Raw genomic sequence first — 72089 nt, 5'->3', positions numbered from 1 at the left:
AGAAAATAAAATATTCAAATTTAACAAAATAATCCCATAAGAGTCAATACTAAAACGTCCTTACAAAACTGACAGCGTGTCACGTGACTGTAAATTTCTGTAAATAGAGGTGAGATGCACGGAGCCAATAGCATGATTTCAACGCGTGTCTTTTTTCTTATTTATCATAAATGTCACCCGAAATGATTCTGATATATTTTTTTAAATAAATAAAACAATACAGCTTGTTCCCCAAATGTCAATAAAAACTTTTGTTTAAAAAGCATAACCCGGTTGGAGATATTTATGTGGGATTATGTGAGGTAGATATAAGATTTAGGGAAAGCACATTGACGCAAAAACTTCTAAAATTAGACATCACGTAGGGGATATTTACTTAAAGTTTATACAAACAATATTTGATATTATATTGTAGAGTTTACGAAATTCCTAACAACACCATTTAAAATGGACTTCAATCACATGAAATTTACTGCACACTAAGTAAAACAACAATAATACGAGAAATTAACATCAAATAAGTAAATTTACAATCCGACGATGCCAAATATTTCGGCATGCAATTAGACCGCTGTCAATCTTGGAAAAAATATATATTTACCAAACGCAAAGAGCTTGTTCATAAATTAGGAATACGTATTGGCTCATTGCCCATAATCCCAAAGTGTCCTTAGATAACAAGACATTATTGTGTAAGTCCATCCTTAAGCACATTTGGACTTATGGAATCCAATGTCCCCATTGTCTACACTGGAGACACTGGGCACCACTATACACTGGGCACCGCCTGTGTCTCCAAGAGAGGCCATAGTAAAGACATCATAATTATTCGGTGGCGCCCAAAATCCCGACAGCCAAAATCCCAACAGCCAAAATCCCGACGGCCAAAACACCGACACGCCAGAATCCCGACACGCCAGAATCCCGACAGGCAAAAATCCCGACCACTACATTTTGAATATTTATTGTTTCCTTTTCAAATGCAATACCAAATCATATTATAGAGTAATGAAATTGAAAAATTATTACTTACTAATAAGTACGGGTACTAATTATTATGTATTTGAAAAGAAAAAATTATTTACATATAATATAAAAGCTTTACTTACTGAAATGGAAGGTTGTAAGTGACATGATAATATATATCTATTATATGAAAGTAAACTTGAGTTCAGGATTTGCTTATACATATATTATTGGACTATTATACAGGGTGTCCAGAAACTCTACCGACAAATGAAGAAAGGAGATTCTTCAGATAATTTAACCCAATTCACTTAGTCCGAAAATGCTTCCTAGGGGAGCTAGAGCTCTTTGAAGATGGCGTTTTGTAATTAGTTTTTCTTAAATACCTCCAGAACGCTTCTATTTAGAAAAACAAAAATTGGTACGCGTGTTTATCTTCTTCTTCTTCTTCTTCTTTCTCGAAACTCCTTATGCCCCTCAGGGGCGTCGGAGGTTTTATTCATCTTCTATCCATCTCTTCCATTTCTTGCGGTCCTTTGCTAACTCTTTCATTTGTTGATGTGTTTTTCCTTTTTCCTGTCCAATTTCTATAATCTGATCGATCCATCTCTTCCTTGGCCTCCCTTTCCTTCTTTTACCATATCTTTTCGATTCCATCACCTGCTTTGGTAGTCTTCCCTGGTCCATTCTGTTAATGTGTCCATACCATTTTAATTTTCTTTTTTGTATCTTGGTTATTATCGATTCCTGTTTCAGTCTTTCTCTAATATCTTCATTTCTTATTCTGTCCAATTTCGTTTTTCCTGCTATTTTTCTTAGCTGCTTCATCTCCGCTGCGTTTATTGTACTGTCTATTTTTGCATTGTTTACCCATGTCTCACTTGCATACATTAAAGTTGGCACAGAGATTGCGTTGTATACCTTCAGTTTTGTTTCTTTATCTATTTCTTCCTTTCCAAATATTGTTTTATTTAGTGCATAGTAGATCTTATTTGCTTTTTTCGCTCTGTATGAGATTTCTTGATCTATCTTTCCATCCTCGGATATTATTACTCCAAGGTATTCAAACGTCGAGACTGTTTCTATTATTTCGTTTTTGCACCTAAATATCGTTTGGTTTATTTCTTCCCTTTTCTTTTGGGTTACTATCATGGTCTTCGTTTTCTTTACATTTACCTCCATTTTCAAATTTTCTATTTCCTCCACCCATATATTGATTAATTTTTGCATTTTCTCCTTATTGTCTGCTATTATTACTAAGTCATCTGCATATAGTAATCCCTCCATTCTCACTGGTACTAAATTCCTGTACCCTATTATTGACTGTAATTGCCTTGACCTTCTTTTAGCGCTCTTCATTACTCTATCCATTACTAACATAAACAAAACTGGGCTGAGACTGTCCCCTTGTTTTATTCCTCTCCTTAGGTTTATTATTGGCGATCTGTTTCCATTTATTTGTACTTTAGCAAGTACGTTTCTATACATACTTTTTACCACGCTTACTATCTTTTGCGGGATTTGCAGATCTTCCATTACTGACCATATTACTTCTCTATTTATAGAATCAAAAGCAGCTTTAATATCTATAAACGTAACATATAAGTCTTCTCCTATTTCGTTTTTCCTTTCAATTATATTTCTCAGTATGTATATATTATCTGTTGTTCCTCTTTCCTTCCTAAAAGCCGCTTGTTCTTCTTCTAGTTTTCCTTCCAGTTCTTTCCTGAGCTTCCTTTCTATTATCCCGGTGTAGACTTTATATGCCACTGATGATAAGCATATAGCCCTATAGTTATCACATTCCGCTTCATCTCCTTTCTTGTGTATTGGTATCAATAAATTTTCTTCCCAGTCTTCCGGTATCTTTTCTGTTCTCCATGCATCCCTCATTATTTCCAGCAGCCAAAACTTGCCTCGTTCTCCCACGTACTTCATCATCTCCGGATCTATGTCATCGGCACCTCCCGCTTTTCCAATCTTTATTCTTGCCAATCCTTCTTCAATATCTTTGATATGAATTTCGTCTACTCGATTGTCCCTATCCACTTCTCTTGCCTGCTGTCCTCTCTCCTCATCTTGGTGGTTACTTGCCTCGAATTTTTCTTTATAGTGCTTATTCCATATGGTTAGTATATCTTGTATGTTTGTTTTCAATTCATTTCGCTCATTTCTAATTCCTCTTATTTGTTTCCTTTTTGTTCCTTTCATGCTTCTTATTTTATTCCAAAACTGTTTATTGTTATTCCCAAAACCTTCGTTCAATTCTTCACCTAATTCCTTCCAGCTCTTCTTCTTCGCATCTTTTACTAGTTCTTTCACTATATTTCTCTGTCTTCTGTATTCGTCTCTGTCTTGCTCTTGATTTGTGTTTATGTATCGCTTCCACATTTCTTTCTTCCTTTTTACAGCTTGCTTTATTTCCTTATTCCACCATCCAGTTCTTTTATTATTCTTACCATTCTTTCTTATTCCACATACTTGTTTTGCAGTGTTCCGTAACGTGTCTCTTAATTTTTTCCATCTCTCTTCCATATTCCATATTTCCTCATTGTTTTCAAACTGTTCCAGTATTTTATCTGTCTCTCTTTGGTATAACTTCCTCATTTCCATATTTTTCATCTTATGTATTGCTATTCTTGTATATTGAGGACTCTCTATTATTTCCATTAGTTTCATGTTTATCTCTGCTGTCACTAGTCTGTGTTGGGTACTGAGTTCGGCTTCGTTCTCTGTTTTTATATTTTGTATCGTTAGTTCTGCGTCTCGAGGATATACTATGTAGTCAATTATGCTTCTCGCATTTCTTTCTTCTGCGACGTATGTATATTTTTCGTTTCTCGGTTGATACCAGAAAGAATTACCTATTAACAAGTCATTTATTTGGCAGAAACTTATCATTCTTCTTCCATTTCTATTTATCGTCTCTTCTCCATACCTTCCCAAGCAGCCTAATGCCATATTTTCATCATTTCCTATTCGTGCATTCCAGTCTCCTAGTAAAATGATGTTTTTGCTTTCCTCTTGTATCTCATCAATAAGTTTCTGTATCTCATCATAGAATAGTTCTATTTTTTTCTTGCTCTGTTCCTTCTACCGGTGCATATACCTGTATTATGTGACATTCTTCTTCTTCTAACTCTATTTTTATGTATATGGTTCTTGATGATACTGGTTTGAATTTGGTTATTCTTCTATTCATTTCTTTTGTTACAACTATTCCCACGCCTTCTTTTGCCCTTTGTCCTATCTGAACTCCGGAATAGTATAGTATGTGCTGCCCTCCAATATCGACAATTCCATTTCCTACTTTTTTCGTCTCGCTTACTCCTATCAACTGCAGCTCAAATCTTTCCATTTCCTCTGTTAATTCACGTTCCTTTCCTGTTATCGAGGTTATATTCCATGTACCTATTCTCGTTTGACATTCGTTTTCATTTTTATTTTCTTCCTTGCTATTAGTTTTCCTCGTTGTTTGCTCTTTCATATTACTGGATGTTCCATGTCCTTTCCTGGTCGTCATCAAAGTCTCTCCGTCCAATTCGCTTATCAGTTTTTTGGATGGATTGTTCCTGGGTATTTGTTGCTTATCTCAGGTATTAGTTTATCCGCATCATTGTCCCATATCCATTCTTCGTTATCTATTATCATTTTTTGAAACCTTACTTTGACTTTCTTCCCCTTGCTTCTTTCTTCTTTTGCCTTTATTCTTATTTGTCCTTGTATATCCCTCTCCTTCTTGCTCATGTCCTCGTTAATATATATTTTTCCTTGTCTGTACCCTCTTAGTTTGATTTTATTCTTCATGACATTATATTTTTCAGACTCGTTGCTTAGCTTGATCAAACAGGTTTTACTGCCTAACTTTTTAGCATGTGCTACTGTTACTTGCACTCCTAGCTCGTTATCTAGGAAAGTTTTCATTTCCTCTTTTAGAATGCTGTGTTCATCCGTCTTGACATTAAGGCCTTGGATTACGATGTTATTTCTCCTTTCTTTGTTTTCTAATTTGTCTAATCTATTATTTATCATGTTTATATGATTTTTCAGTATCTTGTTTTCTTCTTTAATTAATTCATTCTCTTTCACTATTTCCTTCATCTCATTAAAATACTGCTTATTGACCTCCTTTATATCTTTTATTTCTTGATGCACGGCTTGTAGCATCTCCAACAACGCCTCCATTTGTTTCTCCATTTTTATTTGAATGGAATCAGGTTAGGCATCCACCGCGTCTCGAGTGCAGTTCATAAGGCGTGAACCCTACTCAATTCAAGCTCACCCTTTCCTGTCTTCCGAGCTGGCCGTGTCTACCTTCCTAAAACCTCAAAATATTTTCTCTATTTTTGATGTTGTCTGCCGTATTTGAAATATCTCTTAGGCCGGCCCTGTTTTCTTTCCGCTTCCAAATAATGTGGTTCTTATCAGTACTGATGTCGCTTTTCTGCTTTTTATTTTGGCTCAGCTGACGGCGTTTATTATTGTCTAAATTAATTATATGTATTTAAATTAGTTCTACTTACAGTTTTTACCGCTTTTGTTTCCTACATGCAATCTATGCTATGGCACTTAACTACACAATCGGTCTAATGAATTAAAATACACTAATAACCCTCCAAAAATTGGATTTGATTAGGAGCACTTTATACACAGCTAATCGCTTTCCACTCGCAGGACCGTCCTCCGTGTTTATCTTCAAGATATAAATCTAATCCATCCATTGCAAATTTCTAGTACCGATCATAGGCGTCCGTTTTGGGTAGGGCAACGGTTATTTTATCGCATAACTTTTTTTATCTTTAACTTTTATGCATTTCTTATACTGGATTATTAAATTGGGAAGTATTTTAGTACTAAAAGGTACTCTTGTTCTAAATCGGTAGGACACACCATTTTCTAGAAAAATCGATTTGAAAACTTTTCTCTTTTTCAAAAAAAAAAAAAAAAATTCAAAAAAAAACTGTTTAGAAGGACGAAAACTGGTACATTTATTTATATTCCAGAGATAAGTCGATTTCAGTAATTGCGAAATTCTAGTACTGGTCATAGGCGTCCGTTTTGGGTAGGTCAACAGTTATTTTATAGCATAACTTTTTTGTCTTGAATTTTTGAGCATTTTTGACACTAGATTATTACTTAAATTATGAGGTATTCGAGTACTAAAAGTTACTCTTACTTTATGTTGGTAAATTACTTCGTTTTTTTTTTGAAAAATTCTTTCAATTTTTTTTCAAATTCCAAAAACGAAAAACTTTCAAATCGATTTTTCTAGAAAACGGTGTGTCCTACCGACTTAAATCAAGAGTACCTTTTAGTACTAGAATACCTCACAATTTAATAATCTGGTGTCAAAAATGCATAAAAGTTAAGGACAAAAAAGTTATGCGATAAAATACCCGTTGCTCCACCCAAAACGCACGCCTATGACCGGTACTAGAAATTTGCAATGGATGGAATCGATTCATCTCTGAAAAGTAAATATGCATACCAATTTTCGTTTTTCTAAATAGAAGCGTTCTGGAGGTATTTAAGAAAAACTAATTTCAGGACGCCATATTTAAAGAGCTCTAGCTCCCTTAAGAAGCATTTTCGGACTAGGTGAATTGGGTTAAATTGTCTTCGCAATTGGCAAAAAAATTTAATTCATATACCCATGTTAGAAATTTTATTTAGAAAATTAGTTCATATTAAAAGGTAAATATTACTTTTGTTTATTAACAAAAAATAAAAAACATATGACCATAAACAAAAAACAAATGTAATTATATGGTAAAAAGAAACTTATCAAACCTGTCGGGATTCTGGCGTTTCGGGATGTTGGCTGTCGAGATTGTGGCTGTCGAGATTTTGGCTGTCGGGATTTTGGGGTAGACCCATAATTATTATGTTCCGAATGAGGTGATTCGGCATGACATCACTCTAGATTCCGCCAAAAAAGCCATTCAACGTACAACGTTTTAGTTCGACATACTATGAACTATAGTTTATTTTTTAACTAAGAGGAGTAAACTAAAGAGACAGATTCACACCCAAGAAAGTCACTACAAAAATAACCAAATACATCTTCTTTTTTGGTTGATCATGTCGGCAATCCATAAATATTATATTATATTAATACGTTGCTAAAGAGTTCTAAAAACAACTTGTTTTTATATAAAAGCAAACTAAAAATCTAAAAATTAAAGTAATAACACAGAAAAGACAAACAATCGCCGATATAACTTAATTAACCCATGAAATGCCGAAAGTGTCAAAATTTCATAAATGTCATTATTGTCAAAATTTTATTACAGTGGAGTGAACTTGCCTGCGATTGGACCAATTACAAACAAGCATTACAGCGCAATAAATTTGAATCACTCCTCTTGGTTTAAAAACAAACCATAGTGATGGTTCATCCTAATATGCTGGGCAGACAATTAAATGTGGACAATGCTTCCGAACGTCGTAACTGAAACCATTACTGCCATCCACCTACCTTCATGTCTCAATCAAACTTAGTGAAGTGCATTCAAATAATATCTTAATTTTAGATTTTTCTTTTTCTTCGTCTAGCCATTCACGTCCACATCTAAACATAAGCCTCTTCAAGTTTTCCTTTCCATTGTTTTTTGTTGTACGCTACTTGTAGCCAATTTTTCCCGGCAGTTCGTTTCAGATCATCTGTCCATCTCATAAGAGGTCTGCCTCTGTGTCTTTTGTGTTCGTATGGTCTCCAGGTTAGAACTGTTTTGTGCCATTTGTTAAGATCGCTTCTAGCTACATGTTCAGCGTATTCCCATTTCAATTTTAGTGATTTTTGTACCACATCGGTAACTTTGGTTTTCTGTCTTATCCATGTGTTTGTTTTCCTGTCCTTAAGTGATATGCCAAGCATTGCTCTTTCCATCGCATGTTGAGTGACTCTGAGTATGTTCATATTCTTTTTTGTGATTGTCTATGTTTGTGCCCCATATGTTAATATCGGAATAATGCATGCATCAAAAACTTTAGATCTAAGATGTAGTTGAATTTGCTGATTTCTGAGTATATAGTTCAGTTTGTCGAATGCTGCCCATGCTAACTTTCTTCTTCTTTTTATTTCTTCCGTTTGAATTTCCCTATTTAGTATTATTTTTTGTCATAAGTGTATATATTCTTCAACTTTTTCTATAACTTTGTTGTTTATTATTGTCATCATTTCTTCGGAGTGCATGACTTTTGTTTTGTTTAAATTCATTTTCAGTCCTATTTTAGAGGACTAAAATAGGACCAAAAAAATTTTTAGATTAATTTTTATAAAATATAAGAAAATCTACGGTTTCGTTTTGATTTAAATCTGTATCATTCCATCCTCCGATAGTACTATTTCTAGGTCTACCTGTTGTCAAGGAGGCTTTGAGGAAGACAAACTTACACCAAAACGACCGTAGTTTCTCGATATAAATTAAAAGAATTTATATCGCAGTATGGTTAGAACGCCCTCTAACGGGGAATAAGTGAAATAAATTTCGACTCGATTCAAGTTCTCTGTTTAACCCAGGTATGACAATACCAAAAGGCACCAACTACGGTCGTGTTGGTGTAAACTCAGAACCTCCTTGACAACAGGTAGACCTAGAAATAGTACTATCGGAGGATGGAGGGAGACAGATTTAAATCAAAACGAAACAGTAGATTTTCTTATTTTACTAATGCCATACTCTGTATTAGAGTACACAGACTCGATTCATACGGGTTATCTGAACCGTAAATTGTAAAATTTTCCTAACGGTGCCTTTTGGTATTGTCATACCTGGGTTAAACACAGAACTTGAATCGAGCCGAAATTCGAAATTCATTTTAATTTTTATAAGACTACTCATTGAATTAACTCTCTATATGTCATTACATTTTAAGAAAATAAAGGCTTATTCCCATATGGGTAGAATGCTATAGTCAGATTGGAGTTAAATAATAATAACAAAAAATTTTTGGTTTATTGGGGTTAGTGTAATAATAAATTTGAAAACAAAGAATTCTGACTTTCGTATTTTCTGAGCATGATTTCCACGCGTGTCTTTTTTATTATTTATCAAAAATGTCACCCGTTAAATGACGATATATCAGAGATTCTGATATCATTTCTTAAACAAATAAAATAGTAAAGCTTCTTTCCCAAATTTCAATACAAACTTTTGTTACAAAAGCAAAACCCGGCTGGAGATATTTGCGTGAGATTATGTATAGTAGATATAAGACTTAGAAGAAAGCACATTGACGTAGATATTTGCGTGAGATTATGTATAGAAGAAAGCACATTGACGTAAAAACTTCCAAAATTAGACACCACGTAGGGGATATTTGTTTAAAGTTTAAATCTTGTTTAAAAAGAACAAACACCGAACAATGCGTTGGTCTTACTTGTTTAAATAAACGACAATTGCTGGTATACATATAAGTATCCAGTTTGCTTGGGTATCGTACAGTTTGCTTCAAGAAGCAGCAAGAGAGGTTACAGTTCTAGTATAATACTAGTAGGTACACTTTTCAATTGCTAAAAATGGGTGTCATTCTTCATTTCAATCATAAGGAGTACGAAAAGAATTGGCCACAAATATTAGCCATTGTTATAGGTAAGTTCCAATTATTCTGCCAATAGATCAAAATTTGTATTTTATCATCATCATCATTCCTCAACCTCTTACATCCACTTTAGATATAGGTCTCCTCCATATTCTTTAATTTTTCTCTATCTTGTGCATTCTCTATCCAATTTCCCACTGTTTTTCTCAAGTCATCCATCCACCTTTTTAGTGGTCTACCTCGGTGTCTTTTACCTTCTCTAGGTCTGCATTCTATGAGTCTTTTGGTCCACCTATTATCATTTATAGGTGCTGCATGTCGAGCCCATCTCCATTTGGCTTGTGCAATTTTTTCTATGACATCTGTCAATTTGATCCTCTCTCTCACTATCCTATTTCGTACCATATCTTCTTCTTCTTTCTGCATAGACATGACTCTGCATGTTTTTTCAATGTGCCTCTAGTAAGTTGTCGTTCCATTGTTTTCGTGGTCTTCCCACTGATCCTCTTCCTATTGGGGAACCGCCTCTCGCTGTCCCTACTATTCTATTTATTGTCATTCGGCTTATGTGGTCATTCCATTCTATGCTTCTGTTTCTTACCCAATTATTAATGTTGTCCACCTTGCATCTCCGTCGTATATCTGTACTTTAGCTCTGTCACATAGAGTCTTACCATCGATTTTTCGGAGAGTGAATGGAGACATTTACTGTCTCCGGTCTATCTTCAAGTCTGCGCTAAGGCCAACTCAAAATAAAGCCGGCTCAAGGAATATAGTAAAATAGACTCGTACTAAGTGCTCATTTAGGCTATGGTACTGTACTAAGAGCTCATTATGATAGCGTGCTACACAATAAGTGCATTGTGTACCCGTCAACAAGAACAAGTTTCCGAGAATATTGATATAAAGAGAGGAGTAAGATAGGGACTAAAAATAAACAAAAAACTAAATTTATGATTGTCTCAAAAACATAACATGGAAATAAAAGGTTAATGATAGAGCAAATCCAATTAGAAAAAGTTAAGACATACAAATATATCACAAGGAAAAATTCATGTAACATACAAATATCTGGGAACCTGGGTTGATGACAAAAATGACCAAAGCAAAGAAATTAAAGTCCGAATTGAAACTGCAAGGCAAGCATTTATAAAAATAAAGAAGCTGCTTACAAACAAAGACTTTCAGTTGCCTCTCAGATTGAAGGCTCTAAGATGCTAAATATTTTCTATATTGCTATACGGAATGGAAGCTTGGACATTGGAGAGACAACACATAAGAAGAATAGAAGCGTTCGAAATGTGGTGTTACAGAAGAATATTGAAAATTCAGTGGGTTCAAAGGATTACCAATGTTGAAGTGCTACGACGTTTAAATAAGGAGTTAGAAATTATGAAGAGTATAAAAACTAGAAAACTGGAATATTTGGGTCACATTACCAGAGGAGAAAAATATGAGTTGCTGAGAATTATTATGCAAGGAAGGATCCAAGGAAGAAGAAGCATAGGAAGAAGACGCATCTCCTGGCTGAGGACCCTTAGAGAACGATTTAACTGTAGTTCAACACAAACAATTCAGAGCAGCCAACAAAGTGACCATAGCCATTATGATATCCAACCTCCGATAGGAGAGGGGACTTTAAGAAGAAGAAGTATGCGTCAATTTTATTATATTCCTTGAACCGGCTTCATTTTGAGTTGACCCTACCAGAGACCTGAAGATGGACAGTAAATTGTAGTGTCCGAAACCGGTCGTCTTTTTGGCTCAACAAAACAGATTGTGAAGTACAATCAATGCAAGTCTGAAGTTTATTTCTACGTTTTTAATCCATTTTGTTACAATGTGTGCGTAAAAAAGGAAATAACAATAATAAATTAATTTTTATGTTAAAAAATCTCAAACGAAATAATTTTATAACTAGATTGAGCTATATATTATCACGAATAAAAACAGATAAAAAAGATAAAAATCAATATTAATGTTTTGTTTCTATTTCAGGTGGTCTTGCTGGCTTATCAAATGGACTTTTATTCTCATGGGCTTCACCGTTCTTAATCAAAATAACGCAAGACAAAGTCAACTATGATATTACAGAGGAAGAAGGATCCTACTTCAACACTATCCAACCAGTGTCCCTGATGATCGCCTGTCCTATTTTCTCGAAACTATCAGATGTTATTGGCAGGAAGAGGACCTTACTATTAATCGTCGTTCCTCAAATAGGCAGTTGGTTGTGTGCAGCTTTAGGAAGATCAGTCTATATGTTCTACCTGTCAAGAATTTTTTCTGGTATTGCAGATGGTTGCCTTTTTGCCACGCTGCCAACTTATATTGGAGAAGTAGCCAACCCGACAGTAAGGGGAATATGGGGAAACGCTGTAGCTATGTCTCTGTATCTCGGCGAGTTCTTGATCAACGTATTGGGAAGTTACTTGGGAGTTACGACAACTTCATGGGTGTGTCTACCAATATCTGTTCTATTCTTCGTCCTGTTCTGGTTCATGCCCGAGTCACCTTACTATTACATCATGAAAGGCCAGGAGCAGGAAGCAAAAAATTCTTTAAAGTTTCTTAAGAGGATGAAGGATATTGATGAGATTTACGAAAATTGTAAATACGCTGTAGAGAGACAGTTGTCAGAATCGGGCACTTGGAGCGATCTTTTCAAGATAGAAAGTAACAGAAAAGCTTTGTTTGCTGGAGTATTTTTACGACTTAGTCAGCAAATGGCTGGTATTTCAGTATTTTTGACATTCACTCAGTTTATCTTCCAAAAGTCTGGCAACAACATGAGTCACGAAGAAGCTTCAATAGTTTTTATGGGACTAGCAGTCATATTAAACTTGTTTGCTGTGATTTTTGTTGTGAAGAGATTCGGAAGGATCTTCTGTTACACGACTTCTATGGTAACTACCAGTGGAGTTCTTTACGCAATGTCTACGTATTTCTATTTAGATGGAAACACAAACATCGATCTATCTTTTGTAAAATGGATACCGCTAGCTTGCATGATGTCCTACCTCTTATTCGCGTCTATCGGCATCTCAGTTATTCCTACATTAATGCTTGGGGAATTGTATTCTGCTAGTGTCAAGTCCAAAGCAATGACTATATTGATGATTGTATATGGTATGGGAAACTTTTTAACTACCACTATATTCTATCAGCTCAATACACTTCTTGGTTTTTATGCTCCATTCCTCTTGTTTGCTGTATCTAATACAATTTGTGCTGTTTTGTCACGGTACGTTATTCCCGAGACAAAGGGCAAGACTTTAGAAGAAATTCAACAAATTCTTAAAGGAAGCATGAAAAATTAAAAACGGTTGCTGTCTATTTTAAACCTAAATTTGCGATGGAATGTAGAAGAGAGTATTTAATATTCATGACAATAATTTATGTAATTACTATGTAATTTTTGTATTTATTAGAATAAATTATTCTTTACAATGTTAATGTTTGACATTTGTTAATAGTATAATCTTGGTAATTATTTATTTGTCGTATAACATACATATGGTTTGAAAATATACAGAGTTTGGATAAAGTATGCAACCAACTAAGATCTTTAAAACAAAAAAGACGACATTCATGAAACCTTGCACGCAAATACAATGACACATAACGCATTTGACGAAATATTTTTTGTTAAAACTCTACGTTTGGTTTCATAAAAAGTACCCTAAACTGATTTGGTGTATATGTATGTTTTTTTAGAGTAAAATAAACTGGTTATTCCTAATTCATACATACCAACTTTGGTAAAAAATTTTGCTAAAACGACAAATAAATCACGTTAAAGAAGACGTATATTTATTACCCACAACTAATGAGAATAATAAGTACCTACTCTTAAAAAATAAGTGCAAATGTTCAAAATGCTCGCAAAAGACCACATCCTCACAATGTGTAAGCTTAGATCAGGGTATTTAGCACAAAATAAATCGATTTTTAAATATGTACGGGGTTATTCACTATATTTTGACCCCTGTAAACTGCTTCATTCACAGAATTACAAAAAAATGTAAAATACAAAAGTTATTCTATTCGGTAATATAAACATTAAGATAATTATTTATACAATGTGTCCAAATTTTTTTTAATTAAATTAATTGACACAAAAAGAAGATCTTCTGCCGCTGTTAGAAAATAGAAAAAAGTGTAAAAAAGTGTTCAAACTGCCAAGAGGCAGATGGGTGGCAGCTTGAACATTGAATTTAAGTGAAAAGTAATGTTTATTTGTTGAATAAACATTTATTTCTTTTTTATGACAGCAGTAGAATGCATTTTGAATTAAATAAATTACATACTTCTTTTTGGTCAATTAATTTAATTAAAAAAATTTTTTTGGACACCCTGTATAAATAATTATTTTAATGTTTATATTACTTAATAGAGAATTGAATAATTTTTCAAATGAGTTAGCAGGCGATCCATATTCTCATTTAAAAAAATAGTGGATTACGTCATCACGCCCAGATGGATGACGTCACTAGTATGATATCTATATATGTCAAAAAATCATAATTTAAAAATCGAATAACTGTTGTATTTTTTATTTTTTTTTAATTCTGTAAATGAAGCAGTAAATAGTGAATAACCCTGTACAGCACCTAGAAACTTGCAACTTCCTATATTATGTTCAGGATGATGTCAGAAAAAAGTCTATTATAAAAAAATATATGGACATACATAATTCCACTTTGAAAAGCATAAAATGCATATAAAATTGCATAAAAATATCAGAATAAGTATACTAAGGGCCAAATTTTGTTATTCGGTAGTTTTTGTGGTCACTGAACACGACTGCGACATCAGAACCGACATTCATAGCACCTGTTGTCCAGGGTCACAAGACACGTCATCCTCTGGAGTTTCGAGGGTTTTCCGCATTAAATTGATGACGTCTCTTGCAGTGACTCTAGGCACCAGGTGGTCCGGGGGTCGGTTCTGATGTCGCATTCGTATTTAGTAACCCAAAAAATCCCCCGAAAAAAAAGTTGGCCCTTAGTATACTGATGTTGACATGTTTATGCACTTTTGGATGCATTTTATGCACTTCAAAGCGTAATTATGCATTTTCTCCCATTTTTGTATAGTAGACATTTTACTGACGTCATCCTCAACATAATACAAAAAGTTGCAAGCCTCTAGGTGCTGTATTTAAAAATCTATATATTCAGATTCAGAAACAAACAATTCGGTTTCAGAGAAGGATTGGGAACAAGGGAAGCTTTGTTCTAAATGTTAACATTACTTTAACGATCATGGGAAGTACAGAAACCAATTTACGTCTGCTTTATAGATTTTGAGAAGGCGTTTGATAGAGTTCAACATGATAGGTTGTTTGAATATCTAGAAATGATTGGAATAGACGATAAAGATCTGAGACTTTTACAACATCTATATTGGAATCAAGAAGCTTCTATTCTGGTAGACGGCAAAGAAACAGACAAAATTTGCATTCAAGGAGGTGTCAGACAGGGTTGTGTGTTATCCCCAACTTTGTTTAACGTATACTCAGAAATAATTTTTAATGAAGCCTTGGAACGACAATGTGGAGTTCGAATCGGGGGAGAAACTATTAACAACATCAGATATGCAGACGACACCGCGATCATGGCTGAAAATATCGAAGATCTTCAATTCCTTATAGATCGAGTCACTAGAGAATGCTCCAATAACGGACTTAACATAAATGCAACAAAGACAAAGTTACTTGTGGTTAGTAAACAAGACGTCGGCCCTATGCAACTAATTGTCAATGATGAATCAATAACAAAAGTTAACCATTTTAAATACCTAGGATGTTGGATAAACGAGACACTAAATCCGGATGAAGAAATTAAAATTCGTATAGAAATTGCAAGAGGAGCATTTATGAAACTTAGATCTATTCTGAGCAACTCTCAGCTGAACTTACAACTAAGAATCAAGTTCCTAAAATGTTATGTGTATCCTGTATTACTATATGGATGTGAAACCTGGATCATGAAGGTTAACATGATGAACAAATTAGAAGCCTTTGAGATGTGGTCGTAGAAGATAGAATGCTCAGAATATCTTGGGTTCAACGCATTTCAAACAGAGAAGTCTTAAACAGAGTAGGTCAAGACGAAGGTGACTTAATGAAGATGATAAAAAAGAGAAAACTTGAATATCTGGGGCATCTAATGAGAGGTAGCAGATACAGGATGCTGCAGTTAATACTCAATGGAAAGATCGACGGAAAAAGGGGAATTGGTCGAAAGAAATATTCATGGCTCCGAAACCTTCGTCAATGGACTGGCTTATCAGCAGATAAATTGTTACATGCCGCACAAGATCGAGAACGATATCGGCAAATTGTTATGGAAGCTACCCACGCCTAAAAATTTGGGCACGGTACTTAAAGAAGAAGATATTCAGATGTTTTTAGTACTAAATGCCCTGTTCTATAATTAACTTACTAGCCTATACTAAATTTAAAATCAAGATGCAGTAGAAATAAACAAACCAAGACAGGTTAAATGCTACTAGGAGCACTCCCGAATCATAATTTACAATGTATATACATTGTAAATCCAAATCATGATTTCCAAAGTTTATACATTGTAAATTCGGGAGTGCTCTTAGTAGCAATTAATGTATCTTTGTTTGTTTATTTCTACTGCATCTTGATTGTAAATTTAGTATAATAGGAGTAAAACAAAAACTTGTGTCCTATGTTTATTTATATTAATACAATATAGTAAGAAATAGACGAGTGTAGATAACTGCTGATAAACCAATTAGGCCAAGGTAATAAGACAAAAATATATCCTGTTCGTGACACTCGAGCAGCCAGGGTACTGAAGCGTTTTTTCGACAAGTAATACCTATAGGAACAAATTGTAACTATTTCCTGCGTAGGATCTGGCGGCCATTTTTATTTATAAACAATTAACTGTCAAAAAATGGCATTTTTCCCTTTTTTTTCAAATCAATGGAAAACAGTGAAACTTATGATTTTTTTAGTACAAATATCTTTGAGATTATGGAAAAAGCTTTAAAATGACATATTACAAAGTTTGATATACTCATTTATTGTTAATATAATTGCGAAAAAAGTTCGGAATTGTAAAAAAAATTATTTTCGCAATAACTGCTGTAAAAGTTAGTGTACAGGTTTGAAATTTTTGTCAAATGAGGGTTCTTTGGTGCTTAATATGTGATAAAAATTTCAAAGCGATTCATTCAATTGTTTAAATTTTATTCGAATTGTTTATCTCAGTGAGCATTTTTTTTGCACTAACATAAGTCAGAAAACAATGACGTTAGAACCATTCCACATATGTCAAATGGAAGAGCATTAACTATATTTTCAACTTGGTTTTAAAAAAGCGAATAAAAAATGCATTTATTAGTAATAAATAATTGTGCAAAAGTATCGTAAATCTTTCCTTATAAACTTTTTGAATAACTTTTTCCAAAAAAATTAACTTTTTTACCCTGTTTTAAGTGCACAACTACCAAGTAATGTTATTTATATCATAATCGATAAAAAATTGTAACAAATATATATAATTTCTTATATAACAAAATAAAAAGTTTATAAGGAAAGATTTACGATACTTTTGCATAATTATTTATTACTAAAAAATGCATTTTTTATTCACTTTTTTTAAACCAAGTTGAAAATATAGCTAATGCTCTTTCATTTGACACCTGTGGAATGGTTCTAACGTCATTTTTTTCTGACTTATTTTATTGTAAAAAAAATGCTCTCTGGGATAAACAATTTGAATAAAATTTAAACAATTGAATGAATGGCTTTGAAATTTTTATCACATATTAAGCACCAAAGAACCCTTATATGACAAAAATTTCAAAGCTGTACACTAATTTTTACAATAGATATTGCGAAATTAATTTTTTTTGCAATTCCGACCTTTTTTCGCAATTATATTAACAATAAATGAATATATCAAACTTTGTAATATGTCATTTTAAAGCTTTTTCCATAATCTCAAAGATATTTGTACTAAAAAACCATAACTTTCACTGTTTTCCATTGATTTAAAAAAAAAGGGAAAAATGCCATTTTTTGACACTTAATTGTTTATAAATAAAAATGGCCGCCAGATTTTACGCAGGAAATAGTTACAATTTGCTCTTATAGGTATTACCTGTCGAAAAAACGCTTCAGTACCCTGGCTGCTCGAGTGTCATGGAAAAAACCTTATTACCCTGGACTAAATGAATAGTAGTGAGTTGTACAATAAAAATAGTTCATTTTAGTGTAAAAGATCGTATTGAAATATTAATAATGATCCGTTTTGGTAATCGTGTTAGAAAAGCATCCAAAAAAATTGAATATTAGAGATTGTCCAAAATAGGCTTATAGACCATTTTTCTATAGAGGGAGACTTGACTGGTGACCAGTATCTGGACTTACCAAATAACCAAAATATTCCTGCACTTCAACAGAATGGTCACTTACTAGTCCAGGGCCCATCTGTTTTGAGATGGACGTTGAGAGGTGACTCAAATTTTTTTGCAGAAATTGCTTGAAAATAACTCAAATAATAATATTTGAGTTATCCTCCCTCTCAAAAAGTCCGGAACATTGTTTAAATAATTAAAATGTCAAAAAATGAAGGAAAAATTCGATTTTTTTCTTCGTTTTTTGATTATAACTTAGAAGTATTCATTTCCCAGAAAAGATGTACTGACATAAAAGTTGCGTAATTAAATTTCCTACAACATAGAATTAGTTAAAAGTTGAAAAAATAGTCACCCTTGTTGCAAAATAGCAATATTTGCGAAAAAAATCATACAAAAACAAGTATTCGCATTTTACGTTTTTCAACCATTCATGCTACACTTATGACCTTCATATTTTACCCAGAAAAACTTTATGATACAGTAAAATAATACTGTAAATTTAGTTAAGATAGGTTCAATAGATTTTGCAAAATAAATTTTGCAATCCAGCTTTCGCAAAAACAACTCATTTTTTCAAAATGTTACAGGACTGAAAATAAAGCAGATAGCAAGTTGAATTTTTTTTTGCGTATAGAAGTGTACTGTACCTTTCATTCGCAATTTGCAAAATTAAAATCAATTAACTACCACGGCGTCAGGAATTTTTTTAAATAGACATTAATTATTGGTGCTATGCGCACGACAGCGGTGTTCGATTCACATAAAGTTGATTTCCACCAAAATTTCTTCCAATCTTCATCTAATATATTATTTTTTTACTCTATATTTTGTTGTATTTTAATATTTTAATTCCACAAAAATCAAACAAATTCTATTCTTGTTTGTGAAATATTGTTTAAACAATTGTATATGTTTAAAAATAATAAACATTTATTCTCAAGTTAAAATATATGAACAAAGAAAGTTTTTGCTAAAAAAAGTGTTATTTCAAAGGATAGAGTATGTGTTTTTATTTTGCAATAAACAAATTTATTTATTTATGTCGAAATGTAATAAAAATTAAAATGTATCAATAATTATCAAAGTTCATTGGAATGCCCAATCAGAGCAAACTATCCTGTGTCCTGCGCGCAACACCAATAATTAATGTTTATTTAAAAAAATTCCTGACGCCGTGGTGGTTAATAGATTTTAGTTTTGCAAATTGAAAATGAAAGGTACAGTACATTTCTATAAGCAAAAAAAAAATTCATTTTGCTATCTGCTTTATTTTCAGTCCTGTACCAGTTTGAAAAAATGAATTTTTTTGCGAAAGCTGGATTGCAAAATTTATTTTGCAAAATCTATTGAACCGATCTTAATGAAATTTACAGTATTATTTAATCGTATCATATAGTTTTTCTGGATGAAATTTGAAGGTCCTAAGTTTAGCATAAATGGTTGAAAAACGTAAAATGCGAATACTTGTTTTTGTATAGTTTTTTTCCCAATTATTGCTATTTTGCAACAAGGGTGACTATTTTTTAAATTTTCAACCAACTCTATATTATAGGAAATTTAATTACACAACTTTTATTTCAATAGAACTTTTCTCGAAAATGAATACTCTTAAAGTTATAATCATAAAACGAAAAAAAAAATCGAATTTTTCCTTCATTTTTTGACATTTTGATTATTTAAGCAATGTTCCGGACCTTTTTGAGAGGGAGGATAACTCAAATATTATTAATTGAGTTATTTTCAAGCAATTTCTGCAAAAAAAATTTGAGTCACCTCTCAACGTCCAAATGTAATAATATTTTTACAGATGCGCCCTGGTCTATACCATAAAATTTTTGATTTAACAAGATGTAGCGCTTCCCTATTATTATCGTTGTTAGAAAGTTTTTAAATGCGAATTTTCCAATGGATTGGAGTTAGTTAGAGGATCATAGAGTGGCCTCTTCATTCTTCGGATCTTAATCGCTTAGATTTTTTTCTTTAGTGTTTACCTTTTAGTGTCACCTACAATCACGTGTTTACATTAGGCGATCAACATGCTTGCAGGATTCGAAACAAAGCGTTATTTATGAAACAAGTATAGAAATAATAGGTACGTGGAGAAGTCTTGCCATTGACCGTCTTGCAAAGTAAGTTTTGGAGTGACTAACGAATTTAATAATAGACTTGCACGTTGTCAGAAGGTAAATGGCGATTATTTTGAACATTTGAAGTGTTTTTTTAATATTATTATTCTCATCGGATTCAGTATTTACCAACTTACCAATAGGGCTATTTATCGATTGTCATTTGTTTCGAGCTTCTGTCATATGTTGTATAATATGTGTATAATATTGTATATGATACAAGCTCTAAACAATTGACTGTGAATGAAAAGCCCTATTCTCTAATGGTAAAGTGATTTATTTCTAGTTACAAGTATAGGCTATTGATTATGTACTATAGAAAGGAACTACAACGTTAACGGGGTTTTATTATTTCGTATGGTTAATGAATCTCTATATATGAAAAAACCGCGGAGTGCTACCATTTAAAGGGGTGCGTTTTTGAGAAATGGGTGAATTAGTCCCTGGGCACAGGTTACATTAGGGTGAGTTCTATGCACACTTTTGGTACAAACGTATCTACATAAAAATTGTTCCTGGTTAAATTTCCTATCTATATATAACTTTTTAAAGTCAATGATACTATTTTTTACAAAAATATGTTCAAAAGAAAAAGCACAAAGAAACTCAAAAGAAAGAAATTTTGTTTTTTGTCCCATAACTCTTGTCCACGGGGATATAGGTATAGACATTGCTTCATAGAAAAAAAACTTACATATTTTCTCTTTAAAATGTTGTTGGGTAGAGGTCATTAGGATTTACAATTTTCGAAATATTATGATTTTTCAAATTTCGCCACTCACAGCAATTTTGGGCAATTTTCCTTGTTATTTCGCAAATATTGTTCTGTAACTTTTTTCTACGTAACTTTAGGCATATGCAATGACACATGTAAGAGGAATAAAAATCAATTACCTTAAAAATGTTCTACTGTATAATGTTGTACGACTTCTTTTGAAGAGTTTATCTTTTTCAAGATTTTATACTTTTAACGGGTTTTTATATTTTTTTACTTTTTTTTTAATTTCCCATTATAACTTTTTTTTCTACATTTAGGTATTTATTATATAATAAAAAAGAAAGCTTATTCCGTTTACTTTAAATTGGTATATTATAAAAAATTCTAGGATTATTTTTGAATAAGGTATGCTTCTCCAAAATGTAATAAGTACTTGCAACGATTTTTGATTTTAGGATTATTTTTTAAATTTCGTATTATAACTTTTTATGCGATTGTGTGTTACGGTTGAATCTTATTTTTTATAGGTAATACTTTCGATCCACTTGACTCGGCCGGGCAAACTTCAAAATATGGATTAATTCCAATATTTTCTGTCAAAGCTCCTGCACCACAAGCTTTGCTTGAAAAAATATCATGTAAATGTACCAAAGGATGTAAAAAAACTGCGGTTGTAGGAAAATAGGAATTAGTTGTTCAATATTCTGCAAAGGGTGTCAAAGAATCACTCGGTTTCCATTATTTAAATATAGATGATACACCATTTTAAAGAACAGAAAGTAAGCCCTCTTTATTGAGCAATATATAGTACATTCATGTACAAAAAAAAGTTATAATGAGAAATTTAAAAAATAATCCTAAAATCAAAAATCCTTGCAAGCACTTATTACATTTTGAAAAATAATATCTTATTCAAAAATAAACCTAGAGTTTTTTGTAATACACCATTTTAAAGTAAACAAAAAAGCTTTTTTTATTATATAATATAATATATACCTAAAGCTAGAAGAAAAAAAGTTATAATGAGAAATTTCAAAAATAGTTGTAAAAAATGTAAAAAATAATATTTTTTTTATATTAGGTATTATAGAATATATATTATATAATATAATATTATATAATATATGTATTATACACTATTATTTTATTTTTATATTAAATTATAAAAAAATCGTTAAAAGTATAAAACGTTGAAAAACCATAATCTCTTTAAAAAAAAGTCGTACAACGTTATGCAGTAGACCATTTTAAAGATAATTAATTTCTATTCCTATTACGTGTACCATTGCATATACCTAAAGTAACGTAGAAAAAAGTTACAGAACAATATTTGCGAAATAACAAGAAAAATTGCCCATAATTGCTGTGAGTGGCGAAATTTGAAAAATCATATTTCGAAAACTATAAATCCTAATGACCTCTACTAAACAAAATTTTAAAGAAGAAATATGTAGGTTTTTTTCTGTAAAGCAATGTCTATACCTATATCCTCGTGGACAAACGTTATGGGACAAAAAACAAAATTTCTTTCTTTTGGGTTTCCTTGTGCTTTTTCTTTTGAACATATTTTTATAAAAAATAGTATCAATGACTTTAAAAAGTGATATTTAGATAGGGAATTTAACCAGGAACAATTTTTATGTAGATATATTTGTACCAAAAGTGCATAGAACTCACCCTAATGTAACCTATGCCCAGGGACTAATTCACCCATTTCTCAAAAACGCACCCCTTTAAATGGTAGCACTCCGCGGTTTTTTCATATATATATATATATATATATGTCCATTGATCACATGAAATAATAAAACCCCGTTAACGTTGTAGTTCCTTTTAGCTATCTTATTTTGAATATAATCAATAGCCTAGTATTCCTTAACAATGTTTTTAAAAAATAGAATAACAATATACTTAAGCAGAATGTGGAAGACCCGTATAGTAAAAATAGCAAGAGATAAATCACCAAGCAGTAAAAGAATTATCGGCCGACCATCCAAAAGGTGAGTAATACTATCGTATGGCATTCTTGCGGGGAGATCTTTTCGGACAAGTTCAGGTGACAGGGCATGTTTAACCCTGTTTGAAGTAGCTAGTGTATCAGTGCAGACTAGCCCAGGGAACCAACGCCTGGTTTGTAAACTGGTAAACGGCTTGCATCATTTTTAGAAATGAAAATGTCGTTGTTTGTACCGAAATTCTAACTTCATTCGAAGCCGCTGAGCTACGGCCATTCACAAAAGATGAAGCGACAACCTGTCCTTCAATAGAGGTATCAGTCCGCCAATGAACTAGTAGAATTGCTTATAAAGAGGTAGAAAGAATAATAATAAAAACATTTTTTTACCAAACTGGTTATTGGTAAATTAGCAATAGTAAGTTCTTTTAAAAATCTGCAAAAATACACAGGATGCCTATTCAAATTATATAAGTTGTGAGTATTTCCGGTCGAACCGGACGTAAAGTTATAATAAAAAATATGGCGTCAAATGCGTTACGTGCCACTATGCTTGTATGCAAAAATTTTCATGAATGTCGTCTTTTTTGTTTCAAAGAAATTATTTAGTTATTTAAATATTTTATCCCACGTGTATATACAATATAATTCATTCAAATATTGACATATAATATAAAAAAAAAGTAGGTAAAACCCTTAAACATACTAAATTTGTTAAGTTAAACAGTACAGTTAAGCAGATAGTAAATTAGTACATGTCACAACTGCAAACAACATACTTATACATTGTACCGAAGAATTAAACAAAAGCATAATGCCGTAGACGGTAGACGGAAGAAGAGGGCCAGGTCGAAGAAGAACGTCATGGCTTATAAACCTGAGAGAATGGTTTAACAGATCCTCTGCATCCCTTTTCCGAGCTTCCGTCAACAATATTACTATAGCCAATTTGATAGCCAATGCTTGATAATCGAGCACGACACATGAAGAAGAAGATAATGCCAAGATAATGTAAGAGACAGAGGCTTGGAGAATGGTATACTTACGGCTCGGACCTTTTATATTTGTACCAAATTTAAAAACAACGATTTTGCAAAACACCTATGCATAAGATAAAAGAAATGACCAGTAGTATGGTATACCTAGACCCAAACCCAGACATCCAAAGTGAAAGATATCCTACAATACCAAATTGTTCTATATGGTCCACGTAATGTTCAGCAAAAAGTCACACCATTTTGAGCGTCGGGTTTGGGGTGGGGGAGAGGGGGAGAAATTGGTAAATCCGTAGTTTTTTAGATTTTTCGTCAATATTTCTAAAACTATGCGGTTTGGCATGAACAACCTTCTATACAAAAATGTTCTATGGGCTATTCCACGAACATACAACTGTCTTGAATTATCGCGACAACGAATATTTTAGTGTGCAACATAAGAAGTGCGAAAGTAAATGTCTCTAATGGTAGGGGAGCCCAAGCGGGGATTTTTGCAGTTACTCGAGCGCGTCAGATTAGCCTATGGGAAGAAACCTGCTACCCTGCAGATGTACCTCTACCATAGATTGGCTCTTAACACAGGGGAGTTCGTTAAGGGGGCCCGAAAAAAAAAATCTATTCTTAAAAAAACTCAAAATTGTCAGATTAAGATAAGGTAAGTTAAGTACACGCAAAAGAGTGCATATTTCAAAAATCTGACGATTTGAGCCGGGCGTAAGGAAATGGGTGAGTCCCAAAGATTCACAAGAAAAAAGCGAATATTTCGCGAAATGAATGACAGATTGAAAAACTAAAAAATATGTGCTCAATATTTTTTAAAAATCTATCTAATGATACCAAACACGACTTCCCACGGAGAAGGGTGGGGGGTAAATTTAATATTTTAAATACGAATCCCGCGATATTTCGCGAAATGAACATTAGATCGAAAAACTGTAAAATACACGTATTCAATATTTTTGAAAAATCTATCGAATGGCACCAAACACGACCCCCCAAAGATGTGGGGTGGGGGGTTACTTTAAAATCTTAAATAGGAGCCCTCATTTTTTTATTGCAGATTTGGATTCCTTACGTAAAAATAAGTAAATTTTATTCGAAACATTTTTTCGAATTATGGATAGATGGCGTTATAATCGGAAAGAACGATTGTTGGAAATGGAAAATTAAATTAAAAAATGGCAAGCGCCCACTAAAATGGAAAACTTTACTTAACTTTTTTTGGTTTTAGGACCTACTCTTCACAACCCAATAGGTCCCCAAAGCGCTCGAGTGACTGCACATTTAGCATACTTTGCTCCCCTACCATAATAATTGTTCCAGTAAACAACAGTGTATTTTGCAATTTACTTTCGTTCTCCATAATTTGCACAGTAAAATATTCGTTGTCGATATAATCCACAACAGTCGTATGTTCGTGGAATAGGGTATACATTAAATTTGAAATAAAAAAAGGTCCTATGCATAATCCTTCTAAAATGACCGTTTCCAAAGTTACAGAGGTAGTAGAGTATACTTGGTCCAAAAAAAGGCCTAACCCAGACATCCAAAATAAAAGTTTTCCTCCAACACCAAATTGTTCTATATGATCCACATATTGTTCAGTAAAAAGTTACATCATTTTGACCGTCCAGTTTGGAGGGGAGATGGGGGAAAAGTCGGTAAATTAGTAGTTTTTAGGCTTTTTGTCAATATTTGTAAAACTATACTTTAGCTTAAACAATGTGCTATAAAAAAATATTCTACATAAAGTTTAAAACAAAAATGTCCTATACATAATTGTTATAAAATCAACGGTTCCAGAGTTACGGAGGGTGAAAAGAGGATATTTTCGATACTTTTTATATATTTGGGGCAATTTATAATATTATTACTGATGAAAGAAATTTTCTTAAACAGGATTTTGTTTCGTAAATAAAATTTGCTATTTCAGTGGCCGATAGTAATGTTAATGATAAGCCCTTGAAGAAACGTCAACCTCACCACCCAAAATCATCATCAATTGCCCAAGTAATATAAAAAGTATCGAAAACCTCCACTTTTCACCCTTCGTAACTCTGGAACGTTTGATTTTATAACAATTATTTATAGGACCTTTTTTGTTTTAAATTTTATATAGAACATTTCTGTATAGAACATTGTTTACGATAAAGCATAGTTTTAGAAACATTGACGAAAAACGTAAAAAAACTACTAATTTACCGAATTCTCCCCCATCTACCCCCAAACCAGACGCTCAAAATGGTGTAACTTTTTACTGAACAATATGTCGACCATATAGAACAATTTGGTGTTGGAGGAAAACTTTTACTTTGGATGTCTGGGTTAGGCCTATTTTGGACCAATTATACTCTACTATCTCTGTAACTTTGGAACCGTTCATTTTAGAAGGATTATGCATAAGGCCTTTTTTATTTTAAATTTAATGTAGAACATTTTTGTAAAGCAGGTTGTTCATGATAAACCGCATAGTTTTAGAAATATTGACGAAAAACTTAAAAAACTACGAATTTACCGATTTCTCAAACCCGACGCACAAAATGGTGTGACTTTTTCTGAACATTACGTGGACTATATAGAACAATTTGGTGTTGGAGGATATCTTTCACTTTGGATCTCTGGGTTATGCCATTATTTGGATCAACTGTATCATACTACAGAGACAGAGATCTTTGGAGACGAACAATACACGAGATCACGTCGACCACTACACTCCCTCCGGGGGGTCATGATTGAAAAGAGGTTACCATCTAATATATTACTATTTCAGTATTTCAATGCTTGGATTTAGTTGGTCTGAACACATATGACATTAGATTGCTTAGAAATGCTTAGAAAATTGCAAAATTCTTTTTAATGCCTACTCGGAAGAGATCTTGAAAAAAAGCTCTTGAGGGTGAAGCAGCTGGAATAAAGGTAAATGGAGTTCCCATTAACAACATTAGGTATGCGGATGACACTGTCATCTTAGCTGAAAATATTGGGGATCTTCAGAGGCTCGTGACAGAATAGCAGAGTTTGGACAAGAATACGGGCGAACAATGAATGTCAAGAACACAAAGTTTATGCGAATATCGAAAACTAAAATAAATAAAGAAAATCTCTTCATAAACGGATCCAATATCGAACGAGTCGACCAATATGCATGCCTTGGAACAATGGTCAATTCCACAGGAGATTACTTACAGGAAATCAAAATCAGAATAGAAAAGGCTAGAGCAAATTTTAACAAAATGAGAAAAGTGCTCTGTACAAGAGATTTGAAGTTCATACTAAGAGTTAGGTTGGTTAGGTGCTACGCTTTCTCGACTTTGTTTTATGGAATGGCATCTTAAACCTTGAATGCTGGATCAATGAAAAAACTAGAATCATTCGAGCTGTGGGTGTACAGAAGAATTCTGAAAATATCGTGGACAGAAAATGTCACAAACAAAGAGGTTCCGAGAAAGATGAATAAAGAAATGGAAAACCTAAATACCAGCAAAACAAGAAAATTGGAATATCTCGGATATATTACACGTGGAGAGAGATAGAGCTTGCTCCAATTGATTATAAAGGGAAAGATTCAAATAAAAAGAAGCATATATGGGGACGCAGAATATCGTTGCTGTGCAACCTGAAAGAATGGTACGGATGCACAACAAATGAATTTTCAGAGCAGCCGTCTCTAAAATAGGAATGGCTATGGTGATGGCAGACATCCGCCGCGAAGATGGCACTTAAAGAAAAAGAAGAATAAGAAGAAGATTCTTTCTAGTATACCAGCTAATAGGATTTTTAACTTCTTACAATTCTTAAATTTAATTACATTTGAAATGAGCAGAAATGCTTTTGGCATATCATGCAGGTTACGTAGACCCATATAACTTTGAAAGAGAAATATCTCGAAACAACAATCACTGCATATAACAGGACACTCTGGCCGCAAATAGGTGTATGCCTAGCCTCCACAATACTATTAAATCTAAGAGCCTAAGACTAACATCAAAGATCAGAATAAAACAGTGATTAGACCGGTGCGGTGCTCATGTACAAGTGTGAGACGTGGACTCTGACCAAAGGAATTGAAATAAAACTTAGATCAGAATCTTTGGATCTTAACACGCCCTAATACCAACCAATACCGAATGAGAATAAATGCTGAGGTGGAGCAGATGTAGGCGAGCCACGTAGTTCAAGAAATTAAATCTCAACGTCTAAGAAAAATATTGGATCCGATAGATATATCCATAGATTTCCTAATAACTGCCTTGCCAAGTTAATCTGGGAAGAAGCCTCCCTAGGAATAAGGCCCTTAAGACGCCCATAAATACGATTAAGAGATAATCATCACCATAAATCGGCCAATCGCGTTAACTGCTAGACATAGGCATCCCTCAATTCTTTCCAGTGTTCTCTATACAGGGCCGGTTGTAGACAGTTTCCCGCTACTATTTTTATATCATCGGTCCATCTAGTATGTGGTCGTCGTCGGCTTCTTTTATAGTTTCTGGGCCTCCATTCCCTGATTCGTCGTGTCCATCGTCCATCTTGCGTTCTAGCTAAGTGCCCTGCCCAGTTCCACTTAAACGTCCTAGCTCTTTCGATGACGTCTTCAACTCCTGATCTTTGACAACAAGAGACAATATACGGTCAGATTTAAGAACATTGGGGCTACCCACTGACCATGAACGACCGTTCGAGATGGAAGTGAGTTGAGCCAAGACCACCCCGGGTTGTAGTCATACGAGAAGAAGAATATCATGCATATGTGAACATATGAACTTACAGCAGTTATTCGGTAGTCCTCTACCACACAACTGATTCAACAGCCATGGCTCTTGAATTTGTCGACGATTTATAATATAGTTTCTAAATTACTATTACAAAATATATAAATTCGCAAGAAACGAAAATAAAGGAACACCAAAATAAATTATTATTCTTTATTGGATCTACCTAATAAGTGCTCGTGTATAGTATGCTACATCCGCTTTTTAGAGAATGAAAAAATTCATAATATTCTCTACCTTATCGTTGGATATCCTATTTGTAATTTGTAAAAACATTCATTTATGTCATATTACTATACGGAGCGGAATCATTGACTCTCCGAGTTACAAGTGTGACGCGTATAGAAGCCTTTGAGATATGGGCTTTTCGAAGAATGCTGAAGATCTCTTGGACAGAGCACGTGACCAACAACGAGGTGCTGAAAAGAATGGGGACTCAGAGAGAACTCCTAAATATGGTAAAAAAACAGAACAACAAGTTATCTAGGACATAATTACAGAGGAGAAAGAGAAAAACACCTTTTACGACTCATGAAGGGAAAGTGAAAGGAAGCAGAGGTCCCAAAAGAAGAAAAAGCTCCTGGCTAAAGAACGTAAGGCAGCTTAATTACTTTCGATACTAAGAACAGCTCAAGATAGAGAGCAATTTGCTGTAGTTATAGCCAACCTTTAGTAATGATGAAAGCACCTGCAGAAGGACCTATCTAGTCTACCCATGAATAATAGAAGTAGAGTTGCACAAGTTTGACTTGAATGTTTGAACTTGACTTGAGTTTGACTTAATTTCAAGTCAAACTCAAGTCAATCCTTCTGACAAATATTTCAAGTCAAGTCAAACTGGACAATCGTACAGGTTTGAAAATTCAAACTGTTTGTCAAACTAGTTTGAAAGAGTTTGAAAAATAATTTATTTAGTAGATATACTTTTTTGTCGAGATAGACATGTTAGTTAAAATTAAACATAAATTAGACATAAAATTAATAATACAATGGGTATCACATAAAAGTCAAAATTTTCAATGTGTTTTAATTTAAACTTTTAAATGTAGATATTTATTTTTTTCGAATCCTGAGAAAACTAATAAGCATTTTTGAAAAATTTAAACGCAGAATGAATGATTGCGTTATTACTGAGGGCCGAAAGTCTCTTAGAATAAATAATAAGTTTGTTTTGAATGAAATATTTGCAATTAATAACAACACTAAATTTTCCTTTTTATGTTCACCCCTGTAACTTATTAAAATAAACATTATAGAAGTTTTCGGGGATATTTGTCCCTCAGAAATAATGTAATCTTTCATGCTGCGTTTAATTTTTTTTTAAATTCTTATTAGGTTTCTCAGGATTTGAAAAAAATCAATACATTTAAAACACATTGAACATTTTGATAAGCGACATGTTACGCCTATGTCCTTAAGGGTTACAATAAAATAAGACTATTTGGTTTTTCAATGGACAGCTCAAAATAAAATGATTTGGAATTTTTATGACTTTCTTTTATGAAAAAGGCATTGGACCAGTTCGAAAAAATATGTGGTACCAAGCTGCTAGTTCACTCGAAAATATGTACCACAATACAAAAGTTAGTATTGCTGTATATTCGTTGGTATTTCTTTAAAATTCAAAACTAACCACAGGGTTATTAGACCTGGATCCCGAGTACCAAAAAAAATTGATTAATAGCAAGCTGAAAATTTGTTAATAGCTTAACGGTGTCTAGTCGGACAAACTTTGATGTACGGGAACACTGGAACAGGTAAAGTTTTAATTGTGGAACAGTTTAAAAATTTGGAACGTCAGATTACGAAAACGCCCCATGTATTTTGTCGGTCAGAACATCCAATTGATTTGTTACCCTTTCATTAAACTCTCATGCAAAAATCAGACTACTATTACTAACCAACATGATTTCTGTCATTTGACATGTTCTTCGTGTTCCACTCATTAAAATGTCCAGTTGGTGATAAACAATAGTCTAATTTTTGCATGAGAGTTTAATGAAATGGTAACAAATCAATTGGAAGTTCTGTCCGACAAAATACATGGAACGATTACGTAGTCTGACGTTCCAAATTTTTAACCTTTTCCACAATTAAAACTTCTGTTCCAGTGTTCCCATACATCAAAGTTTATCTGACTAGACACCGTTAAGCTATTAACGAATTTTCAGCTTGCTATTAATCAACTTTTTTTGGTGCGCGGGATCCAGGTCTATATGGTTTTAGATCTACAATTTAAATTTTTTTCGGATACAGCCTACAAATGTTGGGTTTAAATTTAAAAAAAATTAATGTATAAATATGCATTAAGCTTTCTTAATAATTATCCTAACTGGCGTGTTTATTGGGTTTTATTTGTCTGTCTGCGGTTTAAATATCGTATCAGCCAATACATTTCATGTTTATTGAAATTTGTCAAAAAAATTTTTTTGAACCTTGTTGGGAGGGGGGGATTTCCCCTACCCTCCCCCCACCCCCGTTGATCCGCCACTGAACAAATAAAGGCGTAGGCGGTCTCACTTAAAATTGAAAATAAACACGTTGTGTAATATTCAAACTTTTCAAACTGTTTGAAGATGTTTAAATTCAAGTCAAACCTAAAGATATCGAAATCAAGTCAAGTCAAACTTTTTTATACAAAAAGTTTGATTTTCAAGTCAAGTCAAGTTTGTTGAGTAAAATCAAACTAGTTTGACTTGATGCATCTCTAAATAGAAGAGATATTAAAAAAATTAAAGAAAAATTCAAAACAATGAAGTTTGAATGGAGATACTTCTTACATGCATTCTAAGCATGTACACCTGGTTCCAAAAAAAACTGATACGACTCTTGACGCGTATTTTGTAGAAAATTGAGCAGTGTATTTTGAAGGATAAATACTTAATATTTACATACTGTCAATGTCACTGCCAAATCTTAAAATTTGTCAGATAGCTTATTCTGTTCCACGGTTATTAGGCTTTATTATTAATCTTTATTATTAATACTTTCTCCTCAACTGAGGGTATCTTATCAACTGTATTGTTTTTAAACAATAGATGATAAAATAAAAATATTGACAGTTCAAAAATGTGAACATTATTGCATTGTGTGTGGCCTAAGTTTGGGCTGAAAACTGAAATGTATTACATTTTTACAAAATTTTGGAATATGTTTAATTACGTAGACCAATTTTAACAGTTGTTTTCAATACAGATTTGAATCATCTACAAATAGTTTCTAATGTCTTTTGGTGTCAAATAATCAGGGAAGCTGGAATTCAACAGTTTAGAATTTTACATTGAGTTAATGCAAAATTGTGACGCATGTCAAAATTCTCAATGTATTTTAATTGTATTCATTTTTTTTTTCGAATCCTGAGAAAGCTAATAAATATTTTTGAAAAATTTAAACTCAGAATGAAAGACTACATTATTACCGAGGGCTGAAAGTCCCTGAAAACTTCTATAATATTTATTTTAATAAGTTACAGGGCTGAAAATAAAAAAAAGTGTGATATTTAAGTTCAAATATTTCATTCAATAGAAACTGCTTGTTTATTCTAAGGGGCTTTCCGCCCTCGGTAATAAAATGTAATCTTTCATCCTGCGTTTAAATTTTTCTAAAATACTTATTAGTTTTTTCATGAATCAGTTGTTTGTTGTTTGTTTATTTTATTATTTGTCTGTCATAATAAATATAATGTCAGATCAATCAAATACACTGTTCAACATGATGAAATCTTACTAAGAGTCGTATCAGTTTTTTTAGGAACCGGCTGTACAATACTTATATTTATTTATTTAAATTGTCATAGGATATTATAATTATATAAATGATAAATATCAGATTTTTTAAGTCTATTAATATATTTTTTAAATAAATACAGTTTTTACCACAAATGGTAATGTAAACTCTCGTTCAGAATTTATACAGTAAAAGCTGGAGATATCTTCAAGAGATTATGTACACGTGTAGAGTAGATATAATTTTTTTTAAATAGATTGACGTAAAGGGTACCGACATAAAAAAAATATTAGTAGGGGTTATTTGATTAGAATTAAGCTCAAATTTTAAAAGACTAAACACTGAACAATGTTTAGGTTTGTTCAGATTATGTGAACCATAATTACTTTTAATATAAATAGCCAATAAGACTGAAAAAATTATAGTACTTCGCAAGTGAGCTTACAGTTCTAGTATAATACTAGTAGGTACAACTCTCAATTGCCAAAAATGGCTGTTATTCTTAACTTCGATGCTAAAGAGTACGAGAAGATTTGGCCACAAATATTAGCGATTGTAATAGGTGAGTACCTGTCTTAAATATAAAAAGTACCCTTAAGGTAAAAATAATATTTTCCATTGTTTTGAGTTGTATAGCTAACAAAAACAGATTCATATTTTAAGTCCAGTTTTTCTCCCATTTTCTAACAAATCTCTTGTGATGATTTTCACATTATTTGTGAATGCTTCCAACTTCTTGATGAATTCTATTTTTAGTATTTTGCTTTTAAATTCATACAAAAAATCACCACAACATAACACCTTAGAGCTTTCATTCGTAGTTTCATAGCAAATGTTGTTCTGAAGCTATTTTCTTGTGGCATTTTTATAATCAAGTATATTCAAATGGGAAATTTTACCTAAAAATGATTTTATTAACGTTTCGACGCCCAAGTCGGGTGTCGTTGTCAAAATACAAAATAATACTAAATAAACAAAAATGTTGTTGCTTAGTAAAAAATTCTTCTAATAATTTATTTAATCTGACTCATTTATATCGGAAATTCAGACACGTATTATACATTTTAAAGTAGACGACTTTAAAATGATATTGCCAATATTGATGAGTTGCGTTCCTGGGACGACTTTACTAAAAGATAGTTCATTCGATTACATGAAATCAATCCCAACTGAAGAATATCCGCCACAAAAAATCATAGCATGTGATCTGTCTTTAAAAAGACAACCAAATGCAACGGTGGCACTGAAATTCTCGCGTTAGAGATTCCATAGTAAATGACGAGGGAAAACCAGGAAAAACCTCGTGATACTATCCCGACATCGTAAGTATTTGGGTTTACTCTCAAAACTAATACCAAATTCTGACTTGATATTTTAAATTTTAAATAATACTAAAATACTAAATATGTACTAACTCGATATAACGAGGTTTTTCCTGGTTTTTCCTCGTGATTTACTATGGAATCTCTAACGCGAGAATTTCAGTGCCACCGTTGCATTTGGTTGTCTTTTTAAAGACAGATCACATGCTATGATTTTTTGTGGCGGATATTCTTCAGTTGGGATTGATTTCATGTAATCGAATGAACTATCTTTTAGTAAAGTCGTCCCAGGAACGCAACTCATCAATATTGGCAATATCATTTTAAAGTCGTCTACTTTAAAATGTATAATACGTGTCTGAATTGCCGATATAAATGAGTCAGATTAAAGAAATTATTAGAAGAATTTTTTACTAAGCAACAACATTTTTGTTTATTTAGTATTATTTTGTATTTTGACAACGACACCCGACTTGGGCGTCGAAACGTCAATAAACTCATTTTTAGGTGAAATTGTGGCTTATTTCCCATTTGAATATACTTAATTATTTCATAGCAAAGTCAAAAATAGTGAAGATCTTCCAATTTCAATTCTTGACCTTAATTCTCTACTTTGGTCAATATTTTCATTTATCTAAATTCCAAGATATTTGTAACTCTTAACCCTTTCTGACTCTTTTCTTTCGATGGTGAAACTCCTTAATAAAAGAATCAATGGGAAAATTCCAGTAGCTGCCTGTAGACCATAGTTAAAAAACTAATACAGAAGTAAAAAAAACTTTAATTTGTATCTTGGCATAAAATATTTAATAAAACTTTTTAAAATGTCGTCCAAATGGATTGCAAAACGTTTTCGATCTGATGCAGATCATCCTCAGTGCATTCTGCTAAGTAAATGAAACTAGCATAGTATCGAAAGGAGTAACATCGAAATATATGGTTTACATAATATAATTTTATAAAGTATGGCGACTCTAAGGCGATGTTAATGGATTTTATACTATTAGTACGTCTGTGTCCATTGAACTGGCAAGAACAACGCGTTCCATTCGAGCAGGGAACCATGTTGCCCTTTAAGTACTAATAGTATAAAATCTATTAACATCGACTTGGAGTCGCCATACTTTATAAAATTATATTATGTAAACCATATATTTCGATGTTAGCACTTTTAATAGTGTGCTAGTTTCATTTACTTAGCAGAATGTACTGAGGATGGCCTGAATCAGAAACGAAAACGTTTTGCAATCCTTTTGGACGATATTGTAAAAAGTTTTAATTTATCATTTTATACCAAGATAAAAATTAAAGTTTTGTACTTCTGTATTAGTTTCCTAATATATCTTGCTTTGTAGTGACCATAAACTTTGGTTTTTTCAAGATTTCTCATCCGTCTTGCATACTGCATTGATTTGCTCTATTTACTAATAATTGTAGTAATTTATGTAGATAGAATAACATTATTATATATGCCTTGTATTCTTATAAACGATTAGTTTTACTTACTTAAAGAACACTGGTCTTTACATGGAGATGAGATTATTTTAAACCGAATTCATCTTAAATTTTTTTAGTATTTAGTTTTTAAACTTAAAAATATTATTAAAAGAAACAATTAGAAATATGATATAGAATATGATATTTTAAAAATTTTTTATTCTTGTGTAATGAAATAACCATTCATTACAAGATAATAAAGCTAAATTTAATATTTTGTTGTTTATTTCAGGTGGTCTAGCTGGCTTTTCAAATGGACTTCTGTTCTCATGGTCTTCACCATTCCTAATCAAAATAACACAAGACAAAGTCAACTATGATATCACAGAACACGAAGCCTCCTACTTTAACACTATCCAACCAATCGCTTTGATGATAGCCTGCCCTATTTTCTCGAAACTATCAGACATTATTGGCAGGAAGAGGACCTTACTCCTGATTGTCATTCCTCAAATAGGTAGTTGGTTGTGTGCAGCTTTAGGAAGAACTGTTTATACGTTCTACGTATCAAGGATGTTTTCTGGTATAGCTGATGGTTGTCTCTATGCCACACTGCCAACTTACATTGGAGAAGTAGCTAACCCGACAGTTAGAGGGATATGGGGAAACGCAGTAGCCTTATCTATAATTTCGGGGGAGTTCATGATCAACGTATTGGGAAGTTATTTAGGAGTTACAACAACTTCTTGGGCGTGTTTACCAATACCTGTTTTATTCTTTGTTCTGTTTTGGTTCATGCCAGAGTCACCTTATACTTACATTATGAAAGGCAAAGAAGAAGAAGCAAAGAATTCTTTAAGGTTTCTGAAGAGGATAAAGAACGTTGATGAGATTTTTGAGAATTGTAAATATGCTGTAGAGAGACAGTTGTCAGAATCGGGCACTTGGATTGATCTTTTCAAGGAAAAAAGCAATAGAAAGGCCTTGTTTGCTGGAATATTTTTACGACTGAGTCAACAAATGGCTGGCGACTCAGTATTTTTGACGTACACTCAGTTTATCTTTCAAAAATCCGGTAACAACATGAGTCACGAAGAAGCTTCAATAGTCTTTATGGGATTAGCAGTAACATTGAATTTATTATCAGTAATTTTTGTAATCAATAGATTCGGAAGGATCTTTTGCTACACGGTATCTATGGTTACTACCAGTGGAGTACTTTTTGCAATGGGTGCCTACTTTTACATAGATGGAAACACAAACATCGATCTCTCTTCCGTAAATTGGATCCCTCTGGCTTGCATGATGTCCTACCTCCTATTTGCCTCCATTGGCATTGCAGTTATTCCTACTTTAATGCTTGGGGAGTTGCTTTCTGCCAGTATCAAGTCTAAAGCTTTGACTATATTATTAATTACTTATGGCGTGGGAAACTTTTTAACCAGCACCATATTCTACCAATTAAATACACTTCTTGGTTTCTATGCTCCGTTCCTTTTGTTTGCAATGTCTAATGCTGTTTGTGCTGTTACGTCACGGTATATTATACCTGAGACCAAAGGCAAGAGTTTAGAAGAAATACAACAAATTCTTAAAGGGAATTTGAAAAACTAAACAAGTTGATACTTCTTTCAAGAAGGAATAGAAAGGTGGCATAGCATCAGCAATGGATCCGATGGAATAAAGAAGGGGTACTTATCATCCATGACAATATTTTACAATTAATATATTATTTATAATATTTGTAGTTAAATAAATAAATTATTTATCAAAATTTCGGCGTTTTATATTTTTTAGTATTGTGTGATTGGTAGGTAATTATGAAAAAAAAAAGGAAAACCATAAAATTATGGATATTTAGGTAATATATATGTTACGGTTGATGTGATAAATCCAGTCTGTATTAATAATTACCGGTAAATATTAATAATAACAGTAGCAGCTGGTCAATGTGATTAATAATGCCTTTATAATTAGATTTTCCGGTTATTATTAATACTTTCCTAACAATTCTGGTTAATGTAATAAAAACGCATTTTGGGCTTCACTATTATTGGAAATTTATGAAATTTTATAATAAAGTTAAACATTTAAACAGAATATTTCAATAAAAATACTCGACTAGAAACCTTATAATGAAAACAAACTCATACACACGCATTAGGCTTTAAGTTACTAGACTATAATTACTTGTTTTTATAGGAAAGGCTGTTGTGGCACTTAGAATTACGAAAAACGCTTAATTTTTTGCGATTGCAGCATTATAAATTGCATTTGCTACTACAATTGCAATGGCGGAATCCTTAACTGCCTAAATTCGAATCTGTACGAACGCATTCACTGAGACACCTTGCAGGTGGTAAATTCGTTTCTTACATGAAGTTGGTTTAAAATACCATACTTATTGCCTAGCTTGTATAGCTTTTTATCTATAACAGAAACAATAATGGCAATAATGTTTCGGCTATAGGCTTTAGCTCTATCAACTTCTGGAATTCGCACTCTAACACTTTGACCTACTTTTTCAACAGGGAATCTATTATCAGAATTCTTTAACTGCCCACTCCTCCACCTCTTCAGTTAAAGACTTTAAAAAGGCAACACATAGCAAACTAAATCACTTGAGAAAGGCACTCTGCCGAAACAGCTGTAGTCACATAGTTATAATCAATTTGGTGGAAATATAGAAAACAAACGTTTTCAGTGTTTTATTGTTAGACTCCTTAATTATGTTCACAAAGAACCACAAATTTCATAACGGTAAAAAAACGAGTATATCAACTTAAAATTTCATACTAGAATAATTAAAATCGAAAGATCAGTTGCCAAAATAATCATAAAATTTAGAGCTCTGGTTAGTTTAAGACTAAAATTATCAAAAGTCATTACTTTCCTGTCTTTTTTTGCGATTTTTGTTATGAGCATTTCAGTTTTTATTGTTTTTATTTTGGGTATCGCCATGGTTATTTTAACTTGAGAAATAGCCTCTGTGAAGAGTTGACCTTACTGTATCCAAATCACTCCCTAAAATTTCTGAGCCATATAGTATATACATCGTTTTCGATACTTATTTTGTCCACTATTTTTCCTTACACAACAAGTCTCTCTCTTTCACTATGTATTACCTATGTGCCCAGGTATTATAACTTTTTTCTAATTTCTAACATTTCTGACAGTTATTTCTAATTTCTTTGATTCTCCTCACAAGATTTTTCTATTTGGATTTTACTTACGGCTTCGTCCACTTTCTATCTTCTTATCTCCGGTAGTTTTTTCTCTAATGTGTCTTCCGCTAAGTATTCTCTCCCACCTTACAAATAGCTCTGCATAATGTTCTTTTCATGTTTCTAATAGTTATTTTTGTTTCTTGTGTCCATGTATGCTAGTCCAGAATTATCTATTACTTATTTTATATCCTGCATTCAAGCTACTTCCATCTTTTTTCCACTTTTCTCTTTTTGCCATTTTGACTGCCTCTTTTGTCTGCCTGGGTTTGTCGTTGTATTTCTTCCAGACAGTTTTCGTTTTTTTATTAATATTTTCATTTATTTACTCCACCAATCTGTTCTCTTATATTGTTTGATAAATTTTCTTATTCAACATAAATACTTCCTTGTGTTAGCAGTCATTGTTATTTTGAATATTTTCCACTTTTTGGAAAGAAAGATTGGTCATAAATTACATCACACATTCTGGAGTCAAAAATAGTTCGATTAAACCTAACTTACCTTAGTACAAATGTGCTCATAAAAAAAATTACAGCCCTTTGAAGTTACAAAATGAAAAGTAATTTTTTTCAATATATCGAAAACTATTAAAGATTTTTTATTAAAAATGGACATGTATCATTCTTATGGCAGGATCACAAAATTATAGTGAGATTTGTCCATCGCATAAAAATTTTATGGGGATTTTGATCCCTTAAACTCCCCCAAACTTTTGTGTACGTTCCAATTAATTCATTATTGTGGTACTTACCATTAGTTAAACACAACATTTTTAAAACTTTTTGCCTCTTAGTATTTTTTCTATAAGCGCGTTTTTATCGAGATGCGGCTTATTTTTTAATATATTTACATAAAAATTTTTTGGGAGTTTTGTTGCTATAAACCCCCCGAATGTTTGTGTACGTTCCAATTAAACTAATATTGTGGTACAATTAGTTAAGCAACACAGTGTTTTTAAAAATTTTGCCTCTTAGTCTTTTTTTGATAAGTCACCTTTTATCGAGATGTGGCTTCTTTTTCAAAATATACCTAAAAATGTAAATTATAAATACATTTTCAGATTAATAACAGGTCTCTATCTTCGTACTTAACCATATACAAATATGTGGTAAATTCGATAAATATTCAAAATATCTCGATAAACACTGGCTTATCGAAAAAGTCCTAGAAGGCAAAAATGTTTTAAAAACAATGTGTTTAACTAATGGTTCCACACTAATAATTAAATTGGAACATACACAAAAGTTTGGGGGGGGGGGTTTAAGGAAATAAAACCCTCATAAATTTTTTATGGGATACACAAATTCCACTTTAATTTTTATTTAAGATGCTGCTGCCATAAGAATGCCACATGTCCATTTTCAATGAAAAACCTCTAAAAGTTTTCGATATATGAAAAAAAAATTGATTTTCATTTTGTAATTTCAAAGGGCTGTAACTTTTTTTGTGTGCACTATTGTATATAGGTAAGTGAGGTTCAATCAACCTATTTTTGCCCCAGAATCTGTGGTATAATTTATGGCCAGTCTTTTTGGGACACCCTGTATATCTGGGATTTCTAGTTCTGCTTTATTATCTATTAAACTTTAAGCATTTCTTTCTTTTACTATCAGCGGGTTTTTATATTCTATTAGTTGGTTAATAGGTGTTCTTTATCTTTAGATCATTCCTTCTACAGAATTATATCTTAACCTCATCTTTATTCCATTTCTCTTTATGGTGCTTTTCTATTACCAAAACACAAAATAAAATAATTCGTTTAATTTGCATTTTGGGAACGATTTCTGAAGTGGAAATCAAAACGTGAAAATAAACATATTTTTAACTGAAATTTTTGTTAATTCGAACTAAAAATAGTAAAACTATATACTATTCACACTAAAAATACCAAAACTATACAAATATGACAATCGCAATCTAAATATTGCTGTTTAAATATGTAATGAATGCTTAATAATTATTTATTCCAGAAAGAGAACTACTAAGAATATAATAATTCCTACAGTGGTAAACATAATTAACTTTTAATTTAAACTACTAAAGCTTCGACATTATCTCCATCTTCTCTCTGTAAACATTTATTTGTTCTTTTTTCAAACTCTTTAGTTGGTATCCGTACGATGTTAGCCTTAATTTTTGCATTCTTCAGAAATAATCCTTTCCAAATGGTCTACACCTACATCATTAAATATTTCTCCTGAACTGACGTTTTAAGTTACCGCAAAAAAGTCCAGGGGAGTTAAATCAGGAAAGCTGGTGGGCCAAAAAATATCTGAATACCTATGTACTGTATGTACTCTGGCGCAGGTACCATCTGCTTGAAAGAAAATTTTAATAACGGACTTTGGTCCTTGGATCAACGCGTTTAATTCAAATCAGTTATCAAAATCTCTTCTATACCTTTATTCTCGAAATAATTTTTAATACTTCTGTGGTCTTTAATTTACTTATTATTTTTGTAACTCTTATTAAAAATATTACTATATGCTAAATAGAATTGCCCAAAAGACCAAAGGTATGTGTCGTACTAGGTCAAGCAACCAGACACCTGAAATAATAATAATTGACGATTTACAATTGAACGGTAAAAAAACCTTAATATACTGGCTTGTCGTTAACTTAAAATAAAAACTTCAGCGAAGTAATGAAAAGAAGAATAGTGTTTGCCAATAGGTGCTATTATAACTCGAGGAAGAGGCAGGTAGTCCGGGCCTTCGAACAAATAAAGAGAAGACGAGAATACATACTCGTAAATTAAAATCCAAGAGTAAGAGTTAGACAGAATATAACTATTAATGACCACATCTTGGAAGTAGTAACAGAGTTTAAATATCTGGGGACGATATTCTCAGATGACTTCTTCTTCTTCAAATGCAAATCCACTAATGGATGTTAGCGATAACATTTTCCATTAACTCTCTGTTTCTTGCAATGTGTATCAGAGATTGTATGTCGTTAATACCTGTCCATTGCCTTATGTTTCGGAGCTATTCCTCTCTTGCCTTCAATTTTACCCTGGATTATAAGTTGAAGGAACTGGTAATTTTCGTTTCACATGATGTGACCCAAATACGCTGTTTTTCTTTTCTTGATGTTTTTAAAAAGCTGGCGTTCTTGGTTGATTCTTTTAAGGACATCTACATTTGTGACTTTCGCTGTCCATGGTATCTTTAGGATACGGCGATAAAGCCACATTTCGAAGGCTTCTAATCTGTTTATATCACTCGTTATGAGTGTCCAGCCCTCTATGACATATAGCAGCACCGACCACACGTAGCATTTAGTAAACCTTAGTCTCAGTGTAAGGTCGAACTCTGAACAGGTCAGTACTTTCCTGAATTTTACGAAAGCTTGTCGAGGTGGCCCAATGCGACATTTTACTTCCCTGCCCGATGCCCAGTCTTCAAAAAGCCACGTTACCAGGTATTTAAATTTGCTCACTCTTTCAATGGACTTAGTATTCAGTGTTTTGGTGGAGTTTTCAAATGCATACAAGTTTCTGGAGATGATCATGAATTTGGTCTTTTTGGTATTAATCTCTAATCCCATTCGCTTACTGTATTCTCCGATTATAGTACAAGTTGTTGAAGATCTGCTATGTTGTCACAAATTAAGACAGCATCATCAGCATATCGTATGTTGTTGATCAATACTCCCTTCACTTTGATTCCCATCTGTGCATCTTCCAAAGACTCTTGAAATATGGCTTCCGAATAAATGTTACATAAAAGAGGGGAAAGCACACATCCCTGCCAAACACCCCTTCTTATATGTATGGGTTTGGATATAAAATTGTCTATTTTTAATTGTGCTGCCTGATACCAGTACAAGTTTTAAATGCATCTTATGTCTTTTTGGTCTATATCAAGCTTCTTGAGGATCTGCATTAACTTGTGATGTTGTACACGATCAAATGCTTTCTCGTAATCTAAAAAGCACAGGAATACGTCTTCCCTCTGATCCTAACAATTTTGGACCAACACCTGTGTTGCTACTATTGCTTCTCTTGTTCCTCAAACTTGCCTAAACCCAAACTGAGAATCACTGATGTCCCATTCACATTTTTTGTATAATCTTTGATGTAGTATTTTTAAGAATATTTTTAAAGTGTGACTCAGATGACAACCACATCTAAAAAGAAGTCTAAGCAAGGATCGCTGCGGGGAATAGAGCATTATACTCCCTATCATCATTATAAGCTGCTAAAAATACAATCTAAATTAAGACTCTACATGTCAACTATTCGTAAAGTTGTTCAGCTGGAAGAGAAACTCTACATCAGCGGGAAATAAATAAGTTACTGGTATTCCAAAGGAAGGTTTTCAGAATAATATTTGGTCATTAAAGAGATGAATTTGACAGGAGAGTGGAGAAGGTTAGACATATAAAACCTGACCAAATAAGATGGGCAAGTCATGTGGTAAGATCAGAAGAATACAGTGTTAGAATAGAATAGAAATATGCTTTATTGTCATGAAAAATTTATCAATTTTATAGACAAAGCTTACAAGAATCATAAATAAAAACAATAACAAATACAATTTACCAAAGTTATATAAATCGTCAATATAAATAAAACATAATAAAGTGAAATAAAAATCAGTAACAATCTATTGCAAAATTAAAAAAAAATTGCAAATTGCGTAATCTACCTTAAGAAATTTAATAAGTTAAGCTGGCTGCATATGACACTCAAATATAGATTAAGATTCTACTGTCATCATGGCTGACATATGCATCAGAAACAAGACCCGATGCAGCCACAACACAGAGACTACTGGAACGGCAGAGATGAGAGTACTGAGAAGAATTACAGGAAATACACTGAGCGATCGAATGAGGAGTGAAGATATCAGAAGACAATGTAACGTACCTAGAGTGTATACACGAATGGATACTAAATATAAAAAAGGAATGGAATAACCACATAAGCAGAATGGAGAAGACAAGTGTGGTGAAAATATCAAGAGATAAATCACCAATCTTTAGAAGAAGTATCGGTGGACCGCGCAAAAAATAGAGTGACACCTTATATATAGGTGTCAGTACGCGAATGACCAAGACAAATTGCTTATAAAGAGGAAGAAGAAGAAGAAGAAGAAAAATAAAAAGTTACATTTACTAAAAAATTCAAGACATACTATCTCCCAGTTGCGATAGCTTGAATTCGGCACGTGTCTTTTTATCGAAAATCAGCCGTTAACATGATGAAATGTCTAATATTCTTACTCTAATCTTTTATAAATTAAACAAAACGGTAAAGCTTTTTCTATAAATGATAATACAAAACTTTTGTTAAAAAAGAATAGCTTGGCTGGAGATATGTTCGAGGGATTACGTACAGTAAATATAAGATGTATGGAAAAGTAGGCTGACGTAACGGGGTTCCAAAATTGTAAAGATCGTGGAGGTTATTTATTTAGGGTTTAAATATATTTTAAAAGACCAGACACTGAGAAATCCTTTGATTTTATTTGTTTAAATAAATAAATATGATCGGTATATAAGTATCAAATGTGCTCGTGTGGATCATTGTAGTTTACGAAGTAGCAAAGGAGGTTACAGTTCTAGTATAATTCTAGTAGGTACAGCTCTAGATTGCCAAAATGGGTGTTATTCTTCACTTCACTGCTAAAGAGTATGAAAAGAACTGGCCACAAATAATAGCCATTGTTATAGGTAAGTGTCCAAAATATAAAAGTGTATTGTAATTTGTATTTTTATTCGTAACATACAGAATCGTCATCATTAATCATTAAATTGCATCCACTGCTAGACTAAGGCTTCTCTCACTTCGTTCCAGTGTTTATACACTGGGCCGCTGGTAGGCAGTTTTCTGCTACACTTTTTACTCATCTAATGGACAGTCGGCCTCATCTTCTATTATAGTTTCTGAACCTTGTAGACTAAGAGCCGCTATAGGTGAAATTTGCTAATCATTTTAGGCACGATAAGACCCTATAACTTAAATAGTAGAACCTAAAATAAAACGTATGAACACTGTGGCGTCACTTTTCAGTGGCACATGCGTCGACAGTGGCGCAGCAAACTTTCCATTTATGGACGGGATAAATAAATTAAAAGGTACCCTTTCTCTCTCCCAGAATTAAATTTTTTTCATTTTTTTAAGTTCTATGTGACTAAAAATAAGACTCAGCGTAATTTCAACCCATCACCCCTTTCCCCTTCCCCCACCATCAAAAACTTCAATTTTCGTATTTATTTTTTTTTAGGTGGGATGCAATCAATTTTAAAATTTCAAAAAATCCAGAGATAGTTGAGCCTCTTACAAAACATGTCTATTTTTTATAGGCTCTTAGGTTGAGTGTACATAACCTCAAAATTTTTTTTTTTTATTTTGGAAAAAAGCACATACCTTTTTTGTGGGAATGGCGGCAGGTCTAATTTTTTTTAATCTTGTGTATTTTATCAAACACTATATTTCTGATTTTTTTTCAGATTTTTCCGTAAGGTTCCGAAAATCCGAAAAACTGTTTTTTGAGTGGTTTTTTGGGGATTTTCCCAATTTTATAGACCTCAAAATAGATCAAATGAATGTTTTTTATAGGTTATATGTAAATTAAAATAACTGAGTCCTTTAGAACAGTCAAAAATGGAAGAAACACGTTCAAACCCCCGGAAAACCAACTAAAAAACAGTTTTTTGCATTTTTGAAGGCGAAGAACCTTATGGAAAAACCTGAAAAAATTAGAAATATAGTGTTTGATAAAATACTTAAGATTATATACGCTTTTTTCCAAAATAAAATTTTTTTTTTGAGGTTATTTACACTCAACCTAGGGATATATAAAAAATTGACATGTTTTGTAAGAGCCTCAACTATTCGTGTGGATTTTTTGAAATTTTAAAATTGATTGAATCTCACCTAAAAAAAAATAAAAACGAAAAATGAAGTTTTTGATAGTGGGGGAAGGGGTAAGGGGGTGGTGGGTTGAAATTACTCTGAGTCTTATTATTTAATCACATAGAACTTAAAAAAATGAAAAAAAAATTAATTCTGGGAGTGTGGAAGGGTACTTTTTAATTTATTTATCCCGTCCATAAATGGAAAATTTGCTGCGCCACTGTCGACGCATGTGCCACTGAAAAGTGACGGCACAGTGTTCATACGTTTTCTTTTAGGTCCAACTATTTAAGTTATAGGGTCTTATCGTGCCTAAAATGTTTAATGAAAGAAGTAAAAGATGTATATTAAAGTGTGTAAATGTATTTTAATTTCCTTAGCTAAGCGCTTTCGACATAAAAGTCATCTTCAGAGCTAATGGTCAATATATAAAAAGTACCGGCTACTTAGGATTGTATTTGCTTGCATCGCATTAAGAAATTTGGAAGTCTGGTCAATTGTACAACTCCGGCTGATGAAAGTTAGTTTAAATTTTTAATTTTTCCTTAGTAAAACAATAAGAACAACCACTGAGACGATACATACATATAAAATTTTGTCATGGTACAGGTTTTACCCAACCATTTTTGAGTGATAAGAGCTGGCGACTGACTCTTATACCTGACATATTATACCTAAAAAGTCGTCTCTCTTCAATAGACCATGTCCAACCTTATAACTTCCTCTACATTTCTTTGCTGTCCTCTACTAACACGATAACATCATCAAAGATGAATGACCAAGAAACCTTCTCCCTTGCCCTATTTTTCAGTACATCCATAATATGATTAGGGATTGAGTGACGATACAAACAAGTCCTAGACACAAGTCCTTACAGCTCCGGGAGTTAACCATGGGCGATGAGAAAAATCCTTCTGCGTAAAGTTTAGGTGGGCGTACGAACGACGACAGCGTTTCTCATCGGCCATGGTTCGTTCTGGGAGCTGTACTTTGTTGTACATTACCTCATACATATCCGTCACGAACCTTATGTATTTTAGAGTCTGGATAGCAACATAATATTAATCGCTTCCTTATTTTACTTGTTTGATGACGGCCAACGTCTGAATATAGACACGGCACCTAAAGAAGAAGAAGAAGATTGTATAGTTTCACTCACATTAGTCTCATTTATTATCAAATTTAATAATGCTAATTTTAATAACATATTCTTGTCTATTGCAGGTGGTTTAGCAGGCTTATCAAATGGACTCTTGTTCTCATGGTCATCACCGTTTCTGCTTAAAATAACACAAGACAAAGTCAACTATGATATTACGGAGCAAGAAGGGTCATTCTTCAATACTATCCAACCAATTGCATTGATAATCACTTGTCCTATCTTCTCGAAACTATCAGACGTTATTGGCAGGAAGAGGACCTTAATGCTGATTGTCATTCCTCAAATAGGTAGTTGGTTATGTGCAGCTTTAGGGCGATCTGTTTATATGTTCTACCTGTCAAGGATTTTTTCTGGTATGGCAGATGGTTGCCTTTTTGCCACGCTGCCAACTTACATTGGAGAAGTAGCTAACCCGACAGTTAGAGGAATATGGGGAAATGCTGTAGCTATGTCTCTATATCTAGGCGAGTTCTTGATCAACGTATTGGGAAGTTACTTGGGAGTTACAACAACGTCTTGGGTATGTTTACCAATATCTGTTTTATTCTTCGTCCTGTTCTGGTTCATGCCAGAGTCACCTTACTATCACATTATGAAAGGCAACGAACAGGAAGCTAAGAATTCTTTAAGGTTTCTTAAGAGGATTAAGAATATTGATGAGATCTTTAACAATTGTAAATTTGCTGTTGAGAGGCAATTGTCGGAATCAGGTACTTGGGGTGACCTTTTTAAGATAAAAAGCAACAGAAAGGCTTTAATTGCTGGTGTATTTTTACGATTTAGTCAGCAAATGGCTGGTATGTCAGTATTCCTGACTTATACTCAGTTTATCTTCCAAAAATCCGGTAACAACATGAGTCACGAAGAAGCTTCTATAGTCTTTATGGGCCTAGTGGTAACATTGAACCTGTTTGCTGTAATCTTTGTAGTGAAAAGATTCGGAAGAATATTCTGTTACACAGTCTCTATGGTCACCACCAGCGGAGTTCTTTACGCGATGGCTGCTTATTTTTATCTAGATGGAAACACAAACATCGATGTCTCTTACGTAACATGGATCCCTGTGGCTTGCATGATGTCCTATCTCTTATTTGCATCAATCGGCATTTCAGTTATTCCCACACTAATGCTTGGCGAATTGTATTCTGCTAGCATCAAATCCAAAGCTATGACTGTATTGATAATAATTTTTGGAATGGGAAACTTCTTAACTACAACCATATTCTATCACCTTAATACACTTCTTGGTTTGTATGCTCCATTCCTCTTGTTTGCTGTATCTAACACTGTCTGTGCTATTTTGTCACGGTACGTTATACCCGAGACGAAGGGTAAAACATTAGAAGAAATTCAACAAATTCTAAAAGGAGATATGAAAAATTAAACATCGTTGCAGTTTCTTCCGATATTGAAGATTAATATAGCAAAGAAATTGAAATGGATACGATGGACTAAAGAAGAGGGTACTTATCACTCATGACAATATTTTATAATTACTTTGTAATGTTGGTACTTTTTATTACTAAAAAAATAAATTATTTTTACAATATCTGTTTGGCATTTTCTAATTTAGTGTGGTGTTGGTAAAAAATACTGATAGCGACGGTGTTTAGACATTGAAAAATTTAATATGCATTATGAATGAGAATTGAATGAACTAATGAACTTTGATCTTTTGAAGATTTTTACATCAGAATGGCAACTGTTGGGTATTTTCAACATTAAGCAATAATTTTTCACTGGTTTTGAATTTCGGAAGCTAGGAATAACTAAAGGCACTTTTCACAACTTAACTTTATTACAATAATACAAACTTTTGGTATTAACGTAATAATTTTTGTGGGATCGGACACAAGCCCTACTTTCCCGTTTTTATATTTTTTTTATTATATATAACAAAACCTTAGTAACGAACTTATTTTGTTTTGAATATTGCGCCTTTGTGTAAACTTCGAATCACAGAACATAAAAACATTGAAAAAACTTTGCGACGTGTAGACAAGGCGCAAACCACTAAACAATATATCCAAATAAAGCAGAGTTCTACCAAACATTAGTGTTGGGAATTTATTTCTCCAACATGCTGGGGGCCTTGGTTTTGATACCAAGCGAACCGAATAATTGGCGAAACGACGTTTCGAAAAATTGAAAAATACTTGTTTAATATTTTTCAAAAATCTATCGAACGACACTAAATACGATCCCCCCACTCCACCCCTGGAGCTGGGGTGGGGATAAATTTAAAATCTTAAATAGAAACCCCATGTGTTATTGCAGATTTGTATTGCTTACGTAAAAGTAAGCAACTCTTATTTGAGACAATTTTTCGAATTGTGGATAGATGGCGCTATAATCGGAAAAACAATTTTTTCGTGATACCATAGGTAAATTATAGAAACGGTCTAATCTCTCGTGAAATGCACTTCCAAATAAAAGACCAAAAAATACGTATTTAATATTTTTCAAGAACCTATCTCCACTCCACCCCCTGGAGGTGGTGTGGGGGGTAACTTTAAAATATTAAATAGGAACCCCAATTTTTTATTGCAGATTTGGATTCCTTACGTAAAAATAAGTAACTTTTATGCGACACATTTTTTTGAATTATTGATAGATAGCGCTATAATCGGAAAAACACTATTAATTAGCGCCATCTATCAATAATTCTAAAAAATGTTTCGAATAAATTTTACTTATTTTTTCATGATGATTCCAAATCGGCAATTAAGCATGGGGATTCCTATTTAAGATTTTAAAGTTAACCCCCACCCCACCTCCAGGGAGTGGAGTTGAGATAGGTTCTTGAAAAATATTAAATATGTATTTTTTGGTCTTTTATTTGGAAGTGTATTTTTCGAGATATTAGACCGTTTCTATAATTTACATACGGTATCACAATAAATCGTTTTTTCCAATTATAGCGCCATCTATCCACTTTTACATACTTACTTTTACGTAAGCGATCCAAATCTGTAAAAACAAATGGGGATTTCCAAGGGATGGAGTGGGGGTCGTCTTTAGTGTCATTCGATAGATTTTTGAAAAATATTGAACGCGTATTTTTCAGTTTTTCAGTTATTCGGTCGTCCCAGGCGATGAGCTCCACCCTGGGCACCAGGTACCTCGGAAACCATCGTCGTTATGAAATGTGTGTTCACTGACCTCCAAAACCCCCAAATATAAAAATTTAACTCATTTCGGTCAATATTTCCTGAGTTCTAAATTTTTCATTTTCCATCTTTTCGAGATGAACTTTGAAAATTCATTTTCTCATGCACAAAATTTTTTGCCGGAGATCAATTTAGTTCACAAAATTGCCTGACACTCTCTCGAATCGAATGCAAAAGTTTTGATGAGGATTCATCTTACTGCACAAAATTCCTAGGTTTTGGGCTTCTTATTGCTTCGTTGCTTCGCCTATAAGCAATACTTGTAGAAATAGTATAGCGTAAGACAGTGGATTTTTGTAGAAATTTGTGATACAATCATACCTATTCTGTAACTCATTTCGATGATAGAAGTCAGTAAAATCGAATAGAAGTGACCAAGTCGAATAGAAATAGTCCAAATCCGTATTCCATAACTACTTCGGAATCTCTACAATCGTAATGTGAATAGAAATCACTTCGACAGCATTTACCCTGTCGAGATGAGATTCCGATTATCGGAATTGTGGTTGACGCAAGCGCATTTTGTTTTGTTTTGACGTTTATATTTTATATATAAAAATAATTAATTACATACTACTTATTTATAATTATTTATAGTATTTGTACCTTTTTTTAGCTGCTTAATTTTTAGTCTGTGGTGTTATTTGTTTAGAGAACTATATATATTTCATTTAGACATGTTGTACGAGTATGAATAATTGGACCTAACCTTATTTATTTGCTACTTGGCGTCTGAATGTTTCCCATTCACATTGTTGCCATATTTTGTTCGTATATTTCTTGTACAATTGCAATCAATGGTATAATGCACAAGAATAGCTTGATAAATAAATATTATACCAGTATACTTGTATATTTATCAGTCAACGCTCATAGCCTGAACAAATTATAGAAAAGATGCCATTTTTGGGAAAAGTTGTTTAGCAGTTATTTCAACTGAAATCGAATCTTAAAGATTGCATATTATTAGTAATATCAATTTTAAATAATTTATTAATAATAATGAATTAATAACATCAATTTAAATATCTTTGATTTAAAAGCATTTATACTTCTTATCTTCACTTATCTTTTTTATTTATCAGTTTATCTTCTTTTTTATATCAATTTTAATTAACTTTAATTTAAAACCATTTATCCTCTTTTAAGCTTTTTGCATCCAGTATTTACACGAATATTTTATTTACTTCTCAAAACTTTGAGGATAGTATGAAGAAAGTATGAAAACATTGAGGAAATGGCAACGGTGTCATATCTCAAGTAACAAAATAGGTCTCAGAACCGCGTGAAATAGAAGTCAGAGATTCCGATTACGATATGAGTTACAGAATACCGATCCAAACACAAAAATGACGCGATAGATATCAAACATTCCGATTTTGGGTAATTACGATTCGACTTGGTCATTTCTATTCGATTTGTTAAAAGTTACAGAATAGGGCTGAATATAAAACAATACTGGATAAACACCTGGAATATCTTGAGACACTAAACTTTATCACGTAAAAAAAGAGTGGGTATCCGTGGAAAGTGCTATCTTTGATAAAAGAGTGGAGAAAGAGTTGTTATATTGTGACCATTTCAATAGACTGTTTTTAACTGATAAAACGTCATAACAACTCATCGTTTCCTACTGACAAAACTCCTTAGCGACGTGATTTCTCAGCGACAAAATTATTATGACAGATCCGTCACGAAAGTGTATGGTAATAACAAATAAATAAAAATTATATTTCGTTGATATGGTGCATTAATTGTCTCGTGAAATAGTCTTGTCGAATATCATTCGAGAGAAAATTATTTACCGGCAAAATTTTCTCCTGGTTTCATTCAAGTTCGTTGCCTTTTGGTAATTTTCGCTCATGAAATTTTGACAAAATCACTCGACTGACGTCTCGTGATTTAAGTCAAAATTTAATTCGCGAAAATTGCCAGGCAACAAACTTTCATACCAGTCGAAAATATTGCCGGCAAAATTTTCTCTCTTGTGATATTATATACGACAAATACCATATAGACTAGGCGGGTTGGGTAACAAAAATACTACTTTGCAGTAGTATTTGTAGAACTAGAATGCTAAGGTGAAATGGGTAAGTGGGTGAGGAACTGATAATAGAAGTATGGGGAGACAGAGGCAAACTAAATAGAATTGGCTAGCAAGAGATGCAAAAGAACAGCTTGACACTCAAGGATGGGTATGGCTCATTTGCATGCCTGTCGAAGAACAGTAGCTCAACCTAAAGAGAGATGATGACTAGAAAAGGGAAATCTTAAGATAAAAATATATGTTCAGAAAATAAATTAGATAAATATAATAATATAATAAAAATAGAAGAATATAGAAGATAAATAAAATAGACTGAATTATGGGCGCCAGAAGTTGGAATGGACCAAACTTCCAGGTATCTTACACTGCTGTAAATTATTCAATATATTAAATTATTAAATTCAAAAAATGGGAAAAAAAAATAATTGATATACAAACAAATAAATATTTATTAAAATATAACTACCTAGATTATTGACAACCTCTGAGTTAGAAAAAATACAACCTATGTAGCTCTAAAATGACAATTTGACTTAACTACTTATCTGAATATGAGTATACAACTATAATTACATTAGTACTGGGGTAGCTCTTATATGGAGCGTACCCCCAACTTACACTAAGGTTAAACAACAACCTTCACCAAATAATCGTACGATTGTAATACGTACAGCAACGTTAAATACTACAAGAAATCAATACTAAAATACCTACCTAGGATGAACCATACAAATATATATAACTCAATGAGTTGAATAGGCAACACCTAACTGAACCAACGCAGTCCTGGATGATAAAGATCCTTTTTCTGACTCGTGGTTTTTAATAATGACCAAGTAAAACTAATAGCTATCCTGAAGGGATAGGGATTAGGGATTGAATTTAATTTAATAACAAATGAATTTAAGTTAAGCAAACAGATTGGGAATTTAAATTACAAGAAACAAGCTAATAATATTAAAAGATATATATAGTTATATGAAAAATATGGGAAACAAGTCTAATAATATTAATAAAAAATAAATGTAAGGAACTACTGTATGGGAAAAGGTTATTTGGGCCCAAATTATCCTCTTTTACAAAGAGACATACAGGTGTGGGAGCTCTATTGAATTATGTGTATGTTAATTACTTAAATGTTCTGGATATTATAAAAAAAATAAGTGTATAAGTGTACTGGTATAGGTAGATAACTACTGCACTGTTAAATATAAAAAGTTCACGAAACAAACCCGATTGACCTGATATTGTCCCCACAAGTTTTCCTTACTACTTCTCAGTAAAGTCTTAAGCACAGAATGGTGCTACGCAGTCAACCATAACACGGCAATTCTCCAAAATGCAGGATAATGACGAACAAAAATTACATGTTCCTCTAGTACTTGTCCCCTAGGTGACTTGGTCGAAAAGCGGTCCTTCTCAGGTGGTAGGAGTAGTTAAAAGATTTTCCCCAGTGGCTAAAAAAAATAGAATCCTGGTTTTACTTCCTTGTAATAATGTAGGGAAAAGTCAGAGAAAGAGAAAAAAAAAATCAGGAAGTTTTTATTTAGAATAAAGAAGAATCAGAAAAAGCTATCTCATTAGAAAGGAAAAAACAATCTTCCACTAGACTGTTTGGTGACCTTGTCATAAGATTGGCATATAAAATGGCCTTGACTCGATAATATGTAGACAAGTAAGTCTAAAATTTAAATGCTGAATATATTTATTTTGGAAATAGCTTTTCATAAAAAATAGTATAGTTATTAAATGATATGGAATAATGCCAAAGTAGTGTAAGAATTTATGAAAATACCAAATATCGGAACAGAATCGGTGGGTATGATGTACGGAATTTACTATGTTTCAGAACTTCATGATTATAATATATAAAATTGGAATTGGGTAATATGTGATGTAACATAACCCCACAAATTAAGAGAGATAATTTTATAAGATTTATGACAAAATACTTTCCCTCTGAGTGGATATTACATACAATGAAATAGTTAAAAGATACCAGACTGAATTAATAAGCTCACTGCAAGATTTAATAGTAAAATTTTTTTGAAGACGTCAAATAAGACAAAAACAAATATGGCGTTATAGTAGCGTGTTAAAAAAATCATTTACCAGATAAACCACAACTCACTGTTGCGAACCTCCAACCTCGTTTCTTCAGCCCACTAAACACATACGTAATAAACTTGGATAGTTTCTTTTCAAAATAATACTATGACTTGAAACAAGAATGAAATATTCGCCACTTTTACGTGGATAGGTTATCTGCCACTAGGTACTTATTCGGTTGAAGGCTTCGACCAAAGTGATATCTTATTTTCCGTTCTACGCCGACCATGTCACAATACTTTTCAGGGGTTTACCGCCAGGAGTACACAAGGTACAAAACGTACAGGTCTGCTAATCTATAGGTTTGTGATGACGTCAGTGAAAGACGAAATATTTATTAGTAATTGTTTCAAGTAGAATTTAATAACAGAACATTATTAAAATTTAAATCGCATAACAATAAAAATGATTAGAAGTTAACGGAATGTTATAGTTGGGTAAATAATATGATCTTATTTTCAACGAAAACTTTTCGTTTATAAATTTGCAAAAGTCTGTGTGTTATTGCGTTGCCGCTCCTGCAATACTTAGAGCAGATGTATCGATGGATTCTTATGTAGTTTTGTCTTCTCAATCCAAATCTGAAAACGGCATTTCGATATCTCTAACCGTCTTCGAGATAATCGACCTCAAACTCTAAAATGTGACGTCACAATCCGGTTATTTCCTACCACGCACTAAACGTCAGCTGAAATCTTTGATTAGGAAGTAGGCTACTTTTTTAATCTGAATTTGTTAAGCAAAGCAAATGTTATTATTTACATTTGAGTTTGACACTTCGTGAATGTCAAATTAAATTTTAAATTATTTGGCTATTAATAAAATATAAATGACATTTTATAGTGAATTTAATTATTATATAAAATAATATGTGTAATAAATGTATAAAAATACAATTTGAGTATATTTTGAAAGCAATAATACATATTATACTATATTAATAATGAATCAGTAGAAACGATTATATTTAAATTTGGTAAATTTAACTCCACTCGACCAGCGCACGACCACACAACTCAAAATACAAATACGTAAATACGGTTGCGTGAAGCGTGGCGCAAATCCGTGGAATTTACGAGACTCGCTCGGTCTGTAGATCCAAGTAAAGTTCATCAGTAAAATGTATCTTTATCATGTATGTATTATTTATTTTACAATATTGGAAAATTGTTATTTAAAATGTGGTTTGGAATAAAAAAGGATGTTCTGATATATGAAATTACATCCTTCTAATGGAAAAAATATTTGACGAATTTTCTCAAATTATGGATACCAACATCATTTTCATTTATAACTCTTGTATTTTTAATTTGACGAAGAAAAGTTATTCTTCATAAAAGTCTCTTCTTGGTCTAAGATTTATGATGCAACCGTCATGAATCAAATTTTATTAAATTTTATACGAGGTATGTAAAAAATGTGAGTTTCGAGTAAAGTATCTGTATAGTTCACAACATTTAAATTAGAATGATATATTTGCACATTAAAACATAATTTTTAATTCTAAACAGCTTTTCGTAATAGCAATTTTCTATATTATGAATTTAAATACGTATATAAACAAAGTTTTCGTTATGATAATGCTCGCATTTTCAGCTTGTTTTTACTTTAATCGCTTCGAAATATTATTATCAATGATAATTCACTATGCGAACACGTCGAAACAGACGTATATATCTAGCAAATAGATTATGGAATAAAAGAATTCTTAAAATCAGAGTCACAAAAGGAATAAAAATATTGATATAAAGAACTCTAATCAGGCCCGTGCTCACTTACGCGTCAAAAACATGGACGATATAACAAAAAGGGATGGAGAACGGTTAGGCTAATGGTAGGGGAGCCCAAGCTGGGATTTTTGCAGTTACTCGAGCGCGTCAGATTATCACATGGGGAGAAACCTGGTACCCTGGAGATGTACCTCTAGCATATATTGGCTCTTAACACAGGGGAGTTCGTTAAGGGAGGCACGAAAAAAGAAATCTATCCTTAAAAAAACTCGAAATTGTCAGATTAAGATAAGGTAAGTTAAGTACATGCAAAAGAGTGTATATTTCAAAAATCTGACGATTTGAGCCGGGCGTAAGGAAATGGTTGAGTCCCAAAGTTTCACAAGAAAAAAGCGAATATTTAGCGAAATGAATGACAGATCAAAAAACTAAAAAATATTTGCTCAATATTTTTTAAAAATCTGTCGAATGATACAGTTCACCAAATATAGCTGTAAGTGTGAAAATAACTACGATCATGATGCGCATTCGTCAAACGACGGACCTCGCACTCGCACTGATGGTCTAGACTCTAGACCGTTTGTATGTGCGTTCTCACTACATTGTTAGTGCAGGCAATGGGAATTTCACACTTTCAGCTATATGTGGTAAACTGTACCAAACACAACTTTCCACAGAGAGGGGTGGGGGTAAATTTAATATTTTAAATACAAATCCCGCGATATTTCGCAAAATAAACATTAGATCGAAAAACTGCAGAATACACTTAATCATTATTTTTGAAAAATCTATCGAATGGTACCAAACACGACCCCCCGCGGAGGAGAGGTGGGGGGTTATTTAAAATCTTAAATGGGAGCCCCAAATTTTTATTCCAGATTTGGATAAAGTCTTTACGTAAAAATAAGCAACTTTTATTCAAAACATTTTTTCAAATTATGGATAGATGGCGCTATAATCGAAAAAAAAACTATTGATGGAAATGGAAAATTAAATTAAAAATGGAAATCCCCACTAAAATGGAAAACTTTACTTAAGTTTTTTTTGGTTTTAGGACCTACTCTTCACAACCCAATAGGCCCCCAAAGCGCTCGAGTGACTGCACATTTAGCATACTTTTCTCCCCTACTATAACTTCAACGTAAAATCCTCAGTCATATTATTATTCCTATTAGTCTAGTCGCAACATAGGGGGTCCCGTGGACACTTTAATTTCGCCATGATTTGATGGTGGTATTATAGGTTTTTTGGGTCGCTTAGGAATTCCAAATGTGGTGCGTTTAATTGTTATTAACAAATTATGGTAAAATTAGGTGTTTTTCAGGAATTATTAGAAGCCCTGTAAATAAATTGATAGTGTTAAAGTCTTCTCTGGTGTATTTTTGGTCGCTCAACCGAATGCGACTAGTCGCGATTACTCAAAATAGGTTCTTATTTTGTCAATAACAAAATAATAGTTTATTCGCCGAAAAGCTCGAAATGTGCTATCCACAGCAAGTTTGTAGTGGTTTTCATAGTATTTTTATACGCTAAAGCGATTGCCGCTAGTCGTGATAGCTTAAACCACGTTCCGACTTTGTTATTAATAAATTATTGCAAAAATAACGGTTTATAGTACGTTCACTCACGATTTTTGCTCTAAATAAAAAAAACCACTTGGATTGACATGAAATTTGGCACACACGTAGCTAACATGTCAAACAAAACAAGTGATATTGTGCCAATGTCTGCTTTTACCCTGGGGTTGAGTTTCACCCCTTTTCGAGGGTGAAAAAAGAAACTCGAAAAGTATTGATTTAGTAAAAAAATTGTATAGAACAAACGTTGCTTAGAATTAATTAGTTTATCGAATTCCGAACTTCTTCTTTCACCCCCGAAACGGGGTAAAACTCACCCCCAGGACAAAAGCACTGATCGGCACAATATCACTTGTTTTGTTTGACATGTTAGCTACATACATGCCAGATTTCATGTCATTTCAAGTGGTTTTTTTTAATTAGAGCAGAAACCGTGAGTAAACGTACTATAAACCGTTATTTTTGCAATAATTTATTAATAAGAAAGTCGGAACGTGGTTTAGCTATCACGACTAGTGACAATCGATTTAGCGTATAAAAATACTATGAAAAAGACTACAAACTTGCTGTAGATAACGAATTTCGAGCTTTTCGGCGAATAAACAATTATTTTGTTATTAAGAGGCTAGAGTAGCGATCAACAGGTAGCAACAAACGCGTTCCAAGATTGCGGCTCTAATTTTGAATATTTTGTCGAGATATTTGGCAAACATATTCGTAACATAATAAAGAATGGCGGCACAGAGCCCAATTTCAGCAAAATATTGAAAAAAGGAGCCTGTACCGCCATTAAGAAAGACAAAAAATACACTTTCTTCAAGTAAACTTTTTTATCCCATGCCTAGATTTTGTGTAATCTTGGAACTACTAAAATTTTATATTTCTAACAAGAAATTAAACATATTATAACTAAATAACTAATTAGGCAACATAGAGATATTATCACCGCCATTTTGACAAACCTGCGTCAGATTTTCTCTAATCTGTTCTGTCATCTTTATCGATATCTGTTCAGTGCAGTAGTGTGTTAATTTAAGAATTCGTTTTTGTTGTTTCATAGGATCATAGAAAAGTAGTGTTTATTGATAGTTAATTAATTATATATTTTTTGTTGTTGTATAAGTTGTTTGCCTCTTTGAAAGAATAGATTGTTGTTAATTGTGAGTTTTAGTTATATGTAGGTAGGTAAGTATATTTTACGTAAAAATGTTTCGAATTGTAATGCGAGTATATAAAGTTTTAGGAGGATTCTTTATTCTAAAAATATTATCAATAGTTTAACAAAATGGAAAAAGTAGATCAAAGGAAAAATAAAGTGAAACCTTCCAAGAGAAAGTCCATTAAAAACCGTGCCAAAATTATGAGAAAATTGAAATTTGTTTCGCTTCACAACAAAAAATGATTATTTATTATTGTTTTATTATTAGATATTTCATGCAAATACCTTTCTAAATACCTATCTTAACATAAAATTTTATCCATTTTGGTTTATTTTTATAAATATCTATTTATTAATAATAAAATCGTTTTCTATTACTTTCATTTAGCGCGTCTATGATATTGTCAAAATATTAATTCTAAATAATGTCAAAGATTACCATTGTTGCCAAAGTTTATGATACTATCTCCAGAAGTTATATTTTGTTGCTATAGTCTGTTCGCTAAACTCAAACGCAACTTTCTAGATATTTTATTCGGTAATTTTGCCAATTTTAATAAAATTGGCAAAAAATAATTACTAAATAGTTAATAACCACTAAATACACTCGGATGAAAAATTAACCGGACACCTTAAAAATGGGTAATATTTGATGTCTCGCAATTCCTAAACCTGTTGTCCGATTTAAGTGATTTTTTAATATGTTATAGCCTTATTCTTTAACAATACCGATTTAATAATATTGCTGCTAAACAGGTAAATTTTCATTGTATACGAGGTGTACCAATGAAACTGTGTTTTTTTCTTAAACTTCGCATTACCCTGTGGAATATTCTAGCATTTATAAAATACTGAAATTGAAATCTAACTACAGCCTCATGTTTTCTAAACATTTTGCTTTTTGGTTCATTCGCGTACATTGGACCATAAAAAAGTTAGGTAATTTAACAACTAGCCATGTTTTTCATCAACACATGGTCTTTTTAAATAAGTATGGCAACGTTTAAAGGGTAATTCTGCATGAAAAAATAATGACAGTTTGCTTTATAAACGGTATGTCCGCAAATGCTTCGTTTCTGAGATAGGGGGGTGTTGAAATTTTTCTTACAAACTGACGATTTATTTATTGCTTTAAAACCGCTTGATATATGCAAATGAAATTTGGTGGGTTTTAACACGTAGTTATTGCACATTTTTTGACATACAACTAAAAATTTAATATTCACCATTGGCGCGCATACGGGTAATATGACAGCTCATATTACCCGTATGCGCGCCAATGGTGAATATTAAATTCTAACTTGTATGTCAAAAGTTGTATAATAACTACGTCTTAAAACCCACCAAATTTCATTTGCATATCTCAACCGGTTTTAAAGCAATAAATAAATCGTCACTTTATAAGAAAAATTTCAACATCGTCTATCTTAGAAATTAAGCATTTGCGGATATAGGTTTATAAAGCAAACTCATTATTTTTTCATGTAGAATAACTCCATAAAATTTGCCATGCTTATTTAAAAACATACTGTTTTGATAAAAACATGGCTAACTGTTAAAGTACCTAACTTTTTAACGGTCCAACATAAGCGAATGACTCAAACAACAGAATGTTGAGAAAACATGAGGCTATATTTGGGTTTAAATTTGAGTATTTTTTAAATGTTAGAATACTCCACAGGGCGATGCGAAGTTTGAGAAAAAAACACAGTTTCACTGGTAGACCCGGTATACAATGAAAATTTACCTGTTTAGCAACAATATTATTGGAACGATATTGTTGAAGAATAAGGCTATAACATATTAAAAAATCACTCAAATCGGACAACAGGTTTAGGAATTGAGAGAAGGAATGGAACAGGCCAAGACCCACCATGAGTTGTAAAGCCAATGATTATGATGATGACAGGTGTTTTTCAGGAGATTTTTTTATTTTTTAAAATTTTTATAAAATAATTTGTGAAATACATCAAAATCATTCAAAATTAAGCTGGGCCCATAACAAAAATATCTTAAATACTTAAAATGACTTTGCATATAAAAGGTCATTCAAACAAATTCGAATAATGGAAATCTGTTGAGTAGGAGAGCTTATGGCATTTTTTAAATAACTTTGCTAATAAATAAATAAAGTAAGTTTTACTTACAGTAGGAAAAATGAAAGAATACCCATGAACGAACATATAAAACACGCTGTATTTTCCTATCACCGTGTCGCACAAAAAATTGGCCAGCGCAAGTACATGTAATAATTATTGTTACATGTACTTGCACTGGACAATTTTCTTTGTGACACGGTGACAGGAAAATACAGCGTGTTTTATATGTTCGTTCATGGGTATTCTTTCATTTTTCTGACTGTATTTAAATTTTAAAGGGTTAAAAAATTAAAGACTTATGTATTTACATACATATACATTCGTTATTCATCGATAACATTGGATAACTGTTAACATTGATATTGTAACCTTAAAGGACAAAAAAATGACATAATTTTGCACATAAATATTTATTTATATATGTTAAACATAGAAAATAAATAATTATGGTCTTTTAAAAGTATCTATCATATTTGAAAATTTTTACTCACGGGGCCCTAAATGTGCTATCCTCACTACTGCTTCTCGTCTATTTTTCTATATTTTTAAAGTTTTACAGCAACATTTGATCTCATACGTGGTCTAACAATATTAATTGAAAACAATTACTAAGTTTACATTCTTTAATTATTCATATTTTGTAGAGTTTTACGACCTTTCGATTTCTTTCTGCATATTTCGTTAATTTCTTGCAAACAATTTTCTGGCTTTCTCACTAGGTTATTATTGTTCTATGTTAATTGATTTTAATATTATTCATCTCCCGATTGACATTCTCTTTATGTGACCATACTATCTCTAATGTTTTTTATCTCCTTTATTATAGTTTTATCCAATATAATTGCGACACCATTGTTACTTATTATGGCCTATTTGGTTTCCTCTACATATAATTTATATTCCCATATTATTTTTATTTTACTCTAATTTGGTTTCTGGAGTGCCGATTGCTCCAAAAAATTTAGTTAAATATTATTGGAAATATTGTAGTTCGTAAACTTAAAAGATATCCAAAAATATAATTTACCTATACTAGAACGACTGTTTATAGAATTCTTAATTCTTAATTCTAAATGACTATATAATTACCAAATAATTTGTCTACGTAATACTGAAAAACAACCGTCGGTAATTATAATTTAACACAGTTTAGAATAGAGGTGGTTAAATGATTATTAGTGAATGAATCCGAATGGTTCCTAATTCATTAGATATATTGTCTTTATAGTGTCCTTTGTATAATATAAAATAACTATATAATCACCCAGATATATTAGTTTGGCCATTGATATAAAAGTCACACACAAAAACATAAGCGTACAACTCAGCTCCTCCAAGACACAAACGTGTGTTACAATGAAATATTTTTTTTATTAAAGTTTATTTACTACATGCAATTAATAGATAAAAATTATAAGCATGTTTTTTGTTTGTACAAAAGGGTGTATGTATAAATTTAAATTTATGATCAGTGAAAACAAAAACTCCACTTAGTCCAGAAAGCCACTGCGCATCCGCTGGAAAAAGAATTCTAATTCGGATTTTTTGGGCAATCTTACTCAAAAAGGACTCCTTTTAACAAATTTGCATGTTGCCAGGACCAAAAGGTGATCAAAAATTTTTTAAACGTTTTTTTTGTTTTTTTCCTAAAATTATTTTTTTTTGTATGGAAAAAAGTTTTTTTAGGTTTTTTGGATCATTCCAAACAGAAAAGGTCTTTAGTGACTTTTCTCTAAAAATGATAGTTTTTGACAAATAAGCGATTAAAAATTGAAAAATTGCGAAATCGGCCATTTTTAACCCTCAAGAACTATGTGAAAAACTGAAAATTTGAATATTGCCAAGGTAGGCAGATATTCCTTAAACATCGATTGATGAAATCCCGAAGAGCTTTTGCAATACAATATTCAAAACTCCTTTGTTTTTTAATTGCTAATCAAGCGTGCGAGACACTATTTTCCACTGTTGTTCTGAAGCTATTTTCTTGTGGCATTTTTATAATCAAGTATATTCAAATGGGAAATAAGCCACAATTTTACCTAATTTTATTATTATTACCACTAATTTTACACCCGACTTGGGCGTCGAAACGTTAATAAAATCATTTTTAGGTAAAATTGTGGCTTATTTCCCATTTGAATATACTTGACTATTTTCCACTGACAGTATGGTGCAAATGAAAGCAATAAATTCGTTATTTCGTAAACCGTCGACTTTAAGGAAAACTCCCGAAACAGGTCGATTTTTATTTTTAAGTTATGATATTGTGGCATATATGGTATACTAGTGACGTCATCCATCTGGACGTAATGACGTAATCGATAATTTTTTAAAAAAGAATAGGGGTCGTGTGCTAGCTCATTTGAAATGTTCTTCAATTATCTATTCAGTAATATAAACATTTACATAATTATTTAAACAGGGTGTCCAAAAAAAATTTTATTAAATTAAATTATTTGACAAAAAAGAAGTAGAAGGACACCCTGTATAAGTAATTATGTAAATGTTTACATTACTGAATAGAGAATTGAAGAACCTTTCAAATGATCTACCACACGACCCCTATTCTTATTTAAAAAAATCATCGATTACGTCATCACGCCCCGATGGATGACGTCACTAGTATACCATATATGTCACAATATCATATCTTAAAAATAAAAATCGACCTTTTTCGGGATTTTTCCTTAAAGTCGCCGGTTTACGAAATAACGAATTTATTCCTTTCATTTGCACCATACTCTCGGTGGAAAATAGTGTCGCGCACGCTTGATTAGCAATTAAAAAACAAAGGAGTTTTGAATATTGTATTGCAAAAAACTCTTCGGAATTTCATCAATAGATGTTTAAAGAATATCTGCCTACCTTGGCAATATTCAAATTTTCAGTTTTTCACATAGTTCTTGAGGGTTAAAAATTGCCGATTTCGCAATTTTTCAATTTTTAATCGCTTATTTGTCAAAAACTATCATTTTTAGAGAAAAGTCACTGACGACCTTTTCTGTTTGGAATGATCCAAAAAACCTAAAAAACTTTTTTCCACGCAAAAAAAATAATTTTAGAAAAAAAAACAAAAAAAAAGTTTAAAAAATTTTTGACCACCTTTTGGTCCTGGCAACATGCCAATTTGTTAAAAGGAGTCCTTTTTGAGTAAGATTGTGCAAAAAATCTTAAACAGAATATTTTTCCTAGCGGATGCGCAGTGGCTTTCTGGACTAACTAGTCTCTCAGATTATTGAAATCTGCCTTTAACGCTAACTACCTCCTACCTCATTGCACTTCACTTCACTGCTGCTTAAAACCTATATTATGGGAGTTCCAATGGTTTGTGCCTCTTCAGTCTCCGAGTTTGCTCACTATTATGTAGCAGGTTTAGTGCAAGATTGTTTGGGTTGTTTTCCAATTTTAGCAAATAGCGGCTATGGTATTTACTTAATATTTCTTTTAACTGTGGCTACTTGGATATCGTCTCGGATTTCCATGTTTGGTATAAACCAAGGTGCATTTGTTATGGTTTATAGTACCTTCGACTGAAAGCGTTCCAATATCACTATGTTTGAGTTTGCGGCCGTACCCCATATAAGGAAATAATGGGGCCCGCATGTCTCGCTATCCATAACAAATGAATGGAATAAAGATATAGATGCGAGTTTTATCGATTTCGAAAAGGTCTTTGACCGTGTAAATAGGGAACAGATGTGGAAAATCCTTAGATTATATGGGATACCACTAAAAATCATAAACTTTATTAAACTCTTCTACGAAGGATACAAAGCCAAACTAGAACATGCAGATGAAGTAACAGAAGAAATATCCATAGAAAGTGGAGTCGAACAGGGTTGTGTACTATCCCCTACCCTATTCCTTATTACGATAGATTGGGTAATGAGAAAAGTAATCGACGATCGAACAGGCATCAGGTGGAACCTATTCAAACAGTTAGAAGATCTCGAATTTGCAGATAACATCTGCCTGATAACTAAACACCGAAATCATACGCAAAGCAAAAATTGACAAATTGACACAGTACTCCGACACGATCGGAGTTCGAATAAACACAGGGGAAACTAAACTTCTAAAAAATAATAACCATCCAAATAATAAAATAATGATAAACGGTAAAGAAGTAGAAGAGGTAGACAAGTTCACATATCTGGAATCTGTCGTGGAAAGGAGCGGGGGGTGTTTAGCATTATATAGGAAACGCATTAAACGCTTTAAATAGAATTTGGCCAACAAACGAAATATCGGAAACAACAAAAATTAAAATCTTTAATAGTTGAATTAAAAGTATACTGCTCTATGGAGCAGAAACATGGAAACAGGACGAAAAGACAACTAAAGAACTACAAACATTTGTAAACAAATCTCTAAGAAAAATCCTGGAAATATAATGGCCAAACAAAATAACTAATACAGAACTATGGGAAAGGACAAAGCAAACTAACATATCTACACCACAGTCAAGGAAAAAAAAAATGGAAATGGATCGGCCACACTTTGAAAAAAGACCAAAGCAGCATAGCAAGACAAGCACTTGAATACCAACCAGAGGGGAAAAGAAAGAGAGACAGAGCAGACAACAGCTGGAAAAGAACAACAACGAGAGAACACGAAAAAATTGGACTAAGATGGAGCGAAGTCAAAAAGAGAGCAAAATATAGAAGAGAGTGGAGGGAATTAGTTCACAATTTATCCAGACAATAAAACCAAAAGAAGATGGGCTGTTCCGGCCAGACAGCAACCTTACACAATACTCCACAAGGAGGGATGGAACGAGAGAGAGAGAGAGAGATGTCTCGCTATCCGGAGGAAGGAGGAAGATCTGGCCATCAATCCCACGCCTGTCGGTACGTGACCTCAATACTCAGTTTTCGCATTCTTGGTCCTTATGGACCTAACGGAAGAGTGTTTTTGGTGCCTAAGAACGGTGCCTTAATGTTTTTGTTTTTTTTTTAAATAGTATAAATTGTTAGTAGAAGCACAGTATAAAGAGGGACAGTAGAACCACTTTCCGAAAAATTGGAATTAAAATCTGTAGTCGCGCATGGCGACCGCGCAATGTTCTTAGTCGCTTTTTCCCCACTCTCGCATTGCTAGTCGCATAGAAAGGTACGGATTTTAAAAGGGAAAACCCGCATCTACCACCGGTGAAGCGTACTGTCGGTATGACTTCTTGAGATCAAAGCGCCGACAGAGGAGTGGTTTTACTGTGGAACCACTATATACTGTGGTAAAAGCATAAATAACAAATAACGAAAGGGGTTGTATGCTAGTTTTTTTTTTATTTTTTGTGGACCTTCTGCTATTATGTTCATTTTGATAACCTACTACGTGGCTATCTCAATATTTGCTTATTATACTGGGTCTTCTATTATAAGTCCAGTTTTGAACAATAGCCAATGCTCCATGGTACCCTTCAACTATACAATACACAACGATCTTGCTATTCCATTCAGAAGAGAAGTCATTGACCTTCAGGCAAACAGAGCCAAAGAAAGAAATTTCACAAATGATTGCCCAATCATAAGAGCATTGTACCAACCACACCACTACCACTAGATGTCTAAACAGAACCTGGCCCGAAGACTTTGGGTTTAGGTGAAGACTTGGAGAACCGTTAATGGATAATACCCACTACAAGCCACATATTATATCACTCATCATATTTACTAAATATTCCTGTACTACTGAGTAGATTGAAAATTAGGTGTAATAAATAAAAAAAATTACGTATGTTAATTACGATAGATCTTTATATCTATCCGTTGTGTTCCATTATGAAATTTTGTAATATTTGTAGTATAAAATTTAAACAGCAACAACCAATTAAAACAAATACTCCCAACTCTATTAGTTCTAATGATATTATAATGAAAATGTACTTTATTTACCTAGCTATTTTCTTTTTATTTAGTTGTATACGTGCCGCTTATGTTAATGACCTCAGTGAGTTACCAAAATCAGTAAAATGACTGCAGTGAGTGAGAATGACAAAGAAGAGGAAAAGCAATGGCCACAAGTTATGGTCATTTTAGTCAGTAAGTGCTGAAATATTACATATAATTTCCAAATAATCTGCAAACTGTCCCTTATTCCTGAGTTACACAATGCACAGATGTCTTCTCTATAATTATATGCAGGAAGTATGTACTCACCCCCTCTGTGGCTCAGTGGTAAGAGCGCCTAACCTTTGGATCGAAAGTTCCGAATGGTCGTGAGTTCGAATCTCACCAGGGTCAGGAATTTTTCCATTTATTATAAATTAAAAAATGAAAATAGTTTCTGTTCTTGTGGGATCGGTACTCACCGGAGGGACCGCAGACGTTCGGATACAATTAGCGTCTCTTTACAAAGACATTGACGTCGACTTTGCAAAGTAACAAGACACTTACTCAACACACACACACTACACATTACACCTGAGTTAGTGATAAGTTATACAATTACGTGGCTAAAGGTTCTAGTTCTAAACCAAGGCCAGAATCAGAGAAGAAAAAAAAAAGTATTTACTCACGTCCCCTATAAAATAATATAATACAATAATAGAAAATAATACTTACTTCTATTATACAATAATAAAACTTAACAGTTAAACCGTTGACTGATAAATATACTGATAAATATAAATATATACTGATAAGTATTCATCAATCAACGGTTAAACCATTAGTTAGTAGAGTCTAACTATTTCTTCTTCTTCAGGTGCCATCTCCGCTACGGAGGTTGGCAATCATCACAGCTATTTTAATTTTTGAGGCAGTAGCTCTAAATAGTTGTTTCGAGCTGCATCCAAACCACTCTCTCAGGTTCTTCAACCATGAAATTCGTCTTCTTCCGATGCTTCTTCTGCCATCTATCTTTCCCTGCATTATGAGTCGTAGGATACCATACTTCTCGCCCCGCATCACATGTCCGAGATACTGTAGCTTCTTTTCTTTAATTGTAAGGTCAACTTCCTTTTCTTTACCTATTCTTCTCAGTACTTCATTGTTTGTAACTCTATCTACCCAGGAAACCCTCATAATTTTTCTATAGGTCCACATTTCAAAGGCGTTAAGTCGTCTCATTGTCTCTACATTTAACGTCCATGATTCCACTCCATAGTATAGAACACTGTAGACGTAACATTTTGTTAGGCGTACTTTAAGAGCTAATGTTAAATCTTTGCTACATAGGACCTTTTTCATTTTTATAAAATTAGAACGTGCTTTTTCGATTCTGACTTTTTTTTCTGCAGTGTAGTCATTATTTTCTGTTATAAGTGTTCCTAGGTAAGTGTACTTTTTTACTCTTTCGATCTGCTGGCCCTCTACTATCAAGATTTCGTTAGTATTATGGTTGTTTTTACTAATTTTCATAAACTTCGTCTTTTTGATATTGAGAGAGAGTCCGTACTCCCTACTACACCTTACTATTTTACTCATGAGTCTTTGCAGGTCTTGTAAACTATCGGCTATTATTACTGTATCATCTGCATATCTGATGTTGTTAACTAAGACTCCATTTACTCTTATGCCGACTGTTTCATCTTCCAGAGTTTCTCGCATTACCTCTTCAGAATAAGCGTTAAATAATAGAGGTGATAGTATGCAGCCTTGCCTGACTCCTCTCTTTATTTCCATTTTCTTCAGATGTTTCTTTTTCAATTCTTACTATTGCTCGCTGATTGTAATAGAGGTGTGTTATTAGTCTTAAATCTCTTTCATCTAGGTTTTTATTTTTTAGGATTTCCATGAGTCGATCATGTTTTACTTTATCAAACGCCTTATTGTAGTCTATAAAACAGACGTAAAGAGGATGGTTAACATCCAAACATCTCTGTGTCAGCACGTTGAAGGAGAATAATGCCTCTCTGGTACCCATACCATTGCGGAACCCATATTGAGTGTCACTAATATCCAGCTCCAGTTTAGAGTGTATTCTGGCGTGGATAATTTTCAATAGAATTTTTTTCTAACTATTTAGTATATGTTTACTTCTTTGTTTTATTTTATTTTTGAAGTTATACTTCTTTACGATCGAGGGCGAAATTTTATACTTCCCTGGCGCATGCGCAGACAAACAGTATGTAGTTCGTTGCTAATCTTTCAAATTATGTACCTATCTATCAGCACAAATAAGTCATTAAAAGAATATATTAGTGTTTTTAGTAAATATATTTATTATAATTTTTGTGTCTCTGGATTTGTCTTCCTCGAAAATAAAATATTTTATAATAATAGTAAGTATATTTACTTTAAATTTTAAAGTATTTTTATACCTCACTTGGTCTATTAAATTTGTCAGTATGTATAAGAAATCTTGTAAGCTGTCAAAGCAAAGGGAGTTTAGCTCGGTGATAACGAGTTCGACCGGATATCGAGAGGTCCCTGGTTCGAATCCGTGTGTTATCTAATTTTTTTTTTTTTATTTTAGTATTGTTTTAATAAAAATTGTTGGAAAGTAGTAAGTAAAAATTAGTTTAATCTTTAAATACAAATAACCTGTTGACATTATATTTATTTCGTTGAAATCATATAATAGAAGTATAACTTCTTACCTGCGTACAAAGTACACAAACATTTTTTTTAAATTTAGTTTTGTTTTGCTTTACCTTTCTTTATTTTGATCTTCACTATCTTGAAAGTTTTACGACTTTTAATTTGGCAATATTACTATATAGACTATAGACATTTCTAACAGAAGATCATTTTTAACGTCTTCTTCTTGTTAGGGTGCCTGTCCGTTCCGAACGTTGGCGATCATTTTGGCTATGATGACTTTGTTGGTTGCTATACGGAATAGTTGTGTTAAGGTCTTTCTATACCATGCTCTCAGATTAGCAAGCCAGGATATTCTTCTTCGTCCTGGGGCCTTTTTCCTTCAATTTATCTTTTAAAATGTACTGCAGCTTACGGCCCTTCACGATGTTGAATAAATCTGCGGTTGTGTTCATCCTCCGTAGTACTTCTTCATTGGTGACTTTGTCTGTTCATGGTACCTTCAGGATCCTTCTGTACAACCATAGCACAAAAGCTTGAAGTTTCGATAGAGTCTCTGTCTTTAATGTCCACGTTTCTACTCCGCACAGAAGCACTGAGTACACGTAACATTTAGGGAGCCTTATATTTGTTTTTAGAGTGATTTATTTTATTTAAATTAAATAGATCAAAATAACGGGGTATTTTGGGACCTTACAAAATGCCAGAATGTAAAAATTAATATTATATTATTTAAGCTATCTCTAACTTGGTGACCGTTGACCCAATAAGTCCACATTCAATATAATCCTTTTTTCTGGTAAGAATTTATAATAATAGTCTCCCTTTTATACCGCTGACGCGGCTTTGAGATTAGCAGGCTAGATGGCTATCTTTAGGGCCTACGGTTTACAAGGAAGGCAAAAGGGTCAGTGCTTCGCTTCAACCGCCTATTATTACCCCGGTTTTACCCGAGGTACTCATTTTATTCAGGAGTCGACCTGGGGCCTAGATATTTTTAAAAATGTCTAGATGTTCTCACCGATACTGCGACTCGAACTCGGGCCTACTGCGTGGAAGTCAGATATCCTACAGCTTAAGCTATCCAGACCGACTTACACATACTATATTTACTTAGCTCTCAGCTCTTCTTTTTTCCTTTTACTGTGCTCTGTGGGCATATGTAGGGAACTATTATATCTACGAGTTATTTCTCGGTTTTAAGTTTCTCGGTTTAAGAGATTGTCTGCCTATCGTTTTCTTGATCTTCCAATTACTCTCCTTCCATAATATGGTGATTTATTGCTTTCCTGTTTTACTACCCTAAACCATTTCACAATGTATATCTCGGATACCTACAGATATTCTGTCCGCTGTAATTATTTCTTGCGTTACCTCTTCCTCTAATTTTTGATAATTACCTCTTTCTCTCTGTGACAGGTAGTATTTCTGATGTCATTATTATTGGTCTGATAACTGTTTTGGATACTTTTATATCTGCATAATCTTTTATTTAGGCAAGCTGCGGCTCTGTTTGCTCTATTGACCTGATCTTCCACTCCTGTTTAGAGCTTTCTGTAGCTAGATAGTGTGACGCCCAGATTTTTAGACTCAATTACTTGTTCTATTACCTGACTCTCTGGCTCTAATTTAAGTATTGGTCCAAACTGGAGATAAATTTGTTAAAAAAAAAACACAGAAAAGCAAACGAAAACAAAAAAACTTCTAAAGATAAAATTATTATAATTTCACATACACTATACAGGGTGATTGATTAGTAGGGTAAAGCTCAATAGCTCCGCTATAGTAATAGATAGCAATAAAAGTTAATAACAAAAATTTTAGCCACCTTTTATTTACCTATATTTTGTTTAAAATTCGAAATCCTGTTAACTTCTCCATCACAAAAATATAAAGGTGTGTTATGTTATACAGGGTATTTACAAAGTTATAACCAATTTTATATGAAAATCGTAACAAGTTCAACTCCCTGTATAAATAAAAATAAGCAAAACAACAATGGTTTATTAATGCCATATTTTTTAACGTATTGTCAAAATTTTGAAGAATGGTCGATATTCCTAATTTTCTTTATATCAAATACAGGGTGAGTCAAAACGCAAGTACATTATTTTCTCAGTAATTTTAAATGGAACACCCTGTATTTTATACCACTATTGAAAAGTACCATCACCGGACTTTAATTTTTACATAACATTACCTATGTCTAACTTTAGAGATATGTATTTTCATTTTTCAATGGACCAGTAGCGTGGCCACACAAATCACCAGAATTTAATGAACTGTACTGATTTTTTTGGGGAAACGTTAATAATGAAGTTTATAAAATACCTCCAACAACAAGGGATGAGATGAAAAATAGAATACAAAGTGTATTTCAATGTGTTAATTTACAAATGCTCCGTAGAGTAAGTAGCTCATTCAATGATCGTTTTTAGGCGTACATAAATGTGTTAGGACATAATTTTGAACACCTTATGTAATTAAATATTAAAAATATTTTATTAAAAGTAGCTTCTAATTTTTTCAAACATGTTTTTTGCAAAATGTATTACTGATAAATTATGTTTCGTTCTTTATTTGTTACATTGTTACATTTACATACAAAATTAGTGTTTAATTGTCTTCACAAAATATTGTATTTTGTGTTTGTGTGTTTTTTTGTAAAATTTATTACTAATTTTCTTTGTTTATTTGTTGCATTTACATAAAAAGGTAGTTTTTAATTGTTTCAAAAATGTTGCATGTAGTGGTTGTGTTTTTGTTTGTAAAATGTATTACTAATAAATTATTTTTATTTCTTTATTTGCCACAGTGTTACATTGATTACCGGATTGATAATCGGTAATTTTCAATTGTCAATTCAGTCATGGCTTACTTAAAATTTAGATAAATTTAAACACCTAAAATATAATTTGCTTTGAAAAATGAAAATATCTCGAAAACTAATAAATTTGGGCATAGGGAATGATATATAAAAATTAAAGTAGGTTAATGTAACTTTTCAATAATGATATAAAATACAGGGTGTTCTATTTAACATTACTGAGAAAATAATGTTCTTGCGTTTTGACTCACCCTGTATTTGATATAAAGAAAATTAGCAATATCAATAATTTCTAAAAATTTTGACAATAAGTAAAAAAATATGGCATTAATAAACCATTGCTGTTGGGCTTATTTTTATTTATACAGGGAGTTGAACTTGTTACGATTTTCATAAAAATTTGGTTATAATTTTTGTAAATACCCTGTATAACATTACAAACCTTTATATTATTGTGATGGAGAAGTTAACGGGATTTCGAATATAAAATAAAATATAGGGTGTTCCATTTAAAAAAAAACATAAGTTTGGTCTGCCACTGTGTTATCGAACACCCTGTAACATTCTAACTAATTTTATAATATGAAGGTCAAATGTGGCTAAAATTTTTTTTATTAACTTTTATTGCTATCTATTACTATAGCGGAGCTTTACCCTACTAATCAATC

General features: G+C 32.7%; 4 protein-coding genes and 1 long non-coding RNA gene across 5 annotated transcripts in view; 4 read left to right on the top strand and 1 right to left on the bottom strand.

Moving 5' to 3' along the window:
* The first annotated feature begins 9393 nt into the window (after positions 1–9393).
* On the top strand, positions 9394–12966 carry LOC126879208 (facilitated trehalose transporter Tret1-like). The gene is made up of 2 exons (XM_050642260.1): positions 9394–9560; positions 11509–12966. Exons 1-2 carry the CDS (start codon positions 9488–9490, stop codon positions 12828–12830), a joined length of 1395 nt encoding a protein of 464 aa, XP_050498217.1. The 5' UTR covers positions 9394–9487; the 3' UTR covers positions 12831–12966.
* A 19653-nt stretch (positions 12967–32619) lies between these two features.
* LOC126879209 (facilitated trehalose transporter Tret1-like) lies at positions 32620–36740 on the top strand. The gene is made up of 2 exons (XM_050642261.1): positions 32620–32769; positions 35259–36740. The coding sequence occupies exons 1-2, from the start codon at positions 32697–32699 to the stop codon at positions 36578–36580; spliced, it is 1395 nt and encodes a 464-aa protein (XP_050498218.1). The 5' UTR covers positions 32620–32696; the 3' UTR covers positions 36581–36740.
* Positions 36741–43705: 6965 nt separating this feature from the next.
* On the top strand, positions 43706–47769 carry LOC126879207 (facilitated trehalose transporter Tret1-like). The gene is made up of 2 exons (XM_050642259.1): positions 43706–43872; positions 46283–47769. Exons 1-2 carry the CDS (start codon positions 43800–43802, stop codon positions 47602–47604), a joined length of 1395 nt encoding a protein of 464 aa, XP_050498216.1. The 5' UTR covers positions 43706–43799; the 3' UTR covers positions 47605–47769.
* A 4099-nt stretch (positions 47770–51868) lies between these two features.
* LOC126879206 (uncharacterized) lies at positions 51869–54864 on the bottom strand. Its single transcript, XR_007696004.1, has 2 exons — positions 53550–54864; positions 51869–52894 (listed from the first exon to the last, which is right to left on the bottom strand). It is a non-coding gene; the product is annotated as an uncharacterized LOC126879206 (long non-coding RNA).
* Positions 54865–66047: 11183 nt separating this feature from the next.
* LOC126879205 (facilitated trehalose transporter Tret1-like) overlaps positions 66048–72089 on the top strand; it is a 14775-nt gene continuing 8733 nt past the window's right edge. Inside the window, exon 1 of the mRNA XM_050642258.1 lies at positions 66048–66152. Coding sequence (XP_050498215.1) covers positions 66083–66152 — 70 coding nt within the window. The 5' untranslated portion in view covers positions 66048–66082. The remainder of the gene's footprint in view (positions 66153–72089) is intronic.

Source organism: Diabrotica virgifera, chromosome 1 (assembly GCF_917563875.1).
Source record: "Diabrotica virgifera virgifera chromosome 1, PGI_DIABVI_V3a".
NCBI classification, from domain to species: Eukaryota; Metazoa; Arthropoda; class Insecta; order Coleoptera; family Chrysomelidae; genus Diabrotica; species Diabrotica virgifera.
This window is presented reverse-complemented; position numbering and strand designations above follow the sequence as displayed.

Coding starts and splice junctions, on each gene's coding strand:
- LOC126879208 (XM_050642260.1), top strand. CDS start 9,488: ATGGGTGTCATTCTTCATTTCAATCATAAGGAGTACGAAAAGAATTGG. Junction 9,561..11,508: donor AATATTAGCCATTGTTATAG/GTAAGTTCCAAT, acceptor TTTCTATTTCAG/GTGGTCTTGCTGGCTTATCA.
- LOC126879209 (XM_050642261.1), top strand. CDS start 32,697: ATGGCTGTTATTCTTAACTTCGATGCTAAAGAGTACGAGAAGATTTGG. Junction 32,770..35,258: donor AATATTAGCGATTGTAATAG/GTGAGTACCTGT, acceptor TGTTTATTTCAG/GTGGTCTAGCTGGCTTTTCA.
- LOC126879207 (XM_050642259.1), top strand. CDS start 43,800: ATGGGTGTTATTCTTCACTTCACTGCTAAAGAGTATGAAAAGAACTGG. Junction 43,873..46,282: donor AATAATAGCCATTGTTATAG/GTAAGTGTCCAA, acceptor TGTCTATTGCAG/GTGGTTTAGCAGGCTTATCA.